Source organism: Geospiza fortis, unplaced genomic scaffold (assembly GCF_000277835.1).
Source record: "Geospiza fortis unplaced genomic scaffold, GeoFor_1.0 scaffold75, whole genome shotgun sequence".
Classification (NCBI taxonomy): domain Eukaryota; kingdom Metazoa; phylum Chordata; class Aves; order Passeriformes; family Thraupidae; genus Geospiza; species Geospiza fortis.
The window spans coordinates 533448-596470 of NW_005054360.1; the positions used below are offsets into that span (position 1 = coordinate 533448).

Sequence of the window (63023 nt, forward strand, 5' to 3'; positions counted from 1 at the left end):
AAACCAAACCAAATGTGTGAGGCAAGCTGGATTGTATTTTTGTCTGTAGGTTAAAAATTACCCAGAAGAGACTGGATTAGGAATATCTTTGGTATTTTAACAGAACTAAACTTTTACCATAGCTTCCTGAAAAAAATATTATGAATTCCTGAGCAAGCTACATCCTGCTTCCAGAGAAAGGACTGTATTTGAATGCTGCTTTCAAGGAGAAGAAAGTATACAATTCATTCTCTTTCAGTGTTTTACAAACCCTTTAAACAAATTCTGCTGAAGATGCTGACTGTTTGGAGTTAGAGATATTATCTAATGACTGGTTCTGCTCTAGCTTTAGAGACCAACACAGGGACAACTGTGGGAATTAGGGATACCCAGGATTGGGTTCAGGTTCCAAGTGGCTCATCTGCCTTTACGGAAAAAAAACCAATGTTAGAATCCAGCCATGTAAATTATTGCAACTAATGAACAGATATGCTCATTAATTTTCTGTGAACGGGCTGTGTTGATTGCCTAAGCAAACTGTAGTATGGAAAGAAGAAACATGCTTTTGAACTGACTGAAGAAAGCATTACGTGTAACACATTTCTAGTATGACTAAATTAATCATCAGCGCCCTCCACCAGTTTGTCCCTGTTTGGCAATGGACTTACAACTTCAAATCTAGTCAAAAATCAATCCAGAAATGTGATCAGCAATAACATAATGCTGGGAGAAGTCGAAATTAAACTAATGAGCTAAGGAACAAAGCCACGTTTACAGAATATTTTCAGCCCAGTCTTCTGCTGAGACACCCTCAGATGTTCATTTCAGAACTGCCTTCCCAGAAAAAAGCAGCAGCCAAATATTTTAACTCATTAGATATACTTGAATTCTTTGCTGCAGTATTGTGCTGTTTCATATGCGCCAGACTCCAAATGGCTCCTTGTGGATGCAAAGTATGTCCACACAGAGGTCATTTTCAGGATTAGACCAAAGAGTTGTAAGGGAGGCAAGGGAAAGCAGTCCAAGTTAGTTTAATTCTCAAGGCAGTCCTTAGGGCCTAAGCAAAATACAAAACAAACTATGAGCACAGTAATGCAAAGCATTTTTCCCTGATGTCTAGGGTAAGGGATTAATATTTTTGATATAGTAAGAATGTTCTTTCCTTTTGATCTGGCGGGGATGGACTATTAGCTTTCAGGTCTACTTGACTACCTGAGGTGAGGGCCACAAGTATTTTACAATATTTATAAAGGTAATTAGCCTGAGTAACTGGATATGATTAATATAAAAAATACATTCAAAGGGAAAACCCTCCCTCTTGGTATACAGATTCCTGTTTGCTCTTCTCATCCCGTGTGAGACCAGCTGCAGGAGCAACAGGTTCTATTCCATTTGCAATGTGTCAGGCTGTTCTTCTGGAGACATGGTCTTAGTTTTAGAGAAATCTTGATGAAAGCCAGAGAAAAAGCGAAGATTTGCAGCAGTCATCATTTGTCAAACTTCTCTATGCACTAAAACTTCTTTTGTGTGCTGCTCATAGCTTCTATGTTTATTTAATCTGCTTTTCCTTATTTATTATTTTCTTTTATAAAACAACAGTTATTAAAACACCGTCAGCTCAATAATTTCCTTAAAAATTACTTATATTGCCTTTTGAACTGTGTGATACTTCCAAAGCACAAAAGAGTTAAAGAAAAATAAACAGATTACTGCAACTTTCTGCATTTCAAAATAGAGGTAAATAACATCTGTGCAGAGCTCAAGTCCCTTCCAATACTTAGCTGCTTTAGCGAAGGGGGTGAACCACTTGGAAACACTGCAGCAGTCATCTTTTGGCTTTTCCTCCTGCAAGATCTCTTTTCTGACTGCGGCTCAGAGGATTATGCTCTTCTTGCCCATGACAGTACTGTTCTTACAAGAACGAAGATGAGAGCTGAGAGCAGAGAATGAGGCACATTGCTTGGATCACTGGGAAAGCATGGTCCATGTTAGTGCTGCCTGAAGAGGCCTACCTCAAACAGCTCCCTGATTTAGCTGCATCTGAAGCTAAATGGTGACTTCACAGACTGCTGGACTAATGAAATAGAGCCCCACCCCCCTCCTTTTCATGCTGCTCTACATTGAGAGGGTATAGAACAACTGACCCAGCTGGAGGGCGTGCCAGCTATAGGGAGACCAGTACTTCTGAGTGCTGGGATTGTGCCGGGCAATGATCCTGCTCCTGCAGAAGCACCTTATTCCTGTCAAATGGGTCACTTGGTGCAGAGCAGACTGGCAGGGTGCTTTACACCGTGGCAGGGCTCACCTGCCACCCTTCAACAGACAGGGTCCACTTAGTAGTCAGATATTTTGGTTCTTCTCTGATAAATGCCAGAGCCTTGTAATCTGGGGTCTAGTCTGTTGTAGTCTTTGCTCATTCTACGTTGGCTTCCTGCAAGCCTTTCCAGTTTCTGCTCATGCAATTCCCATTGATTATACATAAGATGCCTGCAGAATCTAAATGCTCCTTAGTGTATTGGCTGGAAAAGCTTTAATTAAATGGATCTCATACTCTCTTCTTCTTTTTAATGAAATGACTTCTTTTGGTTCCAATTCAGAGCAGGAGCGCTGCTGAAATATTGAAAACATTAATGGATTATCAAAGTATATGCTGAGTACTCTCCTTCAAAAATATGAATGTCTTATTCACCTTCAGTTTAGCTCAATGTGAAGACAGGAATGAGGGGCTCTTGTTGCAGATACAGGTGTTCCTGTACAGACACTGTTGTTTATTCCAGGAGAAAGCAAAACCTTACAATTTGACTGCAATAGGACTCCCTCTTTGGGCAAACAGGGAGCTTAATAACACAACCCTTTAATATCCTGAGGCAAGGGAAATTTTCTGCTTGCCTTGTGCTCTCCAAATGCACTAGGCACTGAGGATGGTATTCATGACACCTGATTTTACCCATCTATAAATTATTCATTTGATCTGAGCTAATCAGCTATGCTCCCTCAATAGTCAGTGAAGGACAAAGAAGCTGGCCAGGCACATTTGTACCACATAGAAGATGGCTTGCATCAACCTCTCAGGGCTCTTATTTCCCTCCAGTGACTTCTGGGAAAGCCCAGGCTACTGCAACTGCAATGACATATTAGCCCACTTTCTTTTTGTCCACCCTCATAGTGGGAGAATTACAGAAAAAGTAACAATTTATTCTTGTGTATAAAAGACATCCCTTTGATGGCTAGCCAGGGACAGCTGGGCAATTCTGCTCTGTATTACTGTATACATAAAAGTATTAATTATTTCTATATTAAGAAATAAATATGACATGAGGTAACAGCAAGGCTTTCATCCAAGTGTGTAGGGGGATTTTTCTCTTGGTAACATAACATTGCTGTTAACCAAGTATATTAACTGAGACATTTCAATTATGTTAATTAGTTATTTTCTAATTCTTTAGCTTTATAGATTGTCATGCCATTTTGTGGGGTGAGAGCAAGTGTGACTGTGCTGCAGGATCTGTATTACTAGAAGTTTGTCTTTAGTAAGGAAGATTTTTTTACTCTGAGCAAGATACCAGGCCTTGTATTTTGAAAGCTTCTGTAAAAGAAAATATTGATTTTTAGTTTAGTTTCATTCATCATGTTAAAAAATTTAGCAGTCTGGCTGTCACAAACTATATCAAGAATGGTTATGACCCTGGAAACAATATACCTAGTACATGCAATTTTTCTTAATGTAGAAATTTGGTCCATTTAATCATAATAGAAAATTGAGCAGTGTGTCCCCTATCACAGGAAATTATTAGAAGATCTCTTTCACTGACTTGTAAGTCCAGAGAAAAATAAAATATTGAAACAGGATATAAGTGACTTCTCTTGAGGTGAAGAAACGTTATAAACTATGTGCCAAATGCATTAAAACTAAACTCAAGGTACACATTCTCATGAGGGCTGGGGGGTTTTTTATTCATTGTGTATCTGTATGTCAGGATCACAGAAAGACCTTCTGTACAGATATTTTTTAAATTACTCTGTAGGAAGGAGTGATTAAGTCCTTATCTTGTTCACCTGGACAAGACAGTGATTGGAGAGGTGTTTTTTTCATGGAACTGAGATTGGGAACGAAGGCCACCCTAGAGCAGGAGGCTTCTCAGTCGTGTGTGACTTGAGCTGAGGCTGCTGGGGTTATTCTGCTGATGCTGCCAGCAAACAGCCTGAAACAATAACTTTGTTTTCCACGCACTGCCACATTGATCACAGCCTGGATGTTAATTTAGAAAGCAAATACAACTCAGGGCTTTCACTGTATGTCTGTCTTAAGGCTCAGTTTATGGGAAGGCATGTCAAAGGTGCTGTTGACTACAATTATGAATTAGAAAATAAGTTTTGGAAAGGAGATCAAAAATAAACTTAGTTTTGTGAGTGTTAGCACTGTAGAATCTATGACTCAGGCATCCATTGAACACATGCCAAAAGCATTTGGCAGCAAGATGGTCCTTCAGGAGAAACCATAGTATTTCTGAAGGTGCCAGAAGACATAAGTAGCTGGGTATGGCCCCCGCGGATCTCCTGGTAGCAGTTCCTGCAAAGCGTTCTGAAGCCTGTGTATCTCCCACTGTATATCCTCATTTATCAACTTGCCTTTGGAGTCAAGAAACAGCCTCCCACGAGTTCCTGAGTACCCAAATTACAGTTGCCCACTCTCTTGTTATAAAACCCTCTCGTTCTCCTGTGACAGCGGCTGGAGCAGTGCCGGGCGCGGGTCCTGCAGCCCACTGGCTCCTGGAGAGTGTAGGAAGGCAGCATCACACTGGAAGAAGATCTGCACAGGATATTGATCATAATTTCAACATAGGCATATTTGAAATAATGAATATGCTATAGAATATACTGTGTGTTTTCCTTCTTTGTTTTAAGAAACCCTTTTTTCATCTATAAGGTTTATATCAAAATGTATCTCTGTCACAGGGCCTGTAAGTCCCAGTTTGTGGGTTTTTTTAAGACCCTTCATCTTGATTAGCAAGATTTCCAGTGTTATAACTATGTCAACAAAGTCAAACTAACTCAGAAGCAATCTCACACACTACTGTCTTACCCCAGGAGCAGATCAGGCCTCCTTACTCCTCCTTTCATGAAGCTTTCATAGTGTTATGATCACTATTATAAAGACCTGAGGGTCTTTGGGATACTAGTCACATGTTAGATCTCCTCCCCTGTGTTCCTTGCAAATTTCAGTGTTTTTAATAATTTTCCTTTTATGTGGAGAAATCCCTTCCAATGCAGGAGCCAATTTCTAGTCACCTAGATGGTCATACACACAACCCATAATTGCAGAATTTGTATTCAGTGAGCTACACTCACAATGTTTATTTTACCCACTGCATAACTGGATGGAACTACACAGCTCCATACTTATTTCAGGTTAAAAGCATGCAAGTGTTCAGCACTGAACCAGAATATCTTTTCCTGGTTTACCTCCAAAGTAGTTCTGTTATGAAGATCTATTCCTAAACTAGCACATAGATGTCACTTAGAGACAGGTTGTAATGGGAAACATTGGCTTTTTGGCTAGATTAGTGCATTTAAATGGATCAATGATGCGATGCAGCTGTAGGGTGGAGGCTCTTTAAAAGCTGCACTTCTCAGTGCCAAATATCATGAAATACAGATGACTTCCAGCTAACTTACTGTTGATCTTTATACAAGGGGAAATTTTGCAACATGAGTATTTGATACTGAGAAGCTGCACTGTGGAAAATCAAAAAAGATACACAGTGATTATAAAGATAACACAGATACAGGGAGGAAGCAAAAATTGACAAAATTGGTAAAATAAATTTGAAATGAGCTGGAGATAATCAAAGCTGAGTAAAATAGAAATTATAAAACTCAGCAAAAAAAAAAGAGATGAAAATAATGGAAAATATAACAGAGTGAGTAACAAGGAAATGATCAGTAAAAGACTGGACGCAAACATAATAATCCTTACAGAAGAAATAAATTCTTCTGGAACAAACTATAAAACTATACAAATTCAGAGCTAAGAAGGTTAGCCTGATTCTGAACTGATCATTTTTTTCATTTTTTTTCGCTATGTTGTACTCACAGCTCTTGATTTGGATTGTGTTTTATTATCTAAACTTACAATTTCAGATAGGTAACATAACAAAGGGACACTCATTAAATAGTTCAGATCAATCTTCTTGCTTCCCAAGGAATTCCCTTTTCCCCTCCATAGATCTACCACAGCCATTGTCAGTATTTTTAACTTATTTCTGACTCTAAGATGGGAAACTGTCAGGCATCTCATGCTACTCCAACAATAGTGTTTAAAAAAAAGTCTTTTGCCAACTGAGAGATACAGTAGCCCACATGAAAAAGAAATAACACACACAAAAAGCCCCGGACCTATTGTCCTCTTCAGCAAACCATAGAAAATGAAGACAATTCTGTGAGATAACAGAACTCAAGTATTTTTTTTTAATCAAATCCTTAAACTTGAAGTTATGTGTCTAATTTCAGAAGAAATCCTCCAAATGTGACCCAGCTTGTGTTCAGGTTTCCTCAGCACTTCAACCCCAATAAAATGCATTGCAGTAGAGTTCAGTGAGTTGGAAGAAGAGCTGAGTGTGGACCAAGAGCAGTGCTGGGTGCAGGGAGAGCAGTGCTGTGGGACTGATGCTGCTGACAGGATAACCCCTCGTGTTACATAACAGAAGGCAAGAAAATATAAATACACAAGAAGGTCACTTGTATCTTCTCTGAACTTGCCTCATCACCTTTGCTGCTTTTCCAAGCAGCTGCACAAGTGTATTATAGCTGATTTCTTTCAAGAAGTCAGTGCGGCTGGACCCTGGGGGTTTGCTAAAGACACAACCATAAATGAACCATTTTTTGGCCTGCTCTTTTTGAGAACTGGAAACTTGAATCGTTTATGAGGAACAATATCCTTTTGGGGTCAAGGCCTTACTGCACATGGAGCTGGAGCATCTCTCACATGCAGCAAAAAGTGACCCATGGTAACAGAAGCTGTTTCTAGCCAGCAGCTCTGAAGAAATTAGAGGGCTGGCTATGGCAGTCCCTGCTCCAGAAGGGCTGCGTAAAGCATTTTGCATTGTAAATTGCTTCAGCTCTGCCATCTAGGGGAGCTCAGCCCAGCAGGGTATGTGCTATAGGAAATAACAAGGAATCCATCAAAGACAAAGGATTTTGGCAGAACAATCCAGGGACAGGCCAGCCAGGCCTGTGATTTGGGGAGGAGGAGGGTCTGTACAGGAGTCCTCTGGTTGCCCTGCCAGGCTTTAGCTGTGATGTGGCCACAGCAGAGAAAACTGATCAGACAGAGTCACATTAGCATTTCAACCTGGCCACAATGAGTACAACACATGCAGCTGCAGGTTTGTCAGTCCCACGTGAGCAAACCCTAAACAAGGCTTGTTATTTAATTTTAGGGGAAGAGAAACTGAGACTAAAAACATCTTTCAAAACTGTCTAGCTCATCCCCTTCCAATTCCAATTGGGTTGTTCCCAACCCTCTGTTTTTTAGTGATTTATCTGTTCTAATTTTAAATGACTCAAGAGATGGAGTTTCCACCTCTTCCCGTGGGAAATTAGTCCATGGTCTGATAGACACAGTCAGGATATTTTCCTGATGTTCAACCTTCAGTGATTTTCCTTTGTTCAGTTTAATCTCATTACTCCCAGTTATTCCCTGTCAGTCAGTGCCAAGAACTCAGCCCCTCTCTTTTGTGTTTACACCTTCACAGTTGGATACAGTTGTCTTTAGAGAAATCTGCTAGGCTTAATTATGTTTTGTCCACCTTCTCAAATAAAAAGAAAAAACAAAAATATGAGTAAAGGCTAGTACAAGTTAGTCCTAAAGGATCTTTTCAAGACTTGATCTACTTCCATTCACCAAACCTCAGTGAGACTTGATCATATTTTTTAGGTTACAGTGACTGGTGACCCCACACAAACCCATCAGCACTTTCCTACCCATATCAGAATGATGGGAACAGAAGTTGTACAAGGTGGGAGGAACGGATGTGAGAAACCAAAATCAGGTTCCTATAATAAGAGGACACAGAAGTTGCAAGAAAAATGTGTTTAGTGGAGTGGCATTAAAAGATTACCATAAATATCTGAATGTGACAAATAGGAAGTAGAAAAGCTGGTGAATCATAAGCATGGAGAAAGCTGCCAAGATGGTATTTATGATGAGATCCTTCAGAGGCAAAGTACAGAAAGGGAAGATGAGGTGATTGAATACAGCTATTTCTTGAATTTGCAGAACACGCTGAAAAAAGAATAAGGATCCCTTAACACCTTGTAAAAAAGATTAAAAATGTGGAAGCAGAAATAGAATCCTGGAAGCCAAATGAAAGAATGGAGACTGACCTGAGCAAGTCCTGTGAAAGTAGGAGACAGATCAGAGGAGGAAGGTAGTATCAGCTAGAAATAAATCAATAGGGGCTTTTGTGGGACCCTCAGCAGACAACAGGGCTTTCTGGAAGCTCAATTTAAAATGTAGCATCAATAGAACAGTCTGTTCCTGCTTTGCCCTCGTTATAAGGAAGCTGCTGAGAGAGATGCACAATTCCTTCTCCTTCCCCCACGAGTTTCTGTCTTTCATATACTTGAGTTTTACATGTAACAGTTTAAAATGTTTCTTAAGGTGACAGCTTAAAATTAGAATGAAAGACTGACCTTGCCTCTAGTTCTGAACTTCATGGACATCAAGAGCCAAGGACACTGATCCAGTGGAGCACAGGTGGCAGGAGCTGTCAGGGAAGAGTTAGGCCAGAAGTGAAGAAGAAAACTCTGAGCAATGATGTGCTGCCAAGGAGCAGACCCTCAGCAAGGAGGAGAGAGCACCTGGATGGACAACGGGAGTCAAGGACAGGATTTTTTCAGGTGGGAGAGACTGAAGTATCCTTGGAAAGCGTTGCTCCTTGCACCTGCAGATACACTGTTTCCTCTTCCACTGTGAATGCACTGAGGAGGCAGCAGGAGAACATTGCTGCTATCAGGGATAATGGCTGTAACTCCGTGGCACTGACATTATCAGGGGCCACTCCAACAGCACACACACAAGCTCCAGGCTCTTGTCCTTTGCACACCAGGGAAAACAAGGACATTCAGATACTAAGTAGGACAAAAAGTTGCTATGGGCTCAGTCATGGCTGTTCCCGGGACACTGCATTGCCTTCCAGCCCATCTGGACTGCAGCGAGGTGTGGAAGAAAATTCTCTGGCATATCTTCATAAGCTAAGTATAAAGTTATTGTTGTTATGTGATGGCTAGTGATAGAAACTGGAAGAACTCGTCTGGAGACAGCAGAATCTCCTTTCAGCTAGCTCAGTTCAGAAAATGCCAAATAGACTGACCCTAGCCAGAGACATCTGAGCCCAGAGATAGATTTTAAAATGTGTAAGATATTCAGATTTTGAATTGTAGAAGTTTAAACCCTATATCCACTCTTGCCATGGATAACCTTCTGTAATACATATTTAAAATTAGTTTTCTCTATAACCTCTTGCTTTTTTCCCTTATGCATTTTTTTCCTCGTTGGACAGATTGCCCAGTTTAAGGGGGTACATTTTCAGTTGTTCTGGAACAAGCTGAAGTGCCTGGCAGCTCGCTAGGGTCACCAGCATTCTAGTTGTCAGGCAGGAACAAAGAAAGGCTGCAAAATGGCAAATAGGATCTCAAGTTGAACTTTTTAAAGAAGAAAATAAATCAGGGATTATAAAACATTAGGATATTTTAAACTGATTTAGAAGCTGTAAGTCTATGTAATTTTTAATTCATCTGGGAGGCAATAGTACAAATATAAAAGTTTTGTCTAGACCAACATCAAGTAATTTTTTCTAATCCTGCATTTTGCAGTGACTCCACCTAAGCCATTTGTCTTGATATTATTTGGCTGGACTGTAGTGGCATGGTGTGCAATATCACTTAGTTATCCATTTTAAGGATCAGCCTTCAGCTCAGAAAGATAAGAGAAACTGTCAGGACAGACAGCGAGAATCTGTGATTCACAAGATGTCACATACTTCAGTTTCTTGACAGGAATTTCTGAAACAAGAACCACCTGCTCCTGGTAGTAATGCAGCATCTCTTACTGGAAAGGCAAACAGCTATTTCAGTAGAGTCTGGGGGGAAAAAAAAGCTACAAGAAAGGAATTCTGCCAGAAGCTTCAGCAGCAGTCCTGTGAGACCAGAAAGGAAGTGCAGCAGATCCTTCAGTCTGAGAGTCCAGCAGAAGGCTGCAGGTTCCAGCAAAATTAAGACAAAGCAGAGCTAGAAATACAACAAAAGATCTAGGAAGACAATAAAAGAAATGCAGTAGGGGAAAAAGAGAGTGGGAATAGGAAGAGGCCAAGGTGCTGGAAGCAGAGTATGACCTAGCAGCTGATCTGTTGGGCAAGGGGCCAATAGCTAAAGCCCAGCACACCTGGCAGGCTGATGATGGGGCATCCCCTTAGGGCGCTGCTGCTCAGCAGGACACTCTGCCATGTGCAGTGCCTCTGCTGGGGATGAAAATCCCAGACACCTCAGCCCCTGCAGAACTTGGGTCTCATTTGTTGTGGCAAACTCCCCAATGGCTTGAAAGTAATGCTTATACATACCTGTAACTTCTCAGTTTTTGAAAGAGAAAATCTGTGGTTTTGCCCACATCCTGGATCTGTGCTGTGAAAGCCAGCTCAGACATATCTGCAAAGGGCCAACCTGTAACAGTCTTATCTAATGCAGTGCTTTTCTCTTGGCTGTCACTGCACTTGGCTGCCTACTCAATTAGATGAGCTTCCATGTTTTTCAAGACTGATCTGAAATATGAAGATATAGAAGAGAAGATGATATCCAGAAAGAAGAAGAGGGGTTGAATCTGGCCTTCAGCAATACCTGATATTTGGGTGGGAGCTGAAAGCATACAGCTGTTGCTTTTGATTTTAATCACAATAGAATTTTAAAAAATTGTTATTAATATGAAATGAAAGCTTAGATGGAATGGCCTGGCATAAACTGAGCCTGTGGTTAGTTTAAACATCTATCACACTAACCTCTCATAAATCAGGGTCAGGAAACAATGAGGGGGCAGGCAAGTGTTTGTGATGTTGTTTGCTGACTGGATGTTCAAAGGAATGCTGAAAGAATGTGCCAAGAATCTGGCTCTGTCAGGAAAAAAAGTTCTTGTTTTTGAAAAGACTGACAGATCTATAAAGACAAAGAGGAGCGAGTTGGTGCACAAGAGAAACAGACTAAATCCAAAAGCAGGGCTTCTAGAAGTTTCTCCAGGTGTTGTAAACAATTAAAACTAGCAGGAGAGGCCCAGGGCACCAGACTGCGGTCTGGCATCGTGCTGTGTCTGAGTGCAGAACCAGTCCCAAGGGTGGGGACAAGGTGGGGGGCTCAGCAGCCTGTAAAGCTTGTGCAGGTACCTGCCTGTTGTCATACATTACAAAGGTTCTAGTGTCATTACATTGCAAGGGTTCCATATTGCCAGAGTTTCGTACCTCCTTGATGTTTCTCATAGGCAGCTCCTCTAGGCACTGACTCTTCCTTCTTCTCACAGTAGCCAACTGACTGCAGTTGCCTCAACCACCCAATCCACTCTTTGATAACACTCTTCTTTTTGGCTACAAGTGTGGCCTTTTAACATCAGGCCTCCTTCTAATGCTTAATAATTGGCTCAGCTGCAATTCTTTAGGGGGTAAGATTACATTCTATATCAACTTCATTTACCCATACTGTATCCCCCTACACCTGCCCAGTCCAGAAAGCAAACCTGGGGCTACAGAGACAGCTGCTGACTGCAATGCACCAGGAAAAGCAGATCAGCAATCTCTGGCATTGCCACAGAAATCTGTGGCAGGAACTCAGATGAGGCCCAGCATATGTTCTATCCTATTGTCATGGCCGGAAGGGCTGAAATGATGAAGGATATTCCTCTAAAGCTGGTTGTTGTCACTTCAAGGCTGCCTTATTGTGCCATAAAATGTCACAGGAGCAAGAGGAAACAATCCTGTGCTTGCTGAGATAATTCAGAACTTTAATGTGATCCCCTGGAACACAGGCAAGATGTATCAGGGGGAATAAGGAGCGTTGAGCTGCTGTGGAAAGCACAAGGGAGGGCAGCAAGAAGGTTAATTTGGATGAGCAATGTGCATTGCCACCTTTGAAATATGCTTGCTGGAAGTATAAAAAGTGAGAATCCCAAGTTAAAACCAGAGTCCCTTAACTGGAATTTATAAGGTCAGTAAAGTAGAGCTAATGAAGCACACTTGATATGCAGTGAGGCAGAAATTCTGTGACTTAAATTTACTGAGCTAAAACATTGAACACAGAGGTTCTGGTAGAATTCTGGAAAATTCTGCGAATATGAGAAATATAAAAATACCTTTTACCTGAGACTTTATCAAAACAGGGATAGAAAAAACTGATTTTCATTTTGAGCTGGTTTTCTATGTCCACATTTCTACTAGTAACTATTATTATAAGACCATTATACATAAAGAAGAATTATTTTTGTCTTTCAGAAAGCAATTAATGCAGATAGTGACACCTGAATTTTTAACTGACTATTTTAAAACTAACATTTAGAGCAAATTTGGTATGAATTAACTCAGAAGAGTGATGGCAGGTTCCCAAGAATTTCAACTTAGGTGAACATATAGACAAAAGAACAAATGATAAATGTGTTTTTTCCTGGAATGACTAATTAGAAGACTCTTGAAAATAAGCTGGTGAGGGACCTTTGCAAAGTGTGTCAGGGAAGAGGAAAATTTTTTAAAAAGCCAAAATCTCTCCAAAATCTAAATTCTTAAAAAATTATTTACAAGTTGCCAGATCTTCATCTATTTGCTCTCCATTTTTACAATAACTCCAGTATTACCCACTAGGACACTACATTCCCCTATATATCAAAACTGTCTGAAGGAGTGAAGGCAGCAGCTTCATTCAGCAGCAGCAGAGAACATCAGCCAGGCCTTGGTGTTTCACATGTCTTGGTACTGTAATTTTGATTAAACCTAAACATGGAAATCACCTACTTTCTTGATTTTCAAAATAAGTTTTTCCCCACTCACCCTATTATTCAGTTGTAGCCACAGGCTGGGAGGGAGTGGTAGGTCAGGAATGGTAATTTTGAGCTGTAAAACACACATTTATGAAGCAGTCTTGGGCAAGAGCAAGAGGCAGTGGAGGGTGAGAAAAACTGGTTCTGGAAAGAAGCTGAACCAAGGTAGCAACAGCAGCCAGGGAGAGCAGCACAAACCCTCAGGAGAAGGGCAGGGATGTTTATAAAGGTGGCATGATGGCATTTTTTATTTAGAGCTTGTTCTTGGTGAAAAGCTAACTCCTACACCTTTACAGTTTTAAATTGTGATCCCATCTGCTCCAACATTGGGAGCTGAGCTTGGAAAATAGCAGGAGATCTCAGCAGGGGGCTGGACTTGACATTGGGAGCTGCCAGGAGAGGCTCTGAGCCCTGAGGGAGCCCTGTGCTTCTGCTGATGGTTTATGCTCTGGCTGCTGCATAAACCAAAGGCTGTGGTTGTCCTTCTCACCCTCCCAGCCCAGCCCTTCCAAAAATGGCTGGGTAAAATGGCACTATCCCCATCCCAGTTCTACCCAAGCCTGTTACCCCACAGGCTGTGCTGATACCCAGTACTTTGTGGCCACTCCTGCACTACATAATTGATAATAATTTTACATCGTTTAGTGCTTTGGCTGGGAAAGGGTTTCTCTTAGCAAATTAAGGTGGAAGACACAAAGGTTCTGGCTGCTCTGTCAGGATAATGGCTGTGGATGAAACTGTGGCTTTAGGCAGGCCAGGTTGGTCTTGAAGAGCCTCAAGGGAGAAAGCCTTGGAATTCATGGGCAGGTGAACTACAGAGGAGAATAAAGCAGCTGTGCTCTGTGATGATTGTTATGATCCATAAGCAAGAATTTATATTCTACTCTTTTTGCTTTACTAGAAATGGGCCTTGTAAATTATTATGAATTTGGAAAGTCGGCCTAATAATGGCTGAGAAGAGCTACAATGTGCCTTTGTCTCCTCAGGTAATGAAGATTTACCTCAGCAGCAGAGACTTCAAGAAAACATTGGTGGATGAACTTGTGGTGATCCTTACTTCAAACTGCACGGCTGCTTTCCCATCACATTTTGTGAGGTATGAAATTTTGTGCCCAAAATTTACATTCTTGTAGTTAACAATAGTACCACCATTCCTAATTTTAGGCTGATGTCATTATATTAAAGGAGGCAAAAGGACTCAAAAAGGATGTGTGGAATAACACCCATATTGAAAATGATAGTATGTTCATGTGTACACCTATACTTACAAAATTCTGTTGGTACAATCTTGTTCACACTCCATAGGGCTTAACTTGGGGTGTGTTCCTCTGTAAGAACGGGGCTTGTATGTGTGGGGTGAGTGTCCCATTCAAACACAGAGAGCATGCACTCCTTCCTAAGCAGCTTTACATACAGTTTTTACTACTTATTTTGGCTTCACAAAATACTGTTGTCCTTCTGCATAAAATAATTTACATGTCTCAGAGACTGCTGAAGTTGAGACAGTCTAAACACAGTTTAGCGAATGGAAAATAACCATGGTAAATCAGTTCCCAACCAAAGACTTCAGATCTGCCTGGGGCAGTGCCATGATGTCCCTTGATTTCCTTCTTCCCTTCTGCATAGGAAATGTGTTTTTATGTTTGACTCTTTTTCTATAAATAAATGGGCCATAATCAGGAAAACACTTGCTAGCTTTGGAGTCCAGCTTGTGACTTGTGTGGGGAAAATATTAAAATACTTTGAGGCATATTTTGGCTAGACTGCTGTGAGATATGGCTGAGGCCTGACAGAAACAACAATGTGCCAGACCTGACCAGGTTAAACCCTATTCTGTGTTTGTCTGAGTACTGGAGCTGGAAAAGCTGCAGCAAAGGAGGATGTTGGTTGTGCTGATTTGTGTCGCAGTGGCTGGATTGCTCCTCCAGCCCCAGCTGCTGCCTAAGCTCTGGCAGCAAACAAAACCACATGAGACAGTGGTGGTGGCACAAAATCCTCCCTCCATGCCTTGCAAGCCAGTCACCTCCACTCTGACACTTCTGGATACAAAGCAAGGATTTCCCCCCCACCCAAAGTTAAATATTTGCTACTTTTCTTGAAATCTCCCATGAAAGACCAATGACTGCCACCCCACAGAGTATCTTAGTACTTTGTGGGTTTTGTTTTCTTTTAGGATTGCAAACTCAGCAGAGTATGTCTGCAGATCATTCTTCACCTCTCTCCCAGCATCTGCTAAGCTTGTAAATTGTTAATAGGCTAAGAGGAATTGGGATAAAATAAGATGTAAGGAATATGGGTAAAGATTGAGATGGAAAGATCTTAAAATCTCAAAAACTAGGACAGAGAGGCTGTGAGGAACAACACTGGAATCTATACAGATGGAGTAACATCAGTGTCTAGTACTTGATTAAATTTAAAACAGAGAGGTTGAGATTGACTTTACAGGGCTGAGATTGTCTTGTCTACAGTTTAGGCAAATAGTACTGTAAGCTTCAGTTGGGTGTTTGTAGTTAAAAGCTTGAACACAGTTAATAGCATCATGTTATTATCTGAAATGCTTCTGAAGGAAGATAAACAATTTCAGTTTATTATGGTTTTCTTTCCCATATGGCACAAATGGGCTCAGAACCAAACTGGCTCTCAGCAGAAAGCTCCCATCTCCACACTCATTCAGCAGGTCATATTTAACCAATTTTAATGTCTTGCCTGTACACCCACTGGTGGACCCACTCCAATCAATACTCTATGGCTTAGGGGTTTTTTATGACACTTCATTTTTTACTCCCCTTGACTCTGCTGCCACTGTTGTTGAATATTCCTTTGTAGCTGATCTGTTTTCTGTCTCTCTGTGCTAATGTTTATGCCGAGTTATTATTTCCAAAAGCTAAATTTTGAGCACTCTCACTGCATTCCAAATTTCCTAAGAAAGAGCAGAAACACTACTACAATAATTCTCATGAAAACCCAAACAAATAAATCAGTTAAACACTTGCATGATTCAGAAAGACAAAGAGATATTCATGCCCACGTGAAAGAATGACATGATTGTGCTTGCCTCTTCTTTTTGTGATACCCTCCTGCTTTCATTCCAAGTTATGTTACTGCATATTTTCCCAGTCTATCCAGATGAGGCAAGAAACTTATTTTCAAAGGTACATGGTCACTGAAGGATGCAGCTAGGCACCTATCCAAGCAGGTGAAATCCCATGCAATTTCCTTGGATGCATAAGCACCTTTGAAAATCTGCTCTCGAATGTTTCAGAATAAGGGCTGAAGTTTCCTGGTAAATAGCAAGCATTTATGAATGTCCTTAAAAAACACAGGACTGTCAAGGACTTGCTTAAAAGATATTGTGATAGAGTATAAAACCAATGTGTAACTGCAGATAAGAAATCTGAACAAAAGAGATTAATACTTCTAGAAATTTAGGAAAATGGAAGGTTGCTGAGAAAAGGCACTTCAAGATAACTCTGTTTTCTGGCATTGCTTCCAAAACATCTTAGCTAAATTCCAATGTTTTTCTATGCAAATTCAATAGCTATGAAGATATAACATATGTCTTCCAGCAATAGCTGTCCCTTGTGTAACCTCATGACTTAACAGCACTGATAAATACAAAGCTCTACTAACAGTAGGGACAATGTATTTTTGAACACATGCAGTAATGAGTTCATTTAATGAAATTTTGTTAGAAACAATACTTTCTTACCATTATCAGAGGCCAAATCATGCAGGTTGAAGACAGACTTCTAGAACTACAGTACTAAAGTAATTTCTGTCTCTTTCTGCTATGGAAAAACAGAGGAAAACTTTCATGCCACTCCTGAAACAAACTAAAGGTCATCCTCTGAACAGTATCCAAAACTTAGTATTAGACATAAATCGCTGTACTGCAGATTCCAACAGTTTGTCAGTAGCTCATTGCTCCATGCAGCAGCAGAAGGAACAAGGCTTGACAGCAAGTATTTAACTAATTGAGTCTAAATTTCTGCATTTGGAAACCCCTTGGTGTTCCAAAACAACTGCTGGCAGCAGTGAAAGGTTCAGCTGCGGATACGCATGTGTCCATGAGAAGGTACAAAGAAACCAAGCTCTGGTTTATTGACAGAAAGGAAGGCAGGGTCAGCCAGCTCTGCGTAACAGCACAGGCATCCAAACTACAGCTGACAGCCTTCAAAGGCCTTACAGAGCCTCACCCACAACTAATGTCTCCTTTTTTCCCTTCTAAAAAATGTTGTGTGTTTTCTGCAAAATAAGGGACAGCCTTTCCTCAGTCTGTTTGTATTGCCTTCCTTATTTGGGGTGTCTTTCCCTTCTAATAATTTATAAGTGCTGTTTCTTCATAAATAATTATCCTTTTAACACTACAAAATAATGCCACAGTATAGTTTATGGCTTGTGACCAAACTTTTCTAGCTGTCCAAGTGTTGCTGTGGTGCTGTTAGTGCTTTGAATATCCCTGGCAAGCACAGCAGTCATTCTCTAGTGGTGCAAACATCTCAGCCAGGTGCTGGGATAGCTGGACAAAGCTCCTTGCCCAGAGGAAGGCATGTGGCATTAAAAAAGTAACTAAAAAGTGCATGAAATTAGGATACAAACTTTTATTTTCCCTCCACTGTATTTTGTGTTTTGAAAAGATGGCTAAAGCACCTGACAGGCTGCTTCTCTCACCTACAAGGTTTCAAATGGGGACATTGAGACAAGCACAAGAGGAGGCTGACCCAGCCACCCTAGTCGTGTGGAGGGTACAGCCAGAGATGACTTCTGGAAGACTGAGCTAACACACACCTACATTAACTTATGTATCTACATTTCTCCCTCCAATTTAAGGAGAAGAAGAATTTAGGATACCTTTCCCAGTACACTGAGATACTGCATTCATGTCAGATCTTTATCTTATTATGAGAGGTTTTGGAAAACATTTAAAAGGTAAAAGAAGGAAAAAGCATCCTCCTATATGATGGTTTTACAAAAGGGCAATGAATCCTTCTGTCTCTTGTTATACAACCGTGTAAAGTTTTTCTTTTGAGACTCTGATTTTTAACTGAAACTGAAAATTAAAGTTTTCAAGGTAGCTAGAATCAATTACAGTTTGCATGTATAACAAGTTTGATTACAACAGGGGTTTTCACTGCTCTGTTATCTGAGCAAATCAAAATGCAAGATATGCAAAGAAGCAGATTCAGCCTTCTTCAGTATAAAGAAATTTAACATTTAGAATTGCAAATATTTGTATTTAAATAAATATTTTTCTTACAGATTCTTATAGGTAAAAGAATCATAGATAGATCATCAATATATAAATATCAATTTATATAGATCATCAATAGTGATGAATTATCACCTAAGAAGATCTCAAAGTTAAGCATTTTGATATATAAAACTGCATAAACACAGTGTATAAGCTGTGATGATTTCACGCTTTCACAGATCAGAAACTGTTCTGCAGCTCAATATCACATACAGTTAGTATTCTATTTCAGGGGGAATGTTGGAATTTTACATTATACAAATTCATTAATAACACTTTAAGGATTAACATAACATGGTCAACAAATATAACACTAATAGCAATCAATCAGTTAAACAGACACTGTTTCCTACTTTGTCCAGCTCTAACTAGAAGAGTACAGCAGCTGATACAACTGGAAAAATATCTTAATTACAGACCTTTTAGACTATTTAAATTATATTTTTTAGGCAGAAATTACTAGATATTCATACTATATCTATGGTTTGCAACATGAAATCCTAATTTATATTCAGTTAACCAAGGGGCAGGAATTATTCTTCCTAGTTTGAGCTTCTCTCCAGAAAATCACTTATGGATATTTTGGAATCAGACATAAATGAATAAAGTTTAAAACCTGATGGCTGATAAGTATTTATGTCACTTTAAACAAAATTACTGTCCATGCTAATTTGTATTCAACAGGTGGGGAAAAGATGCTGATGTTAAGTGCACAAGAAGAAAAATTGAGATAAAAATGGAAGCCTGCCCATAAACATAATGTCTGGAGAAAATAATGGATTTTAGAGAACATCTTCTCCTCTTATGCAACAAATGTTGCTGAACTGATGAATAAAACCCAAACATAGCTTTGTGGGTCATAGCGTGCAACCACAACTGAAAAAATACTTAGTGGCCTTTTAGTTAAAGGAGTGGAATCAACAATATCACCAAAACACAAGACAATAAATTCTCTGAGCACACCAAAGAGTACCCAATAAGCCCAATATTAATCAGTAATATTAACTATGCATGATTACCTGTTCCCATAGTTAATCTAATGATTTTCAGAGCCTGATTGCTAAAGTAATTGAAAGCTGATTTTTCAAGTGGAAGTGCTTCAAGCAAAGAGTAATGTGGATGGCAGCTGAGACACCTGGAGATGCTCAGATACATATAGGTACAAAATTCAATATGACATTAGAAGAGAACACCCCCCTTATTCACAGAATAATTCCACATGCAAATTCACTAATGAAATCTGTATGTTCCTTTTTCACAATGTTAAAAATATGATGACAGGAGGAAATAGAATTTGAAGAAACATTCCAGTTCTCATAATATCTAGAAATCTGGTCTTTTCTCTTAAGTATGTAGATTTTAATAATCTGAGTCTTCCAATTAAACAACTTTAACACTGTCTGAATTATTTATATCTACAGTTATTCATATTTTCACACTAATTTTACACTAACTCTCTCACTAAATTTTTATTGCTGTTGCTGAAAGCTGATAATTGTAGCAAGGTGAATTGGACTGTAATTTTTCAAGAAGAGAGGAAAAAAAAACCCTAATTGATGTCTTGGACTAAGCCTAAGTCTGAGCATGTCAGTCTGTGCAATGTGTCATTACTACTAATAGCAGTCAGAAGCATTAAGAAAAACTTTACCACTCTCATCAAACAAAAAGGAATTAAATTCTTCAGCAGCTTCTTCCAGGGTCTGTACGGGTATGCATTATTCTCTAAAACAGAAGAAATTTACTCTGAGGGAAAACTTTTCAATAGAACTCTTTTAAAATACAAGTTAAAGGAGTAGAGATGAGCTAAGGCATTTCTCCAGCAATCACCATAATTCTTTGATCTTTTTCATTCCCTTAACATCATGGATTTTATCCAAGTAACAATAGCTTATCAACTACAGAATACATACCTATGGTATGCTTGGATTACCAGATAAATGCATATTTTTAAAAAGCTTTTATGGGATGTGCAAAATATGCTGAAGCAGGAAAACAAACAACTTGCAATGTAATAAGTATTCCTAATGTTTCTTTATTAGTTTATAGGAATCTGCAGCCAGTAACAATCTGCATCTCACAGTTCAGAGCAAAGCTACTGATACACAGCTACTTACTTTGCATTGGTTTCCCTTGGGAAATTGTTAAGAACACCTCTATTTAATACAGAATTAAACTTTTCACAGCTAATACAGTACATAAAATTCACAAATTTCTTCAAACATGATCTATAAAGGAAGGAGTCTACAGTCTATAACACATGCGTTAACTGGTTTTCTGTGTTGTCCTATATATTTTTTCTTTTTATTCTATACAAGCCTTCTTCAGCATTGTCAGACCTGCATTCTTGAAGATGACAGATGGTTACAAAAAGTCTCTACTTAAGACACATTACAAAAATCAAATAAGTGAATAATTGTCTGACTAACATTAAACTTTTGTGCTTAATGAATTTTAGTTAAGAATATAAGCTCAGGAGAAGACTGTTAATTTTTATACTTGTTTGTATCCTAGAGAAGAAAGGGACACCATGCAGAAATTCAAACCTGCCTGGCATTGGTTTGTCTTGATTAAAATTCAGCACATAAAACAGGTCAGATCTATGGCTACATGACACACCAGAACCATGATATCTTCCAATTTTGGATCAACAGTGTCTTGCAAAGGTTTGTTTTGACCTGCACTCTAATTCAGCACTTTCTGAGAGCTAAAATTTTGTTTTGAAGAGTGAGTAATGAACTGCAACACAGCACAGAACTTCCACTGAAAATTCTGAATTGTGGAATTAAATCAAAATAATGCTTTCAATTTTGCATGATGAAGTCAATAAAATCTTGTAAAATAATCCTCATGTACAGAATGGCAGTTTTGAACTATCTTGTGCAACACAGTGAAGTACATGAATTGCAATAGGTGGAATGAAGAACTGAGCAAAGAAAAGATGTGTTCACAATGAGACCTGAGGCAGACAAGTTATTAGTCAAAAGGCATCTTAGGTGGTAATTTTAATACTTAATAAAGGTAGTAACTGTAAAAGTCCTATGCTTCACATTTTAGATAAGACCTCTCACTTCTGTAAATATTCATCAGCATCTCTAGAGTAAAGCCCTTATTATATTGAGTTGAAAGACACACAAGCCAGTTGAGTTGCTTTTCTGGGAGATGCTTGAGGGAGTGTAGTCAAATTTCTGCATCACAGAAATATTCAGGTGCGGATGTTACTGCTTCAGACTCTGTATTTTGCTTTGCCATGATCATTGATAACACATATGTGCTGAAAAAAACAGAACAGATTGCAAGAGTATGGTTGAGTACATTATTAATTATTAATTAATTGTTCACAAATACTTAGGCTTGGCCAACCTGGTGATTTTAGGATTACTCTTTCCTTTCCAGACAACTGGAAGTGAATTCTGATTTCACTTTCTAGCTACAGCAAGTTTTTCCACTTGGAATTCCCAGCTTTGAGATGCTCCCCTATGAGTGCCAGAAGAAGCAAAGGAAAGGTTTGCACCTTTTTTCCATCCTCACTTCTCTGAGAAAAGGGACAGCAACACATTATTCAGACAACCCATCTGACCTGTGCCTGTGTTTCACTTTTGCTGCTGTCTCTGCACATCCTGGCAGTGGTGGACCTGAGAAGCTCTAGGCTCACAGAAGATGGAAATTTAGGGAAGTCTTAGAGGGAGGGAACTGTTCACAGTGCTGAGCAAGAACTCCTTTGGATTATTTGAGGTTTTGCAGGGAGTTTTGCACTCACTGAAAGGATCCCAAATCCCAGCGATGTCAAAGACTCACCTCCCCAGGAGGAGAAAAATTGTGGGATATTTATGAGAATAAATATGGAAAATGTAGATCAGTGACTTTTTAAACTATTTTTTATAAGAAACTTACATTTAAATCTCTGAAGTGCTCATTGTAGTCTAAGGCATAACCTACCACAAATAAATCTGGAATTTCAAATCCGTAATCTGTAGTGAGACAAATAACAAACACCATCAATATAAGATCAGTGGCAGTTATAAGCCCTTAAATTCATGTGTGGTTCTCAATAACCAAACTCTATTTATATGTAGTCAGTTGGGGCTATGTTACTTTTGATTGAGACATCATGGTCAGCAGTAGCCCCATAACCAGTTCCCAGTCATAGAATACTTGTGAAAGGGATGTGAACAATCAGAGGAGAGGAGAGGATAATTTTGTATAAAATTATCACTGGCACATTGTGGAAGGAAGCCAAAATCAGAGCTGGAACATTCTGCTTGCATTTGGAAGTTCCATTGGTATCTATGTGTGAAGAATACTGTCCATATCACAGTAATGATGGAAAAATGTGGAATATTAAATCAGAAGTAACTTTCAGAGATCTATATATTTTCTGCTAAGAATAGCAAAATCTATCTCATATTTTATGCTACCAAAATGCTTTTAAAATGCTTTTAATGTCAAATGCTTTTAAAATAAAGCCCCAACCTTATGAAGATTCAAGCGCATGCTTAACAAAGTAAATGCATGCAGTGCAGCTCAGTTATACAACTCACACACCTGAAGCCAAGCACAGACATGCACCTTTTGGAGTGTGAAGGTCTGGGCAATATCAGCACTACATAAAACAAGTCAGATTCTTTCCATATTGTTCCCTAAATAACTGGAGGAAAACCCAATCTTACAGACACAAAAATAGGTCCACATAAAAAATTCTACAGGTATTCAAGTAAGGAATTTATTCAGTTGTTTAAGACTGGAGGTTATGTGCATTTTGGAATTATAAATTTAGGAAAGTGAGGAAATGCTACACCAGTGTCAGTGATTTACAAAAGAGATCTCAGATGTTTTATAAAATTCATCACACTATGAATAAACAAGGATAAAATTTGTTTCATTCAAAAGTTAATACATAAAAATATAAAGCTACCCTTCATGAAGTAATTTTATTGCCTCTTTTATTTGTTTAACATTAGTGAATCCAGTCAAATATATGCCTTAATTTACTGGGTTAAATTCTAAATGTTAAAAAATACCACTCCACTGTGTAACAAGTTGTACAACAAAATGTTTGGATCATAGTTCAGATAACAGGGCTAAAACCTCGCAGCCATGCCCAACATTTAAGTAACTTTTGCTTCATAAATTTTCCATCTCTCCCACATCCCAAGTCAAAACCCTTCATGCTGCCTCCTGGTACTCACCGGCCTACTCTCCTTCTACCCTCCTCCCCAGCTCAGCTGACCAGAGACTTCTTCAGTAGCAAATACTGGTGGATCTCTTCTAGATGGATCTATTCTTTTCATATTTAGCCATATACCTGTTATTACATCATTTATTCTAAATAAGTCTAAAATGACAATTACTTGGTATAGCTCCATTTACAGCTTCATCATAACACAGTATAAGGACCAGTAATTTAGAGGGAAGTGGTGCTGGTGTGGTGCAAACTGAGCAGCAGGAGAAAGTTTAAAAAGCCCAATTTATCTTCTGCTTTTTAGGGGGTGGGATTTAATTATAATATCAGTGTTTTCCCTTTGAACAATAATACCTTAAAAAATAGAAGTGCTTTTCTGAATAAAAAAATATAAAACTTGCTGCTACTTAGTCACAATAAAACACCTTTCATGCTCAGATGGAATCCTGCAGCTCCTCCAGAGAGATGCAATGAGGAAGGAAAAAGAAGAAATGGATATTCTCTTCGATATTGTCAGAGACAGAAGATAAAACACTCACCTTTCATTGATGAAATTAAACCCTTTCAAAATTTCCCAGTAAAGTTTGTATTCTGCAGAAAACCTAAGCTGGGTAGGCTTTCCAAATGACAATTATAAAAATCCTTCCATTGCATCCCACAGACCTACTGACAATTGGTATTTTACAATGCTTCTAGCAGTCCATAGAATGTGATGAAAGGCAAGTGACAGAGTAGTGGTAACTTCTACTGTCAAGTAGAAATTTTCAGAACACTTACAATCTGGTCTGTACCCATCAGGCCGAGATGTTCTTTTCACCAACAAACTGTAATTAAAAATAAAATAAACCCCATTTAAATCTAGATATGTAACTGAATAACACACATAAAACTATTCCCTTTATCAAAAATCTGAGCCACATGAGTCCCTGTTCTTGTTCTGTTTCTCTTCCCGACAACATCCTGATTGCAGGGAAGAGCTGGGTGTATTCCCCTCCCCAGTCCATCAGTGCCAGTCTTGAAATGGCTGGAAGATCATTGCCAAGCAGAACAATACAAAAGCATTTTCCCTCCTTTCCTTCACCCTCCCCTCAGTGACCCAGGCTGCTCCTCTGCACAGCTCTCCTTCATACTGCAGCATCAAATTAAAGCAGGATGTCTGAATGGGAATCTACTCTGGAAAATATGCTGGACTAGACTAATTAATTACTAAATTTTGTGATTGTTTTACTCACCTTGCCACTTTAATCATTTTTGGCTTGTATTTTTCTATATTGTTAAGCAGAACCTTCATGGTCCTTCCAGTTCCAACAATATCCTCATAAAACAAGAAAAATAAAGTAAGTAAAACACAAAGGAAAGCTGAAAGGAGGAAATCTGGACAATGACTGACAAGTTTCACATTCTTATTTTGTAGAAATGATTTATTTTTCCAGTGCATTGTAAACCACATCCAAAAAAGGCTATAATTGAACTTACACTGTTCGAAGCAAGCACTTTCTATTCATAAAATTATCAGTTCAAGGACTGTCCACTTCCTCTTGAAAACAGCTGTGTTGCAAGTACTTGGGATATAACTTGGGACTGGAGCTGACTCTACTGGGCACTGCAAGGATGCAGGGATTAGATTTTTCATACTATGCTTGAGATCACAGTATGTCACCATGTCTCCATGTTGGGGCTAAATTTCCCCTATTTGTTGTATTAGCACAGTACCAATGGGATTTCTCCAGAGCTGCCATATCCAATATCATCTCAATGAGATCAATAGGTACCTGGCTAGCAAACTGACCATGGAGAGCAGCTGTTGATCTGAACTTTGGGGGCGGATTAGCAACACCTTGTCTCTGCCCTCCAGCTGTTTAATATGGAGTTTGCTTGGACATTTTTAATTTCTGCTAAAGCAGCTAGAAGGAGTAAACTGGAGTTCTTAGCAGCTATTCAGGTAACCAGCCATCTCTGTGGCTGATGGCTTTTTTTCCATCCTTTGCTAAGAAAAGAAATTTCAACAGTATACATACTGTTCATTACACTGTCCAGCTTACTTCCCACACAAGCAAACTGGTTCTGAAATGCCAGGCAGATCCTAATTTGCTCTCTAGCTGTCCCAGTTGCTTATTCAACATTTTCAAAGAGAATCACCTGTCTTAATTGTATGAGGATTTGTAGCAGCAGTGAGGTGACATGTGCTTTCCCTCTAAAATTGAACACTGCTGACTTATATCAGCAACAGCTCTGTGATGGGCTGTCCCCAGGGACACTGCTGGGGGGAGAGCTGGATGCAGGAGCTGGGGGCCTTGAGGGAAGGACTGACACTCCCAACCAGACTGTGAACAGGCCTGGGGCTGTAAAGCATCTGCAGGGCCACTGTTTCAAAGTCATGCACCTGAGAAATGCACGGCATCGCTGCAGTTGATTCACTGTCCTCCAAGGAACAGAACAACTTGAAGAACAACTTGAAGAACAGGAGTTGATGAAACCACAGAAAGAACAAATCAAATGAGGCAGAAACAAAGACTCCTGGGTATCACGAGGCAGAACACCAGTTAGAGTGACAGCAATGTAGTTTGATCTGTCATGCAATTGCAAAAAGACTGAGAGGCCATTAAGCAAATCAACCCCTCTCCCTCTTCACCACCTCCCAGCGAGAGAAGTGTAAACACAGACAGGATTTAGAAACTGAACAGCCAATCATGATTTGGCTGTGTGACTTTATCTAAGTACAGTATGACATAAGCACTCAGCTTACCTCCACAATTAGAACATTCTGGAAGAAACAAACAAAAAGGAATACAATTACATAATATTCACATAGTAAAAGAAACAAATGTTTAAAAAAGGGAAATGAAGATAGGTCCATGTACATATGTACAACACAGTAGGACACAAGGAGTTTCCTGTTTCATTTCTATGCCCTGAAAAGGAGCCAGCCATAAGAGCAAGCCCTGCAGTCAGGGACCACAACTTAATTCAGCTCTGTCTAGATTATCCTCTTTGTCCAAGAACGGATGTAGCTTTGGAAAATAAAATTAGATGGAAGAAATCCAAATAGGATGAGCTTTACTTCATTCCAGCGTCTCTAGCTGTGTACTGCAGTGTACCCTAAAGTTCACTAAAATACTATTTCCAATGTTAGTATGAGAATACAGCAATAATATTATTTCTCTGAAATAAATGCTCTTCCTCCCTCCACCCACACCCAAGCAACTTCACAGTAAAGGATTAGAGGCCAAGTTGTAACACCCATTCTCATACTGCAAAGCACCCTCTTTCTCTTCAGATACTGCTGCTGAAATCAGTATTACTTGAAGAGGAGTGGCCCAGCCGAGAGTAGTGGTGTCAACCTTTATGACAGTATCATCACACAGGCTGAATCTTTTTGTTGAAATGGTTCATCACTGTTCCAGGAAGTACAATGTCTAAGGAGACTTTAGTTCTTCTACTAAAAGCAATATTAAGATGCAATGTCCTTATTAGAATAAATAAAAATTTATTTATTAGTAGGCATATGCATGATCAAAAGGATGGACTCTTACAATCTTGCATTAAGATCTACTTTCTGAAGTGAAACTTGCAGTAGCAAGAGAAAAGTTATTCCACAAATACCTTTATCTATCTATCAGTGTATACACCTTACATGGATGTGCACGCTGTGTGTCCTGCAAAACCTCGAGACCACATAGTTTCATATCCATGCAGTATCCACCAGCCTAGCTTACATTCCACTTCCTTTCTGTCAGGCTGCTTGGCTTTGCTACATACATAACATGGGGACTGTTTAACTTCCTTTTCCATAACAGAAACCCAAGGCTGAGAGTTGTAAGAGACTCAAATACACAGAGAAGGAGTGTGTGAAAGCAGCATGCTCACAACCAGCACACTTTTAACAGCTTCATTAACCAATACATAAATAGCTTTAAATATTCAAACCAGAAATTATTACTATAGATTATCCATATTTATATTCATACTGCAGCTCTTCCTAACACTCACAGTGCTTGGCAGGGAAACATGGCATACTCCATGCATTAAGCACTGCAGAAACACATTCCCACACACTGTATTATACCTGGATGCTTCTGAAATGGCAAAACACTTGGTAAAGGTATGGAGGGAACTCCCAGCAGCAGTTGAGCAAATGTCAGCAATGGAGATACCACTCAAGAAAGCCACTAATTTAGACTGAGCTCTGGTGGAATGTATATTAATCTTGGAGGGAGGCTCCTTTTTGGTGTTTTCATAACAGGTTTCACTGGTGGTTATCCTGCTTGGCACTCCTGACTTTCAACCTCTCAGCTGCTGACACAAACAACTTTGGATCTCAAGCTAGTCCTGTGAAGGCAAAAAGTTAAAGGCCTCTTAACAAAAGTCTGAAGATACCCTGCCTCTAGAAACTTCTCCCTTCAAGAAAGAATGGAAGTTTATCAGTTGTCTAGATGGGATGAAGAGCCAAAACCATGTTCAGGAGAGGCTTAAGACAGGCGTGTAGGAACATAGTTTTTGAAGGAAACCATTTGGATCCAAAACCAATTTGGATCTCGTCTGGCTTCCTGTATGAAGTCATAAGTGGGAAAAACACTTCTGAGGACTAGCTCAGGACACCTGGGTCTGAGGCATAAGGAAATTACTTGATTCAGCCAGTGGACACCTGAAGATAATGGGCAGGAGTAATGGCTTAACCACCCCAAGGAACCTGTGCAGCTAGTGATATATGTAAATATTGATTTGTTTATACACACACACATATATCATATAGGGAGAGAGAAAAAGAGTTGACAAGGAAAGAATCTCACCAGAACTAAAAATGGAAATGAACCCTTTAGTACCAGGCCCAATGAGAGTAACCATGATCAAACACAGCCCATGGATCTCAAGGCAGGTCCATAGTCTTGAGACATATTCAACAAAGTCAGTCTGTAAATCAGGGTCTGGGCCAATGCTTGCAGTAATGTACAGGTTTGGCTGCAGCTGAGCAGACGGTCGGTACCCACAGAACGCAGATCAGTCATGGACTAAGAGCCCAGGGCTGTGCTGTGCCCACAGGTGTGAGTAGAGACCCCAAGGGACACAGGTCATGGCCATTAGCATCTATTTGTGCATCTCTTAGTGCACTGTGACAGACTGAGACAAAAGCAAAGTCCTGGGACATCTCATACACAGACAAATAAGTTTCTTTGCTACCACAGTTGCTTCAGCTGTTCTGTTAAGATTAAGAGATTCTTTTGCTTGGTCACATGTGGAAATCACAAAGTTGGACAGAATGAGGGGACGGACAGCAGCCTCCCTGGCCATGGAATTTGGGTTAACCAATAAGGAGGAGTATGTCCTTACAGTCCTTACTATTTAACTTGTGAAAAAAAATAATCATAAACATAATAGAAAATGGGTCTGAAGAAACCATGAAAGATCATCTTCTGTTGGGCTACAGCAGAAATTTTAAACTATCCTTCACAGATATCTGATTTACCTCTTCTAGAACATCATGAGTACTTGAGACTCTCCCCAGGGAATATGTCTCAATACCTCATTATCTAAGAGCAAAAATATAATAAGAAAACTTCTGTTGATATTTGGCCTGAACTTATTTTGAACAGAACATGGAAAAAGCTTTGTTTTCTTCTCTTTTCTCTTCTTTTTTGAAAGACATATTTCCTCAGTTTCCTCTTCTTCAGATTAAACAGCCTCTATTTATTTAATGTTTTCTCACAAGTTATATTTCCTAGCTTTTTGATCACTCTTTTGTCCTCCTCTGGAAGTGGTCCAGTTGGTCAGAATCCTTCTCCAGTTGTAGTGTTCCAAACCAGAAAGTCTTTTCCAGTATCAAGAGGAATAAAAGAACCACTTTGTATGCTTTATAAATAATCCTCTTTTCTATGTATCCCAGTACAACAGTTACATCCTTTATAAAAATATACTCGTGTCTCATGTGCAACTTGTGATCCATCTTTTGTCTCCAGGACTGCTGCTGAGTCAGTCCTCCCTCACTTGCATTTATGCAAAAGATTATTTCTGTATAAACACAGAAGTTGGTATTCGTCTTTATTGTCGTTACATGTCATTCTTTGAACCAAATTCTTAAAATAATTCTTTAAGATCATAATATCTTGTAGTATTTTTCCAGGTAGTATGAGTACCATTAAATGCTAATTTCATCTTTTCAATCATGAATTAAGTTTTGTATAGTCCCTGGAGAGTGTGCTTTAATGCATCTCATCTGACAGTGAAGCATAATTAACTGTTTCTGGAGAACAGCTTTCCAACCAGTCACACAACTAATAGAAATTTCATTTTGTCTATGTCTCCTTATCACAAATGACTCATATGAAGGAAAGAGGATTAACGTGGATCCAGACATGCCTGAAAGGTTTGTCTGGCTATGAGAGTGATAGTCACCTGCACATGACTTCAGCTGATGTGTCAGATCTCATATTTATTGACTAACTTGACAAGGAAGGATTTTGGTGGACTTTGTCTCTCATCCATAGAGTCAAGGAGTCCAACTGTTGCAAATCATATACGCTGAGGAAGTTCCTATAAGATGTCTAGGCCAGAAAACACAGTTGCTGTTTTGTATTATGCCCATTCTCATTATTTCCAAAACACAGATGAGGATTTTCTGTACCACAGGGAAATCCTGTAGGTAAGGTCTTTGCAGTGCAAAAGCCACTATAAAATATTTAGATATGAAAACATTTTGCAACTATAAGTAAGCAGGCATCCTAACTGTTCAGAGTGATACTTTAATCTCTGTTATCATTATGCAGGGTTACTGTGCCTAAAATCTCCCTACTTTTCAGTCATCAACCGCTGCTTACAAGTGAAGGCATTCAAAGTAGTTTGCCATCCTCTGGTAAACAAACTCTCTCCTGCAAAATACTGTGCTGGGAAACTGACTGTGTTGCTGCCTGTCCCCTGCCTTTCTACTGTTGGAGCAGTCTACAGGTAGATGATTTCAAAAAAGGGATGGAATAGCAGAGTAGAAGAGCAAACTGCCAAGAAATGTTTTGATATACAGTGTCTCAGACTAGATAGTGGTGATGTCCAACTAAAACTGGTTGAAATAGGTTAGCTTATCCTTGATCAGATGGATAGCAGAAGCTGAAAGAATAATGCAATGGATACCACAAATCAGTACATTGTCAGTGATGTCACCATCATCCTAAAGGCACAGCTGGCTGCACCCAGCATCTCTTGTTTTAGGTCAGTTATATGGAAGACCTTATTCAGCTTCACTGTGAAGTCCCCATGTGAGCTGGTGTGCAGGGGACTGGTAAAACTCATCAGCTTGTGGAGCTGCAGCAGTCACTGACAGCTGGACAAACAGGAAGCTAAAGAACACAGAAGAAAAGATCCTTCTCAAGTATCTGTGTTTGAAGCTCCTTTACCACATAGATCAAGAATATTTTGTCCTTTTGAGATATATTTGAGGCAATTACAAAGAAGGAAACCACAGGAAAAGTAATCCAGCCTTCTGGGTTCTGTCTACTTTTGAAATTCAGAGAACAGGATATAGGAATATTTACTGACATGTTGACTAGACTAAAGATGGCTTAATTTCTGAGCAGAGCCATGTTCACCAATACAATCTCTGAAGTACATCCAGAAATCTAATAATGGTGCTAATATATCTTAGAGTGAGACAGAATACAGTCAGTTTTTTAAAATATGTCCTGGAAAGATTTCATACATAGTCCAAATAAAAAGGGATGCTGGCTTCAGAGAATGAAACACCTTCCTATTGAGTCATTGCAAAAGAATCAACATTGCAAAAGAATCAGCTACCATTACTGATAGCTCAGAGGGATGGCTGGGAGCTCATAGATTTGGATGTGATTCATTCTGTGTTTACAAAGCTTTTTACCAGGTAGCTGGCAGAAGGTAGGCTGGTGTAACATAGAGTCAAAGAACACCTCAAGTTGGAAGGGAGTCATAAGGACCAGCAAGTCCAACTCCCTGCTCTTTGTAGGACTACTTACAGCTAAACCATATGACATTGACCAGGTGCTTCTTGTAACTCTGACAGGCTTCAGAACCCGACCACTTTCCTGGAGAGCCTGTTCCAGTGACTTGAACACAGTTTCAGTGAAGAACCTTTTCCAACAGTTCAATCTGAACTTCACCTGATACGGCTTCATTCCATTTCCTCCTGTCCTGTTGCTGGTCCCTAGAGAGCTGTGTGCACTGCCCATCTTGTGGAAGCTGTAGGCTGTGATGAGGGCACCCTTCAGCCTTCACATCCCCAGGCTGGACAACACAAGTGACCTCACCACTCCTCAGAAGTCTTGTCCTTGAGCCCTTGCACCAACCTGGTTGTCCTGGACACACTCTGATAGTCAGAAGTCCTTCCTGCTTTGTGGCAGACCCCAGCACTTCAGGTGAGACTGCCCCAGTGCAGAGCAGAGCAGGACAATGCTCTCCCTTGCCCTGCTGGCCATGCTGTGCCTGATGCCCCCCAGGACAGGGTTGGCCCTCCTGGCTGCCAGGGCACTGCTGGCTCAGGTTCAGCTGCCATGGACCAGGATCCCCAGATCCCTTTCATGGTGCTGCTCTCCAGCCTCTCATTGCCCAGTCTTTACATATAATGGGGATTACCCTGTCCCAGATGGAGAATCTTGTTAAATTTCATACAACTGGTGATTGCCCAGCTCTCCAGCCTGTGCAGATTTCTCTGTAAGGCCCCTCTACCTCTGAGGGAGTTTACAGCCCCTCCTGTTTTAGCATCATTAGCAAATTTTCTAAATGTACATTCAATTTATGAGTCCAGATCTTTTGTAAAAACACTAAAGAGCAGTGGTCCTAAAATTGTCCTCTGTGGTTTTGAATGCAAAGGGGTGCTGTGAAGTTTAAAATTCTCCAGTTTTGAGTGATCAGTGCACACACAACTTGCAACTCTGTACATGAACATTTGAACTGAGCAGAAATAATATTTGTGGTGTGAGCTGGATCTCCACAAAAATAAAATTTGCATTTCCATATACATTTCTAGACAGTAGTAAAAGTGGCCCATAGCAGCATGCCTTGGGTCATCTGGAAAAAGGAGGTTCTTGACAATACTAGTACTACGTAAAATAAGGAAGAAATAATTTCTAATCCCCAGGTAGCATGTGAATTTGTCTCTCATGCTAAAGAGAACTCTCTGGGAATGTTAATTTTTTTAATAATGAACAGAAAACATGCAAAAATTGAAAATCTGTTATTTCCTGCTTTTAAAAGCCACACGCATTTATACGGTACAGGAAAGTATGTTGTTTTTACAGTACATTAAAAAAAAATCCTGATTTGCAGTAAGATAAAAAGTACTCCAGCACTGAGTCAATACATTTCTATTGTTTACCTTCCCACAGGTCAGTAAAAAATGGAACAATGTCAGCTAACAAGACCAAGCAGAGTAATGAGAGCATGTCTGCCTCCTGCCTGACAGTAGTAAGTGCTATGGAAATTATTTTTCATCTTCCTGGAAAAGAATAACAATTTTTTTCTAGACTTGGATTTTATGTTCCATTCAGAGGACTGTTTTCAAAGGAAAATTGCTATGAAATAGTAGTACTTTGAAGTTAGCATGGAGTACGACTTTGAGGAAAACTGTGTCTTTGAATTAATACAAAATGTGAAATTTTAACAAGGTAAAAATTCTGAGCTGCACATTTAGAAAGGGGAAATATTTCCCTGAAAGCCAAAACTATACTTGAATAATCAAATAAACAACTTCATTTAATGCAACACTACACCTAAGAGGACAAACTCAGCCCTCACATATATAGCAAGAAAATCAGGTAGGTGCATAAAAAGGGTATTTTCTCCTTAAATGTTTCAGCATAAAATCAGCAGAATAGCATACACACATTGTTTTTTCTTTAATAGAAAGAAAAGAACAGAAAGAATTTAAAACTGAGAAAACAAAAATTATTTGAGAACTGAAAAAAATACCTTAGAGTGAAGTAAGGTTTGTAGCAGGAAGTAATAGCTTTTATTTAATTAACAGCCCATTTCCCAGTGGGGGAACATTTTTCACAAAAGAACTTTGACCTTTCAGCCCACAGCCTGAGAGAGACCACAAAATACTTTCAACAGCTGAGCCTGAGAACAAAAATTCAGAACTGCTGTATGCACTCGAAATCATGGACTGAATAAAATAGTGGCTTTACAGCACATTATAATCCTCCACTGCAGCTGCCCTTCAACTCATTTATCAGTGTTCCACAGCTGATAATTTCCTCTCTTATTTTAGCTCAGAGGAATTCTTAACATTTTTATCTGCCCCTCTGGTCACAGGGCAGGTGATTATGTAGGGCAATCGCTTCTCTTATCCCAAATTGTCTGATTACCACATTAGGTTAAAATTAAGAGTTTCTCCCAATCTGTACTTAGCTTGACATTTGCTGATTCTATTCAGACCAACAGAAGGATCTGCATGCTTGAAATTTCATTTCTTCTAACTATATCAGTTGCCTACTAATAATTTCATGTTGTTAATTCCACCTTCAAACCTTGTCTCATTTACATCCTACAGTATGCCAGTACTGTACAGCAGGCTTCCAATGGATTAGTTTATCTAAAAGAAGCTTAAGTAATGACTGTGTGATAGGCAAATATGCAACCATATGGCAATATAAATTTGACAATGGCAAACAGCTTAATCCAGTAGGCAAAGGTATTTGAAAAGGCCACAGTAAAAGACAAAAAACTGTTCACATTCAGAAAAGAAAATCAGGTTCACTATTTTAGCAGTGATGATAGTTGACTATTGGTATAACATGCCTGATATATGGAGGCTTCTCCATCAAACCTCTAAATCAAAATTGTTGGTAGTTTAAAAGATACACTGTAGGTACTGTAGTGAAGAAATGATCATTTGGGACCTTTCATCCTAATCACCCAGAAGATGCTTTTAGGCCTTAAGAGAAAGGAATCTCTAAACAAAGCCCTGTTTGTGATCAGGCCAATTAGCTGTCCTGGGAAGGAAAAAAACAAAGGGAAATAAATGAACCTTAATGTGGGAAGATTGGCATAATTTGGACTGATGGAAATACTTTTATCTTCAATCCCCACTGATATCCTGAGTTCCTTCCTGTCTCTTTCTTGATAGAACTATTCTTAAACTACTTGGGAATACTTGTAATATATTGTTAGTTATACCAGCTTGCAAAGTATGTATGAATACAGAGTGTCAAGAAAAGGTGAGTTCATTTTTTTGTTCACTTCTGCAAGTGAAAGCATATTTGTAAAAAAAAAACAACCCAAAAGCCCTACTATCTTCCCCCCACAAAATCTCTTTTTTTATCAATCTCTACTTCTTTTCTTGTTTTGTTTTATGAGAGTAAGGGGATAAAAAGCAACAGTATAGTGTATTTTGATTCCCTATAGATAAATTTCCATTCAGTAGGTCTGCATTTTCAGTTAGATTCTTTCTGAAGACACCTTTTCATGTGTACTCCATATCATCAGAATGACATAAATTGATAATGTGATTCTTCAAACTGAATTTTTAATGGATTATCAGTTTACTCATCAGACATGCAGTACTTCCTTTCTTAGCATTGTATTTGGGGAACCTCAGGTACCAGTAGTTAAACAAGACATTTTATGACAGTGCCATAGAGCTGAAGAATCACCATCAAATAAAAATTAAATAAAAATGCATAAATTTCAGTGAAGAAGTTCAAAGATAGCTAAATGGACTCCTGTGAAAAGTGAAATAATTTTATGTTATGCACACAGGATGAAATGCACGGATATTAACACTTCATCACAATGTCAGAAAATAATATGAAAGACTTCTGTAAAATGAGACATCTAGCTAGGAACTTTCTACAGGGTTCTAGAAAAAGTCACATATGTCTGATTTTTATCTTTTCTGTTGGGTTCATCCACATCTTTCAGCATACTTGGAAGGACAGATACGACATCTCAAAAATGGGTTTTTTCAGTCACTTGGTTTCATCAGTAGCAGCTGCTGATGGGAGCCAATTGCTTAATGTGTTAAGAGTCCATGTGTACAAACTCCAGCTATTTAAATTGTGTAAAACAAGTTCAGACTCTCTAAGAGCTAAAACAGAGTGGGGACATAATGGAGGACCTGATGCTTTGTTCTTAGAGAGCATTGTGTTAAATGCTGTGCACACTCATTTTCCACTTGCAGCCATCTTCACAGCATCCTTCTGTTACGCATGAAAAGTAGAACAAACTACCATAACTAATCTAAAGGTAATTCAGGAATGACTCATGTCTCCATTTTCTCACTTGCATGAAGAAGTACAGTCCTCTGGTCATCTGGAATTGGATGAGGATTGTCTGGACATAGGTGAAATAGGATTATGAACAGGTAAGATGTAGAAGCAAGCAGACAGTGGCTGAGCAGAGCCCATGTGAAAAATGGGGTAGGAAGGCTGTGAAAGTTTTTTATTTCCTTTCTCCAAAACAACAACAACAACAAAAGCAAATAATGATGAACCGTAGAACAGATTATCTAAGAAAGAAGTGCAAAGAAAGGTGATTGACTTTGGAGAAGGAAAAAATAGTCTTTTGCTTCAGAAAAAACAGTTAAGGATGGCAACTGTCAGAAGAATAGACAGTATCAAACCTAATTAATAAAAAAGGCAGAACAACAGAAGTGACTAAACCTGGCAGTTAAGCAGAGGTACTGAAGATGTGCACTGCTTCAAGAGACATAAAATCAACCTTTGAAAAGATGAAAAAGGCAAGGCTGCATGTCTGACAGGAATAAAGTAAGATGTTGAGGTGAGTGGGGGACATGACTATTGCCAAAGTGTATAGTGAATTTTGTAAACCTTTATTGTCATATAAATTGTCTCTCATGTACATTATGTTCTAAAGATAATGGCATTATTGTTTCTGCAAATTTATGGGTATTACTCTGGAAAGGAATGCATATAGGGCAAGAAATCACAACATTAGTCAACACAGTGAATACTAATGGAGAGAATAAGTATAGAACCAACAGAATTCTGAGAAACAAACTTGGAATGGTGAGGATAATATGTATATTAATCTAGAGAATAAAACATTGTGTTAGCTGCCACACACATGGTTTATTAAAGACTGACATGCTAACATATTTAGGAGAATGACAGAGAAACAGATCCCAGAACTGTTGCTGGATCCTATAACATGCATAGAAAATGGTTCAATAAAATAGGAATGAAATGAGAGGCATAAGAGAAGAAAGTGAGAATGCTTTATGTTCCTTGAACATGTTCCCAAATGACAAGCTGGGCAAGAAAATGGTAGACAGTGGATAAACTGATTTAGGCAAGACATATAAAAGAAGTTTGGAGATTTTATAGCACAAATCCTGCCAGAAGGAATTGAGAAGAGCTGCATGGAGGATATCTTCTTCTGAGTGAAAGTTCTTTTTTGTATGAGCTGATCGGTCATTTTAGGAGACCATCAGAGTGAGGATGGAGTTCTCAAACTAACACAACCAAGTGCAGAGAAAACACAAATACTAATTTTCCTTTTTTCTTGATGGCTATTTATGACCTTGTACGCTTCAATGAAAATGACAAAACCACTGGCTGTCAGCAACATGTACTTAATATGAACAAGGGGAAATCATACAGAACATAAGAATTGACAGAATTTTTTAAATTCACTGGCTCCATAATTGTATAGTACTAACTGTATAACTACTCTGTCTCAATTTGAAGTTCTTATTAACTTAAAAACTAATAATGATTATTTTGTTCACTTTCTATGCTATATAGAAAAATGCTATATAGAAATAGCATATTTCTATATATGACAGTGTATATATGGATCTAAGTTTGACATCAAATATATTATACAACTGTAATAAGTATTAATTGCAAAAATATATAAGTTTTAAATTTATGATTTTATCTAACTTGTCTCATTTGCAAGGAGACAAGTCAAAGTGGTATAGGAGCTTTTTGAAAGGTTACAGGACATATTTTATATATGGAGTGATATACAGAATTATTCCTGTCATTAGAGATTTTGGACTACAAAACCAGCTCCTAAGCTCCTCAGACAAAAAATACATGCATACAAATATAAGAGATAAATGGCAGTGCTACTCACAACTCTGGCACAGCTGAACCTACTAAGTTTCTAGATGCTTTAAAATTACTTTGCTCAAATGTCACAAATAGTTGAAAATATGTTAGGAATTTTTACAGTATTATACAATATGGTTACAGTATTGATACAAACCAGGGTTATATTATTTGTTCTTTCATCTCATCTCCATACATTTTCATTGCCATCTTGTTGTGAAACACATTTCTGAACAGTATTTGATTATCTCCTGTTTTCAAAATGTTTTCCCCTTAACAAACATTAATGATAAATTTTACCCAAGTGAGCATTTCAGCTTTAAAGTAACTTTGAAAACTAACTACTTTACTATGAAATCTGATACTGAGAAACTTTATGTTCACTACTTACATGATTAAAGGAGAGATTATTAAATTATATTTTTTTCTGGATAGAAATGCTTACAAAGCATTAGAGTGTTAAGCTATATCAGGCTTCATTATTCAAGTACCTTAATTAATGATGTGTGCCATGGAAAACTTCATTCTTGCCTCAGTGACCTTCTTCACAGAAGAATAATTTCAAATGGGGGATGATTTTCTTCAGGTAACAATTTGGGCAGTTTGAGTCTGTATGCCAACTCTCATCTTTCTCTTTTCTGTAGTTTGGGTCGTGATACATTTTTGCCAGGCTTGTAATAATTTTATAAACAAAAGCATATTGTAGAGAAGGACAGAGGAGATATTATTCTGAAGAGCTATTAACAGAGCTAAGAACTATTCCTTAACAGCCTCTTTCTAATTAGCTTTTAAAATATTTTGCTTTCTTTAAGCTTTCTCAGAAAAAAAAACCAACATGATTATATACCAGCATGTTCACTCAGTAATCTGTTTTTCCAATAGGCAGCAAACATGCCTTCGTTCATCACTAAGATTATAGGCTAGCTGAGGTTCCAGGTATTATTACTTAATGAAAGGCAATTCAACATCAAAATCTCAGAATCTTTTCTCTGTAAGTTTCAAAACTGTTTACTTTTCTTGATACTTTTCAACTTTACAGAAATATGATGGATTTATATTCAAAGCCGACACTTGTGCTGTTGAAAACACCTTCCATGATCAGTAAGTCAATGAGATTTAACTCGGTATATTAATTTTTCAATATAATTATAATCTTTTCTTATTCAATACTCTGAGCAGGCAGAGGAAGAACACAGCTTGCTTAATAGCAAAGTTGAATTCTGAGTAACTCTTCAACTAATTCACTCAGTGACATTGGATGCCTACTGAACCAGCAGTTTTAAAAGGCAGCAGCTAAAGAGAGGTACTAAAATCACTTCAAGGAAAAGATTTACATGGCCTGTAGGAGGCTCTGAATCAGCCCACAAATGGCTGATTAGTAAAATGTGCTGAATACTTGCTCTTACTGCTGAAGTCAACAACAGATGGAGGAGTTGGCATCTGTGGACATAAGGCCACTCCTTCACATATCCAACTCTAGACATGCAAGCATGAGCATTTGAGCCTAAGCTTTGCATTCCAGCTTTTCAAACAGTAAAATAAGTCTCAAGGGAACCCTGCTCTCACGTGTTCTAGTGAAAATGCTATTTCATTATTCCTACATCAGCTGTGTCAGACAGCCCCACATACAGACAAACAGCAAACAGGCCCTTTGAGTGTCTGCTCCCCTGGAAGCCCCAGCTCTCCCTTCCTGCCCCACTTCAGCCTCCACACCCAGCTTCCAGCACTGGGCTCCCCTCCTGAGCAGCAATTTATTCCCAAAGCAGCTGTCTCACACCTACCCAAGATCCCAGCCTCCTTGCCCAGCTAACTTAAACTATGCTGCTGCTCAGTCTTGTCCCCAAGTATCTCTCAGCCTCCCAACAGCCAAATTTTGTGTCCCATTCCACACCTGGGAACAGCAGAGCCATGCCACTGAGAAAAAGATTACCAGGATTTTCATTGTAAGAAAACTATTTACTTAATTTTTGATAAGAGCAGAACTTAATAGGGTGAAATCTTCCTTCTCTCTCATACACATGTGGGCACAGATAAATACACAAAAGTCTTGCAAAAAATAATGTTTTGCCCAGTGAATTCAAGTGAAACTGGAAATACCATATCTGGAAATAATATTAATATCTGCAACCATTAATCAAGGAAATTTGGAATTGGAAGATGGGGAAGGAGAGCTGGGCCTGGAAGTTTAGAAAGTGTTTGAACCATGTTCAAAAAGAGAAATGTTAAGTAAGATGCACTGCCAGTTCTGCCTGTGAGGTAGAGAAACATATGCAAAATCATCACAGAAAAACAGGTAACTCCAGTGTTTGAATATTAGAAAGTAGCAAATTAATTAATATTTCCCCAGAATATGATTAACACTTTAGTGGTAATTAGGAACAACACCCAGCAGGAGTATTTAGAAGTGTAAATTGAGTACATACATATCACTAAAATATTCTGACTATAACAGCGTTTTTCAAATTTCAGTTCTAGTTGCATCAAACCCTATTTAATGTTAATGAAATATTTAAAGTTGTTTTCCTCTTCTTTTTCTAGTGTGCTATAGTACAACAAAACAAATGAGTTTGCTAGTGCTCCATTTGAGTGCTTTGAAGAAACTGATACTATCTAGAACCACCTAATAAGTCAGTGACTGCACATACAGTACGAATAACAAGATAAGTATTATGTTGCCTTAGTGCATAAGTAAAGAATCCATTTTTGACCATTTGCCACACAGACTATTTGCCTAATGAAATCAGCCTTCCTTCCTCTTCAAAGTACTGCTTTGTATTACCATGGTTGGATGAAAATGGCCTTTTCACTGCCTCTAACCACTCTCTCTCCTCATCACAAGGCTCAAGCTTAGTGCAGATTCAGTCATATAGCCAGCCTGATGCTGAAATAAAAAATCCCATTTGATTCTCTGAGTGAAAGGCTCCACAACTGAATTTTGTGCAGTAAGCAAAATGGTATTAAACTCATATGCTGAATTCAACAGAGATATGCACTGTGCAGTTTGCTTGTATGCACCCACTGAAGGCAAAAACCCAAAGCTCCATGACATAAACAAGCTAAAGGGAAACATTACAGCACAAATTTTGCCCACAGTCTCACTGATGGTACATGTATAACTACTGGAAAATCCTGCACAAGGATGGAGAGGCTACACTCTGACCTTTTTGGGCATCTGCAATCTGAAAACAGTGTCATCATGGCAATTTAATACAGAAGAATAAATAACTTTGATTCCAGTATTAGTATCTGACAAAAATTATATAGCTCTTCTCAAGTATTTTCAGTGAATTTATTTTCTTTCTTAAATATAAAACGAACAAACCTTGCCAGTCAACTTTGAAAGATCATCTCCTCCAATTATCTGCATATCTTGCATAGACTGATCATTCTGAAAGAAGAAAAATAAAACTTTGAAATTGGTTGTAACTGTACAAAATAAAAATATAAATGTTACCTTTTTTTAAAAAAACTTGATTACTAGTCTTAGTTATGAATATTTTCTAATGCTTGTTAGTATTGGTGTACAAGAAAACCCCGCTCTCACTTCTTCCTGTGGCTTCCTGCATCTCCTGCTTGTTTTTAAGCCAACATCAGACTCTAGGGTTTACTGGACTAGAAAAAGTTGCATTTTTCTTTTTAAAATAGTGTTCCCTTGTTTGCTATTTCTTAGTATGACAAGGGTTGAGTAACATATTTATCCCTTTCAAAATGGGAGGACAGGAGCATCTCAACATTTGACCAAACACCTGTAAGCACATTCTTGGTTTGGAACAGTTTTTGGAAACACAGGCTAAATGTGTTTACATGTCAGCTCTTTTTGGAGGAATTCACTTCATTTTCTTCAGGGGAAAAAAGTTTTGCAAAATTTATCACTTACTATCAAAAATATTTTCAGTGTGCCATAGAGTTTCCAGGGCTTCATTTATTCAACTGACTCAAAGATAAAATCCTTGAGGTCAATTACTTAAAAGTGGCCAATCAGGTTGAACTAAATGCAACAGAATAGTATGTTTTGATTTTCCTGTTAAAAAAGTTATTTTTTAAAGAATTCTTTTTTTGCTGAATTTGTTTTACAGACATTTCTAGTTGAAATTCCTTCTGATGGAAAATTCTCAACCAGCTCTAGCTTCAATTTATTATCAGCAGAACACGAAGTTAAGATCACAAAAAGGAGACACATGGAAGCCCTGCTTTTAAGGCAAGACAAAAGAGGCCTTAAAGAAGGTGGCAAATTAAAAAATACACAGTCGTGGCCAGGCTATATGAACTTTTCAGAAAAAGCAAGAGCAGAAATAAGTATAGTTAATGTGGGTTTTTTGCCAAACTGATGCATGTGCTAATCTAATCTTCCTACCCATAGGAAGATAGCATTAGTCCAATTTTAATAACAGCTCCAGTAGCACAATGTGACACTGTGGTTTACTGGTAACACCAGGAAGCTTCATCATTACAAACTACTGACAAATATACAATACTTGGATTCTCTGCTTTTATTTCCTAAATCCCAAACTCTGAAGACAAATGTTTTTCCACAGGTAAATAGTGGCACATCAGGATTCAAAATGTGGGTGAAGATCTACTGGACTAAAGAGCTGTTCTTCTTCCCTTCCCAAATCAGGACAAGCAGAGGCAGCACTCAGAGGGTCAGAGCAGCCCCCCTGTGCACCACACCTGTCCATGCTCCCAGCCCAGGTGGCAGAAGTTTGGGGACTTCCAAGCACTTTGCAGATACCTGACCACAAGCAATCTGGCAGGAACTATTTGTGGCCCTCATGGGAATGGATTGTCTAAGTTAAATCAGCCTTCCTGAGTAACTGTAAGCAAAGGTTGTCAAATTGCCCAGATGAGAATTTCTCCAAGTTTGCATTCTGCAGACCCACCAAAAGGCTTCCTGGCTTTCACTCAGACTCTACTCTCCACAAAACTCTCACACCACAGCTTTGTAAGAGGTCCTTAGCAGTCATTGCTTTAAAAGACAGTTTTTAGACCTGCCTTCACTTTTCCTGCACCGGATCTGGGAGCTTTAGATAAATTTCATGCTGCTCTGATCCGTTTCCTGGGAAACAGAGCTAGAGCAGCAATGAAGGTTACATCCCATACATTTTCTAATATAAGTTTCAATATTTCTTTTATTTTCGTAAAGAAAAACAGAAAAAAAGTCCAAACAACAACAAAACAAGTAACTGATTTCCTCAGAAGATTATTTTAAAACTAAGTAAAAAGCGGAGATTTAGAAGATTTTAAGTTCAGGCTTAAAAGCATAAGTCTTTTGTTGTAAAGCAAGACAGGTCACTCTTCAAAAGTCAGGCATGTATTCAAGACTATTATAAGACTATAAAAAGCAGATTTTTTCTAATATCTACCACAGCATGTGTAACCAAGGCACTGACAAAATATTTTTTCATTTCCAAATGAGAAAGTGTAGAATTTCATTAGCAACCAGCACACAAGAATTACTGAAGAGGCAGTTTGCCCTTAAGCTGCTAGCTGAGAAACAGAAAGAGAAAAAAAGATAACAGTGAGGTGCAATGATTAATGAATTTATTTATTTTTCACAAAAAAAACCCAAACCCTGTCTTTCTACAGTATTCATAGCAGCACCGTTTCCTTTGCATTTGGTATTTCTGGCTTCAACTGAAAGGAAGATGCTGAAATAGCATCTTCATTGCTGGCAAGCAGCTAAGCAAACACAAAAGCCATTGAGAGCAGGGGGATCACAGCATCCCGTCAGGCTCTGCATTCACACGTCGGCTGCTGGGACACAACTGCACACATTTATGAAAACCCTGGGGTTCTACTGGAGAATGAGTGCTGGCAAAGGACAAGGCTGGGTATTCATGGTCCCTAAAACCATATCATTTTCTATATGGTTTTTCTATATGCAGCTCAGAACCCTCCAGCCAAGGTATTTTCAAAAAAATTAAAGAAATTCCTTGCATCACACTGGAGAGCAATTCTCTTGCTAAAAAAAAAAAAAAAAATTCAGATAATTGATTTTAATGCCATTTATAACTATCTGCATTTATCACTTAACTCATGTTGTAAAATACATACCTGCCAAACAGCAACGCTCAATACCATGGTGTGACATTACCCTGATCAAAATGTTCACATAGATAATTTGCACACTATGGTTGCCATGGGAACCTCTCAGTGCATTTTTTTTTCCTGAGTCCTCAGTTTATAATCTCAAAATAACACCGCACTAAATGTTAAGTATAAGGTAAAATGAATGTCAGGAAAGAAAAAATCTGTTTCATTCAGTACCAATTAATGTCAATTCAGAACTGTTTGTTTAATTCTCATGGTCTCAAGTCATTCAGACCTTCTTTCTTCCTTTGTGAGTTGTTCCAACGATATAATTGAGTCGCTGAGATTTCTTATAAATGCAGAAATATGAATTGAAGCTCCATTTTCTGTCACCCAAAATTCCTCTACACTTCTTTTCTAATATTCCTAAACCCTATCAACCCTTTTTTCTTTTTAATATTTGACATTAAATATATTGGCTTGGATAGAGACAGCTCTAAATCATGCTATATTTTGGTTAATGTAGCACAAAATTTAATGCAGCTGTTTCTGACAAGACGTGATGCACCATGTCACATCCCCACACCTCATCCCAAGCTATATTTCTATGGTTTTTTGGCGCTTAATACATCTGCATTTTCAAGAATAAATCTCCATTTCTTTGGTTTTAATTACTGGGTTGTGGTTTTTCACTTGTTCATCTTTGTTTTATAATTTTAGTGAATTCTAGGAATAATTGATTAATTAAAGCAAGACTGTTATTTCCACCACCATTTTTCATGGCACACAAGATAAAACTTTAGCTTTCTATGTAGATTGGAAGTATACATATTTAAATTCCATCCATACTAAGTCATGTGTTTTGAGCTGGGTGGGGCACAGAATTATTACATCTCTTTTACATCTCTTGAGATCAACACTTGGACATAGTTCAAATTACAAGTGAAATGAGTTGGGTGGTCTCAGGAAAATTCATTATAAACAGCATTGCTCATCTGAAAATTGCACCAAACTGTGAACATCTGTTACTCTTCTGAAGAAAAAGAATCTGGAATACATTAATACTGGGCTCAGTGAAACAAAGATTCTTTAATCATGGCAAAGAAAGCTTTAACAGAACAGTTTAAAATCATAACTAAATTATTAAATATGGACACAAGGTCATTATCACACATCTAATTACTACAGTCTGCAGAGTTCATATAGAATTTATTTTAAAATGTGGTTACCTTTTTCTCCCACAATTCATCAGGGAAACTCAAAACAAAGAAGAATGTGACCATCAGGCCTATTCTATGTTGTTTTTGTCCCCTTGGGTGATACAGCAGATTCTCCAACTGGGGAATTCCCATTAGGACAGGTCTCTTTCACTTCACATCATCATTCCACCTCCTACAACTCAGTTTTCCAGAAAGGTTTTGACCAAAAAGAAGTCAATGATAGACCATTCAGTTGTCCCTCGGATCCTAGTATGTTACTAAATTGCTTTGCAACCTGCCTCCTGAGAAATATGAATAAATTGGTGGGGAAGTATCAGTATGGCAGTTACAGGATCTGTTAACCTATTTTGGCTAATAGGTAAAGTCAAACTGATATACAAAATATAGGCTATGAAATACCCTCAGTGATTCAGCAGAAAGTTGAGTGGTGGTATATAAAATGCTGTACTTAAAAACAACATCCACTTGAATCAATACAATTTTGGGTTTCTTCTCTCAAGAACAACAGCTAAGAACAAAAGACCTCAAAGGTGTAGAAAATGAGCTGACTATTTTCATGGCAGGCAGCTAGAGGGACTATCCAGGCTTAAGCAAGAACAACTAGTTCAGAGGGTAACTAGTGAGTACTGTTAATCTGGAGACTTGTACAAATGAGTGGGAATGATGTGAATCACTTCCCAGTAAAGACTGGAAAGTTTGCCTTCCTTTACCCAGAACGAAATGTATACCAAAGGCAACCTTTGGGGTACACCCACATTCAAAATAGTCAAGTGCCAGGTCACTGATATATTTTTAAGAGGTGCCTTGAATACCTTGCAAACAATCCAACAATGCTGAGCCAAGTGGGAATGGAATGCAGTAAACTGGCACACACCCACTGCCAGAACACCCCCTTTCTGCAAGGATGTACAGGTACATGTGCACTGAAGGACTGACAGCTTGGAGCAGCTCTGAGAGCTTTAAAGCTGCTTTCCTGAGCTGACCACACCACTGACTGCACTGAACCTGGTCTTATTGCTATTGCCAGGATAACAGATGATAGCAAGTTTTAAACTGCTGTAGATGTACATCTAGCAGAGTTCTCGTTGCCACAGTGTAAGACATATTTAACTTCTGTAGGGGTAGATCTACAATGTAACTCATGTAAAGATTTACTTATTTTTTATTCTATTTCTTCCTTGTTGATATTCCTTAACTAAAAGCTCCACCACTCAGGTTTGGAACTGCTTCAAACTCAAGCTAGTCTATCCAGTTCCAGGGAAGGCCAGAGTTTTGCAATGAGGAAGTTGGCTTTGGACAGAGAAAGACAAACAATGAACTTACTGACAGCAAGGTATTCCTTATCAGCTGACCTGTGGTAACACTTGGGTATATTTCTTCCCTACTGTAAAAGCAAGGCAGGTCATTCTGCTTTAACAACACTCCAGGAAACAGTAAATTATTAAACTTCATAAATGAAATTGCTGGTAATCATCTGTTCAGACACTCAGCAATTTTTTGTGTACCAGGGCCCCTGCATGCCTTCTCTGTATTTAATCAAAGGAAGGTAAGCTATCTTAAAAAAGGGCCAAACTGTCATAAATCGAAGCAGAACTCAGACCACTTAACTTGGCTAATAAGGATTGTAGGCAATAAATTATTTCACTTTTTAATTTCTGATTTAGCAATTAAATTTTCAATACTTGCTTAGCATTGGTTAAATGGGTTCTTTTGTTTAAGAATGAGGCAGTAAGATGTCAGCACCACATATCACCATATGGCAGAAACAGCACCCAAACACTTAAAAAGTTCAGCAAGAACTGAAATCAAAAACATACTATAACAAAGATTTTTACTTGTATGCATATCATAAACACAATAAATCCTCAAAATGCAGGTTAGTTTTCACATACTATAATCTGAGATTTCCTTGTACTCTTGCTTATTTTTATTCTCTAAGATAATATTTAAAACATAGAAATTAAATCTGTGTATGTTTCAGGATAAGAAAAGGTATTAACAATTTCACAGGGCTCTTCAGTCATGCAAGGTAAAGTTCTGATCACATAATTTTTCTCCAGAGATGGGAAGCAAATAAATTTTAAAACTTAAAGGTAAAAGAAAAATTTAGGAAGCATACCCTCCAGAACTGCCATAGTCCTACACAGGTACTCCTTTTGGGCTGCCAGGGGGCATTGCTAAGGGTGTGTGTACTTTTTGTGATACTAATGTAATACCAGCCCACACTCTAGGAATAGCTGACTTGGGATGCTTTTCCTCCTCAGCTCCATAAGCCAAAGAGAGTAAGGAAAATTCTCCTCCTGCTATAGTAATGCAAAAGTCATTGAGGTCATCAATCATGCTATGGCCAACTACACCGGACTTGGGTAGGAAAATGTCCATTTGGATTCAAGTCTGCAATAACTGGAGTATCTGTCTTTTGCCCAGTTATTATTTAGCATTAAATGCATGAACATTACAGCAGTGGAACTAGAATTAATGTTTCCCAGCCTCAACAGAGGATCTTAGCATGCCAGCTCAGACACTACTAGATCCACATGTATGATCTTACCCCATTTTTTAAACTGTGTTGTGAATTGATGATCAAAAGTAAATGAACATTGTGAAAAAACATACAGTGAGTTTGTAGCTCTGTACTAAAAAGCCTGTCCACCTGGGGATTCTGCAAGCACAAGAGAAAACAGCTTTCTCTATAATAACCAGAAAGTGCTAACCTTCTGACCCTGACTATCACTAGTTCCTAGAATCTGATGATAAAGCAGAGATAGAAAAAGAATCTTGAACTTTGTCAAATAGCCACAGGCTGAGAAAACAGATAAATAGGTGTAAGCAAACTCACAGAAGATGAGTCTGATAAAAACCTCAAATGCTTAGTCCCTTCCAGCAATCTGGAGCTTAGTTTATCATTGATTCTCACAAATCAGTAGCACTCTTTTCCATACTACTGTGTTTAGTCCCTTGGCTAATGACAACTTGGAAACTTTTGACAGCACATATATTCTTTGTGAATTTTCTTGCACAGTTGTTTTATAGTATCCCATCTTTATTTAAATATTTTAACTTCTGTCTATCAAATGAAGAGGGAAAAGAACTTTGTATCAGTCACACAGATCAGTACTGCAGTTACAGAGGAGTTCCTGTTATTGCCATATTCCTTTAGAGTTACCCTTTTGTTCTATGCCTCACAGACCCACTGGGGTGTGACACTGCATGAACACTACACATGTTACAATCTGTTTTAAGAAACAGCATCTAAGATGCCAGTAAAAGGGAGTCATCAAATTCCTTGAGAAAAATTAGAACCCTCTGGCTTCTTTTAATTAGTTTTGCCCCATTTCAGATATTAATATGAAAAACTCCCATATTAAATGGTACTGCTAGCATCCAAGTAATGTGATATTTTTCCAATGCATAAACATGTCACAGTCCTTTCAAACTCATCAGATCTTATTTCTACAACAGGATTAGTGACCATTAAGTTCTGGACCTATCTTACACGTAAGATCCTATATCCCTGTCACTGTAAAATCCATGAAGCAGGATGACATATAGTATTGCTGCAAATGCCATAACTTAGTATTGCTTGGTATGTTTTTGGTAGGATATGAAACAAAACATTTTACTAAACTAAACTTCCATATTTTATGCTTTATAAGAAACCACTGCTTTACAACAAATACCGTATTCAGGGGAATCTAATTCTTTGAAAATATGAACAGTTGGATGCTTCTAATAAAATCCCTTGATGCTTTGAATCTATTCTAAAAGTGGTCAGTTTCAAAAACATCTACACTCTTAAATGGTAAGATTTCAGGAACCTGGATTGCTTGAAAATACCAAAGATTTAAGCTCACAAAAAACCCCACTCATATAAAAAAAACTTAAGAAAAAGGAACTTCAGACCTTAAACTCCATTTATACATAGTAGCTGTACCCTATGCAATATACTGTAATCCAAGACATTTATTTCAAATTAGAAGATATTTTTCAAAAGAAAACATTACAGCTTCTAAGAAAAACGTGACCCTTGGGGGCACAAATTTCTCAAAAAACATTACAAAATACCTCTATGGAGTTTATATTAGATCTGAAATCCAAAAGAACATAGTACCAACCCACAACAGAGGAAATTATTTTTTTTTAATTTTAAGCAAGAATTCCATAGCTAAAAAATCACATACCAGTATAAAGGAAGGTAATACCTAAGCTAGAAATGATAGATAAAAATGAAAAGTATCGTAAAAAGCATGTAGTTACTTGCTTTAATATGCTCCATAAATGCTTTAAAACAATACTTTGATACTTCTGGAAAGTTGTAGGACAGCTCAGTATCACTTTGCCTTCACTGACACATCTGCTCTAGTTCTATCCCCATGGCAATCAAGCCACTTCCTACTCAGTTCTCCCTTGGCTGAGTTGTTTGGCTCCCCCAAATCTTTCATATGTGAGTCACCGACACACTTACTCATACTTTAAAAAAATCACTAAGATTTCAGATGGTGCTAACATATTCAAGTGATGTGTAGGTGTGTTATCTGATCCATACAGTTACAAAGATCATCCTCTATAAGTAAGTTTTACATTAGAGATAAACTGGATAAACTGACTGTATGATAGACTTATGTCCTTTCCTGAACTATACCCACAAATTAACACCTACTTACATTAGAAGTAGCATCTCAAGCCCCTAAGCACAAAATAAAACTGTATGTTTTACTTTAAATAAAACACTTTCTTTGAGCAAGAAATGAATTAAAGCTCTCATATCTCACAACTCTGCCACCACATTAAATGGAAGGTGTAGATGCCATGTAGGTGAAAAGAGAGCATTTGCCTCCAGACCTAAGAAATTTCAAGACCCTGACTTTTAGGTTTACATTTTATTCCATATAGTATGGCCTTCTTCAGTTTATCTTAGAACAATATGACAACTAGCCTGGTACACAAAAATAACTAGAGTTGAAATATCCACACTCCTTGCGATACCTTTGAGGAGCATCTCTCAAGTAAAGCAGTGAGCGAGTCTGAGGCTTGCACACATGGTACTGAGGGTCCCTTGACTATGGGCAGACTCATTTTTTCCAGCAAGAACTGTGCTGACTAAAGAATTTACTGCCCACAAGCTGTCCCCAGCTGCTTGTAAGTCTCCCTCTGGCAGGGGCTATTGAGATGTATGTGTGCATCTGGGTTGCTAAAAACAAATCCAGCAAGCTCAAGCAGTCCAAATAGAAATTCTCTCCTAAGTGCTGTTATCTGGGCTGAAAGAGGTTAGGGAGCTCAGGAGCAGCTGAGCTGGCCTGTGTGACTGCCTGGAGGGCACTGCAGTCCCTGGGGAATGGGGACAGTCACTGCTCCAGCCAGTGCAGGTGCAATCAGAAAAGAGACGCACCTCCAGTGCCACCTCCAGTGCCTGAGTTCTCACAGCAAGCCACTGTACCTGATGTACACATTAACCTGGCAGGAGAGTTTACTCTCAAAGTGCCTGAATGGTGCTGCTACTCTCATAACACCACCCACAACTTAATGAAAGAGACTGTCATTCTTCTCATTAGATTTTTGTGAAATTCTTTTAAAATTTCATCAGCTGGCTGCAAGAACAAGCTTTTGGGATGACTTCCACTACCAACACATTTTCAGCTATTTCTCTGAAAAGTTTGAGTGTCTCTGAGGCTGATATTTTGCAGTAAGACACTGCTGTATGTTGATGTGGGGTTTTTTTCTTTCATGAAGAATATTCTATTTTTAAACAAGTCTTAACACTTGAAAAAGGAACATTTGGACACAGTGTGGAGAACTGTGAATTGTAGAATCTCCAAACACTCAACTCACAAAAAATATTATCTGTTTCCACTGTTCATCACCTTCTAAAGCATCTCAGGTCATACTAAATTTCAGAAAATAACTGAAGTATAAGAGATACAGGGAGAGCACCAATGCCTGCTTAAGATTTGGGACTGTCTTTGGCTTGGAGCACTAAAAGACCTTTTACTTACTTGTTTTAGCAGGTCTGGGAATCTCATGGAACTTTCACTCAAAAAGATACTACTGCTTCAGAATGTTAATGCTATTTAATCCATTCATAGACAAAGAAGGAGCACAGAGATGAAATCCCTTTGGCAATTCAAGGAGCAGACTTCCCAAATCTCTCATCGTTAGCTTGCCCATAAGACATCTCTCTGGCAACACCATCTACAATCAACAGAACATATCTCTCAGAACAGCATCAACCTTGACACTGGTAGCTTCTATGGACTAAATTATGTCATATTTCTGCTGCCCATTAGCATCTAAAACTATCATGCTGCAAAATTCTCTGTAGAGCTGTTCACTGTCTGCAGTGGTGACTGCAAGACCTGAAAAAGGTTAAGAATATATTTTAGTTTTTGAATGTCTAGTACACACACAATCTCTCTCCAAATTAAACAAACCACAAATCACTAATTTTCAAATTAAATCAAATTTTTGATTTGCAGGTCAAATGTATAATTCACAGATAATTTGGAGTTCAGTCCTGTAAAATTATGGTAGAACTTGGCTTTAAAGCCGACAGGAACTCATTCTATCAGGTAGGCTCCAATTTGTAATTCTTCCATGGCCACTCAGCATCAATATGATGATGCAGTCATCAGCTAAACTGTGTACATGAAGCAAAATAAAGGGAACTCACAACCTGCCCAAAAGAAAACCGGTAAGTACAAAAACTAATGTGAATTCTCTTTCATCTCTGCATGTATATTTTTCTCAGGAGATCAGAAGTTGTGTTCACCTGTGTGACACAGCAATGGAGATAAACAATCATTGTAACACTGGTGTGGAGTCTGGGTATAGACATGAATCACTAAATGCATGCAAGACAGTTGTTTCTTCTGTGTTGTTAAATTAATAACAGCATTTTGAGACTACCTGCTTTTTCAGCATGATTTCAACATATTACTTTTGAATGCAAAGTTCATAATGATCTTAAAAAAGCCAAGTTACATACAGTAAAAATACACTGAATAAGAATGGGTTATTATGAAAAGTAGGACTGTACATTTTATACCACTCTGATTATAGTCTGATGCTTCATTCTGTTGAGTCTTTTAGGAATTAAGTACACTCATTTGGTGTATGAGAAGGAAAGGTGCATGGCAGAAAAAGAAATTATTTTACTGCATTTACCAAGCTTTCAACTTACTCATTACGAAATCCCTCTGTTTCCTTACTCCTACAGCAGAGAGATTTAGCAAAACTATTTACTGAGATGGCTTCATATAGCAAAACCATTCAGATTTCTACTAAACAATGCTTGTTTTGTTGCTTGTTTTCAGATTCTTGCAGCACTAATAGTCCTGTTTATGCCAAGACTAATAACCAACAATTGTAAATATGTTTCAAACAACTGGAGGCTGAAGAGGAAACAGATCATATCAATGAATATGTTTGTGAACTGAATTCAATGCAACCATTGTACATGGATTACAATTCAGCAGTCACATTTTTACATTTTTTTATTAGTTATGTTCTGGAAACCATAAATAATGTACTCATTTGAAAGAATTACATGAATTGACCAAATCTACATAATCCTCTAGAAGTTTCCTCTGAAGTTCATTCATATTTGCAGCATCAAACACATCTCTGGGCAACATGTTCCAGTGCCTCACCACCTTCATAATAAAAAAAATTCTCCCTTCTATCTAGTCTAAGCCTACCCTCTTTCAATTTAAAGGCATTTGCCCCTGTCCTATCATTCCATGGCCTTGTAAATGTGTCTCTTCACCTTTCTTTCTTCCCCTTTCAGATACTGGCTGTCTGCTCTAAGGTCTCCCCAAAGCCTTCTTTTCTCCAAGCTGAACAACCCAACTGAATCAGTCTGTCTTCCCAGGAGAGGTGCTCCAGACCTGTGACCATGTATGTTGCCTCCTCCAGACCCCCTCCAACAGATCCTTGTCTTTGCTGTACAGAGGATTCCAGAGCTGGATGCAGTGCTCCAGGTGGGGTCCCAAAGTTATTTAAAATAACAGAATTTGTTATAGCAATGTCATTTCAAAATAACAGAGATGGCTGCTCTTCTGCCACTTTAGTCCACAATTATAACCAAACAAATCACAAAAGACACTTAAGAAAAAATAACAATCTCATTCCTCTTTTACTTCTCCATGATTTTCAGTGAAAAAAGGTTATGCCACCAAGATTCACTTGTCCTTCCCCAAGATGTGAGCTTTACTATCGTATCTATTTTATAAAATATAGTAATTAAGAGAATTAGATAGATATCTATGGACAACCATATGGGAATACTAAACATTTTACAAGAAGAGGTAGCAATGCATGTAGAAAGCACACTGGTCTGCCTAATAAAAGTGTGTGGTGTTTGCCTAATAAATGTGTGCCTAATAAAAGTGTGGTGTTTCTCCTCTCTTCCCTCAGTCCCCACCACCCGTTTCAACAATGACTCTTCCTATGATTCCTTCTCTTTTTAGCTTTCATCATCTATCTACTACAGAAGTCTTAATTCACATTACCTTCTCTTCTGAGAGGCTGCGGAGAACTTCTCAAGAAAGTCTGCATACTCCCTCTACTTCTAAATTTTTTCAATTCCATTTAAAAATTGAGCTTTAACTTAAAGGTCCCATTTGGCATAGCCATGGAACAGGATTAGGTGACACTGCTGCATCTCTTGGTTGGGGATTAGACTTGCTAAACCAGAACATCATCTTCTCTCTGAAGATGTAATTCAACCTTTACCTTTCCAGCTTGTCCTAAATTGTCTCTTCCACACTTAACAAAGAGAAGCTCTAATTATTGTTTATGAATAGTCTACTCTTCTGCTACGCTTCTTATAGTGTGTGTTTTTACTAAAACATATCTTATTCAGCCCTTCTCTTCATGACATCCACATCCTTCTATTTTTTGTTCATTCTCTCTTTTGGTTCATCCTCAAACATTCTTCCTTGTCTAGTCCTATCATTTAACTAAAAACACCATAGTAGAACATCTTCCTAATTTATCTGTTCTACTTCCCTCTGGATTCTTCCTGATCAGTTCTTTGATCTCCTGAAGTTATCAATATCACAAATGTATTATGGAATTTCTGGCTCCACCATCTCTCCTGCTAGGGCCACATTCTCCTTAGATGACATTCCCGAACTCAACTTCTTCCACCATTACTTTTCATCTTTGACATCAACATACCATGCTTCTGAAAATAATTTTGAATTCTCCTTTCAAACTGAAACCCTCACCCATTTTCAACTTCCAGAACTCCGATTCCCTGTGGAGGAACAATCACTCAGGGAAAAATCAGCATGGTGAAAATTGAATATAATAAATTTTATTCATCCAGTTTCAAAAATTTCTGCAGTCAATTCCACTGTTCCTGACTTGTACTAAAATCCAATATCTTAGAACCTAATATCTAAAAAGCTGCTAATTTCTCTCAGTTCTCATGTCAGTGTTGCCAGTTTTCCCCTAAAACTTGGCATGCATCTTCCTATATATTCATCATATTTCCCATTAGGGCTATTGTAGTGCTTCTTGATCTACCCACTATACTTCTTGCCTTGCTACTCTTGAGTTCATTCAAAAAAGTGTATGTTTTCTCTTCTCTGCCTCTTAAAACTCAGAGCTGCTTCTTTTCATTCATATTTCCATCTGGAAAATTCATTTGGTTTTCCTCTCCATCTACTTCCTGACTTTTATCCTTAACTCCACATGATCCTTCCTATCTGTTTACTCTTGAAATAATTTTTTCTAACTGTCATCTTGGTGCTTTCTTTTAATCTGCTCCTTGTAAAATACAGGAAAGTTTCTCACAAAAATGTAAAAATATTCAGGCATGTATGACAATATTTTGCAAACCAGATAAAACCATCCTGATTTTGGCAGTACAAGTAGCCACTCATCTCATTAATATCCAGAGAATCTGAATGTACTACGTTTTTTTTTAAACCCATTTATTTGCAGGAAGAAATCTTACAAAGAAAATTCATGCCCAGCTTTCAGCTACTTAATATGAAAGCAAATCCTAACATATTAAGTATAAATTCTGAAGTCTAAATTCTGTAACATCACGACAGGTTTGAAAAACAAAGAGCCATATAAAACTGGTCATATTTGCAATCTCCTTTACCTGTAATCATGTCTGTATGCCAAACAGCAAAGTGCAGCATTTTCCACTGATACCTGAGAATTTAGGGGTACTTTCACTAGTGCCAAGATCTGACTCTGGGTCACAATTACAACCCATTTTTGCTAACCTTTCTTGTAAAACCAAGAAATCCCACTTTGAATTACAGCCCCTAAAAATCAACTAACCTTTCAATATTGAAGCTGGAATGAGACAATACAAAAATCCCATGAGTTTGAGCTGAAATTAGTTGCTGGATTTAAACAGCTGGAGGGGGGAAGGGAGACAGGTCTGAAGGAAGCATATTGAGAGCAGCAGGACTCCCTTCAGGAGAGAAAGAGAGAACAGTTAGTAAAAGGAATCAGGATAAATAATGTGAGAAGAACAGTGTCTGTAAAATGAAAAAGGGATAAAAAGAGAGGGCAATACTAAGTCTTACTAGAAAGCGAAATAGAAAACACAGAAAAGAACAAAGGACTGGAACTGGTGATGCTCCAAGATCTTAAGTAGAGTCTTATCTCTAAAGCTGTAATTGTTGCCTCTGATTAAAGTGTAAAACACTGAGAAAGACAAGTTATTACAGAATAAACTAACATGGAGATTTGGGAGTTTCATGTAAGGCTGGGATAAAGAGTCAGACTAGGTACAGCGAGTTCCTTAAGTGATCTGAGCCCAGCTATGCTGACAAGGGGACATTCTCCAAAACCTGCAATTGCACAGGACACAACAACAACTCAAGATGCAAAGGATACTGGTGCTTTAGTCAGCATTATGTTTATGCACTTCTCATGGACTGCATCTACCAATATTAATGTCATTTCAAATTTCTACTGCAGTGTCATTCAGTGTCTCAGACCAGACAGGTATCAAGCACTGATCCAAGCACTAAATCAAGGACAGCTTCAACCTCTAAATACATGACACCTGTTTGGAAGTACATACAAGAAAAAAGAATATATTTTCAAAAATGCAAATGCAGGCAGCACTAGTTCTTGGGAAGGTGCTACCTTTCTGATACAGCATGAGGCTAGGACCAAAATATGCACAGCCACTAAGTGCTAAGATTATCTAAGACTTAGTATTGGTAACTGCCCCCTTGCATAATAAAATTCTCAGTGCTGTTTCAGCTTGACATAACATGCTTTTACATTATTTCCTAAGCTAAAGAGGTGAAAATTTACACACTTTCACAGTACACATCTCTTGCTGCTCATTGGGTATGGGTTAGTATGGCTAATAAGATTTGACCCCAAGGAAAGAAATTTAAGAACTAGGATATCTTCATACTGGATAAGAGATAACTCTATAGGAAAAGCACGTGCATTACCTACATGCCAGATGCAAAATAAAACACAATTTAAGTAATTCCTCTATTTGTTCAGCAGTGTTACTGAAGTGCTATTATAACTATGCAAAAAAACTGAGTAAAATTTCCATGTGCCATTATGTGGGACATTATGTAACATTATAATTTATTAATTATTTCTGTAATGCTGCTGACTACCTAGAAAATACATATGATTAGTATTTCTCACGTGGTTCATAGAACTAATTCTTGAAACTGAAGTCCTTGGACTAAATCCAAACCAAATGGCTATAAAAGGTACTCATTCACATTTTTTTCCACACTGAAAAAAAGTCAGACCAGGTCTGTGAAAGTTAGGAAAATTTTATAGTCACTGGGGTCAGAAGGAAATGCCAGCCAACAAACCATGGAAAGGATATAGAGTTGTTATTGTGGGAACTACTGGACACAGCAAGTTGCATTTCTGCAAGACACCTTATTATCACTCTATTTATTTAGTGTACTTCCTCAGACACTTCTACAACAATTTACTTATAGAAATGCTCACTCACTATGAAACATGCACTGCAAGATAGAATATAAATTTATAACTTCTACAATAAGATATCGTAGTTAGAGATTCTAAAAAATGCTGGCCATCTCACTATCATATCCTCAGTGACACAGATGAATTATTATTGCATAATTTCCTCTGAAGATAACAGGAGGGCTTGATGATTACTTCAACACTGAATAGCTTGTTTCATTTTCTTGTAGAACACTATCATCATCTGGTGGTATATTTTGCTGCTATGTAAACTGCATGCTATGAAGATGAAAGCATTTAATTTACTTAGCATTAAACATTTAGAAGAAGACATAGATCTACCACCTTGCAGTTATGCCAAACTATGTGGGGGTGGAAGATGCAGTAACATGAAATTAACTTGACAGAACTGCTGAGGATTTTGAGAACAAACAAATGCTGACATTTTACATGAATGAAATTTGAATACTTCTCTGTCCAGAAGTAAAAGACAGACTAAATAAAACAATATTCTCATTCATACTATCTACAAAGATAAAAAAAAACCTCACAGGTTTTTCAAACAAAAGTATTTTTCACATAGTTTTTCTTGTAATTTGAGGTGGAGATCTCACACGCAAAAGTAAATTATTTATTATGCTATTCAACCATTATCTACATAAATCAGTTGTTGACTTACGTGGTAACTTTTCAGTCTAACAAAATCAACTTTCATGGAGATGAACCTTTCTGAATTTCTGCTAAGATTTTTAATGTGCTCCACAAGATCAGCACAGAACTTGTAGCCACCTTTGAGGACACAGAGAACCACAATATCATTGTCTCCAATGTCTTGCATAATATCTTTTGCCAGTCGTTCTGTCCTGGGCAAAAAAAAATTAGAGATAAAATAACTTTAGATGCAGATGCTCTAAGTTCATGGTATGCTTTACAAACTATGATGAGTATAAAACTTGACTGGCATTGCTTAAGAAGCCTGACTTCACAGAATCACAAAGCGATTTAGGTTGGAAAAGACCTTCAAGATCTTCAAGCCCAACCCTTTGACTGATCACCACAATTTCAGCTAGACCAGAACAGTAAGTGCCATGTCGAGTCATTCCTTGAACACCTCCAGGAATGGTGACTCTGCCACCTTCCAGGACAGTCCATTCCAATGCTGGACTGGTTTTGCATCCAGCTCACAGATGGCAGATCCAAACAGTGATGGATGCAAGATACAAAGCACTTGAATCTAAGTTAACCTTAGATGCATAAAGTTAAGTTAAATTTACCTAATCATTTAAGTTAACCTTAAACGCATAAATTCCCCAGCTATACGAACAGGACCTACACATCTCAGCATATTTTGGGCTTATAAATATGTCAGAGAGTAGAGACAAAAGAATGTGAACTAGCCTTCCATTTTACCTCACAGGAATTATCAGTATAAAATATACCTGTACAAACCCCTAACTTGTTATGTTAGTTACTGCACAAGAGCAACAAATTAAGTGAAAGATAGGGAAGAATATTTGAAACTTTCATGCTGATTGGCTTTGGAAGATGCTACCCTTACAGTTTTAATAAAAATATACACAAAAACTAGAAAGAAATAGAGCATCAATAAAGAGCGTATATTATCACTATTCTGTACAGCTGTACTGCTTTATACAGCAGAAATGAAGAGTGCAAAGAGCTTCAGTGACTCGTTCAAGGTCCCACACAGGCAAATAATCGAGTGAATGCTCCAGTGAGCCCAGAACTGTGGGGTTCCCAAGCAAATCTATCCTCTCTGACAATTCTTCATGGCAAACACAATATGGCAGATGATTGGAAACAAAAGATACACATTTCTGCCACACAACGCTACTTACATTTTCAAGATAAAAATAATAAATATTAATCTTAATAATAAATGTAAATAATAAATATTAACTTTAAAGGTAGCATTTCTAGACTCCCAATAGGGTACTGGATCATTTCTAGATGTAATGAAGTATCAACAGAAAAATTAACAATGTTGTTTGATGTTTTGAGAAAAAACAGCTCAGTGCATTATATTCTGTAAACACTTCCACTGGAAAATTCTTTGATAGCTCTCTGAATTTGATTAGTAGTTTCAATGAGAGTGGACTTGTCAACAGAATGAAATTTATTAAATAATCCTATAATTTATCCCATGTATTTTATTATTACATTTTTCAGGTTTGGTTGGTTTTTTCTTTCTCTACCAACTGTAATACAGAAATCAATTTGCCCCTACATAAGTGCATTGATTGAACTTCAATGAAATCTGTGCATGGAGCAGAGAAGAATAAGCTCTAGACTGAAGATAATATACTAAGTATGAGAAACAGCTGTTGCTTCATTTCTACATCTTTTCTTTTTAATGCTGTAGTAAATTCCATATAGCAATAATTAGTATATTTTTATATGAGAAATAGAATATATTAGAAATATTAGATCATCTAACTTGATCTGAAATATATAATTCCTTTCAGTGTTGTAAGAATCAGTTACTTTACTGAAGATTAATAAAACAGTCTTTTATCATCTTTTATCAAGCCTGAGAATGGTGAAAACCTCTTATTAAGAAACATTTCTTTGATGAATTTTCACTTTTTATATTGTTCCTCAGATTGTTTGCAGTTGAAATTTCCAGGAATTCCATAGACCCCTTTATATGTTAAAAGTGCAGGAACTCCAGCACAGACAAAAATGTACTAATTTAAATTTCCAAATAAAAATATCCAAGTTTTTAACTTATAATATTTTAGGACCAAGATCATACATGCACTGTATATGGATGACATAGAAAAGCCCTTATAAAAGAATAATACTACTCACCAAATTATTTATTTAGTAACATTCAAGCTACACATACCTGTCAACAATAATGCCATGAGGAATGAGCACATATTCCAGGTCACCATAGTAGTGCTGAGGATAAGTGAACAAATCCAGACTGTATCCAGGCCAATTGTCTGAAATCTGAATATCAAACAGGACTGTCAAGAACACTTCATGGGGCTTGACATTATGTAACTGATACACAATCAGCATTCTAGTACACTCTGTTGGATGGATTCGTTGTGTGCCATACTTTCTTCCACTTACAATTTACTATTTTGCTTTTCCCATTAATTATTTTGATTCCTAGTATAACTCAGAAATCAAATGCTACAGTTTTTTACCCACAGAATGTGGGAAATGTCACCTGAAATTAGAAACAACTAGACAGACAAAGGAAATATTTATTACTAAACTAGTGGCAAATGTAAGTTTATAAGTATTTTCAAACTCAAAGTGCAAATATAATATTGCCAGTAAGAAGATATTTTCCAATGGGAGATTCAATGGTGGAATTAAAAGTCATAAAATTCTATATTAAAATTGTACATTTCTAGTTTAGAATGACTTAAAATCATAAATAAATAAATAGATAAGTATTCTACAGATGAAACAGCACATATGGAGAATAATTTATGTGGTTCATGGATGATATCTGTACAAATCAGTGAAAGACTGTACTTCTTGCCAAAGGTGAGGTTCTTAATTTAGATGTCATCAAAAATAAGTGATTACAAAATGTTTGCATCTCACCTCACTATGAAACTAGTCTGTAAATCCATATATTTACAGAAAAAACATTTTACAGATGTAATATACATTGGTTTTGTAAGTATCAGAATACAGAGATTAGATCTCACAACATACAATGGTGGTAGAGATTAAGTGGGTCAAAAATTAGCCAACAATTGACGGCTTCAGAAAGTTATGAAATGCAAAGTCTTCAGCACAAAAACTAAACAAACTCCAAAACAAACATTTTCCCTATTCCTTACGAAAGACAAGACCTGCAGGTTCACAAGGTACCTTGAAATCATTAGAAAGCTTTGCTTCAATACTGGCTCAAGATAAAAAGCAACACCTAACAGGTTTTCCTTACAATCATATTCCTCAAGTCACACATTGTCTTTCCACAGCTTGGCTACAGGAATCTTGAGTATAAGGAGAAATGGTGACAAACTTGCCATTGTGCAGTGCATGTCTTAATGGCATTTTTGCTACAGATAGTCTTTAAAGGACCATCACTCTGCTTACCATTCTATTGTAGAGCAATAAATGGTTTCTCACAATTTTGGCTAAGATAACATATTTGATGTTGAGTTCCTCCACAACCCCTCTTTAACTCAGACACAGCCCTGCCTCATGCTGTACTGAAACACCGTCCTGCCTTGAGGATTTTGTGTTTGCTTGGGGGCTTTTTTTGCATATTCATTGACAGCTACAGGCACCCTGACTGGCATGTTTTCTTAACTCAACCCAAAAATTTCTGCATCAAAAAAGTCACTTGTTGGCAACTGCTACTGAATATTTGCCCACGAAGGGCATGACTGGGAGATCACCGGAATCAATGAAAGCTTTTCCCCTGACTTACACAAGCCTTGAAACTACACAAAAGAAAAGAAGTTACGTAGTTGTGTTCCTCATTTCCATAGAAACAGGAGATTATAAATATCCTCCTTGGCGAGGTTTTTAATTAGAGCATATCTTGTCCCAGAAACACTGCTGCAGTGGGCCTACAAAGACGAGTTTCCCATCTACTTCTTTCAGTGCATGGGGGTCTGAAACCTTTTAAATATTTTTTAGCAATGAACAGTCTATTCAAAAGCATTTTAATGCAAACTGAAACAATTTCATTAAGTGTTACAAACACCCACTAGCAACCCCTGTCAGTGTTGCTTACTTCTGCATTCTTGTCAAATTACATGGTTTCAGTGTGATGCAGATGAAATTAAATGGATAGAAGCTGCTTTAGAATTCATACAAACCAATAACTTTTACTTAGGTTACAGTAAGTCCTTCATAAAACAGGATCAGGATAAAATTTTGATTCTCCCATTTATCCTTCTGGTTCTCTAGAATAGCAGAACACAAACAGTGTAGCACTACAACAGTATCGAAGTTCTTGTTTACAAGTGCTTGGTGGCATTTGACAAATAAGATGAAATTCATGTGTACTTTCAAATTAATTATTTGTCTGATATAATAAGCCTATTTCATAGTCGTCTTTCTTTTAAACAGGCACTTCCCAACAAGTCTAAGAAATTCTCATTTATCCTAAAGCTATTGACAGTGTTATGCTATAAGACAAATTTCAAGTAACTGTAAATTCTTATGACTATTCTGTTTGAGAATTTAAAAAGCCCTTGAAAATATGAAGGAAAAATTTCATATTGTTTCAGAAAAAAAACAGTGTTCAACTGGATAAGTAAATACGTATTCTAAACAGATTGGCATACTTGTGTGTAAAAAAATTCCTACAGTGAAAGAAAGACCTACTTTTAAAGTTCAGGCTTTGCATGTTTGAATAGCCCAGCAGATATTCTTCAGTAAGTCTTTAAAAAGTTGACGTGAATGGATACAAAAAGGAATACAAATACATGGCAATATCGAAAAGTGTTCCCCTGAGGCCTAAGAGACAAGCTGAAGACATTCAATTGCAACACCTTTAGAAGAATGTTGCTCATTTTCTTGTCTAGCAAAGTTAGCACGGGTGAGGTTTGAGTTCAGTCCTCAGCTCCAAGCAGCAAGAAGCAAAGTCCAGCTTTTTTAACTTCAAGGATGCTGCACTGGACTTGCTGCTGGTGGGGTTTTGGGGGAGTTGAGCAGAAAAAATTAAACCAGTGCAGCAGAACATGGTCATGCACATTCATGTCCTTCTTTGCAATAACTTCTTGTTGCTTGGTGATATGCTCAGTCACCCTGCAATAACCTCCTGTTGCTTGGTGATATGCTCAGTCACCCACTTAAGGAATGTCATTTATCACTCAGGTGTCAGGAGACGTGGTTGATGTGGGGTGTTCTCAGACAGAGCTCGAACACACCGGACAGGTTCTTCAGAAGGGGGATGCAGGGGATGTTGGAGTGGACAGTGTGACCACTGCTGACACAGGTGGCCCTGGGCCATGATCTGGGCAGCTGACCTGTGAACTTTCTATTAAAATCCTGATGCCACAGTAAAATAAGAGCATACCTAAGGTGGTGGCAGTGATGGCATTTGCTTCACAGGAGAATCTGGGGCGTCTATCAGAATAAGGATCACATTCATTCATTTCGCACCATTTATCCATCCCTACAGGCACTCCAAACGCACGGCCAAGGCTCGGGCTGTTTCCCACCCCAGCAGACCACGGGCAGCCCAACCCTCTTTCACGGGGTCCGCAGACTCCCAGGGGCCTCCCAAAGGCCCGGAGGGAGAAAGACACCTCGGGATGCCTGGGGATCCTCATCCCCGGGACTCAGGGAGCCTGGGGAAGCGCAGCCACGGCCACAG

The 63023-nt window shown here is 38.1% G+C and overlaps 1 protein-coding gene across 3 annotated transcripts; it reads right to left on the reverse strand.

Moving 5' to 3' along the window:
- Positions 1–20303: 20303 nt before the first annotated feature.
- On the reverse strand, positions 20304–59761 carry PRTFDC1 (phosphoribosyl transferase domain containing 1). 3 transcript variants are annotated; one of them, XM_005423892.2, is made up of 8 exons: positions 59568–59761; positions 57381–57564; positions 40831–40896; positions 26222–26239; positions 24708–24790; positions 24253–24299; positions 22188–22264; positions 20304–21567 (listed from the first exon to the last, which is right to left on the reverse strand). In XM_005423892.2, exons 1-8 carry the CDS (start codon positions 59744–59746, stop codon positions 21520–21522), a joined length of 702 nt encoding a protein of 233 aa, XP_005423949.1. In that variant the 5' UTR covers positions 59747–59761; the 3' UTR covers positions 20304–21519. The 3 variants fall into 3 exon arrangements, with proteins under 3 accessions (XP_005423949.1, XP_030915194.1, XP_030915193.1); XM_031059334.1 differs by lacking the exon at positions 22188–22264; XM_031059333.1 differs by lacking the exons at positions 20304–21567; positions 22188–22264 and adding an exon at positions 23483–23598.
- Positions 59762–63023: the final 3262 nt, after the last annotated feature.

Bases quoted from the DNA above. Each gene is read 5' to 3' on its own strand.
- PRTFDC1 (XM_005423892.2), bottom strand. From the start codon at position 59,746: ATGCTGATTGTGTATCAGTTACATAATGTCAAGCCCCATGAAGTGTTC. The intron at 40,897-57,380 runs GTAAGTCAACAA...TTCTTCTTTCAG, and splicing joins TTAGACTGAAAAGTTACCAC to AATGATCAGTCTATGCAAGA. The intron at 22,265-24,252 runs GTAAGTGTTCTG...GTCTCACTACAG, and splicing joins TGATGGGTACAGACCAGATT to ATTACGGATTTGAAATTCCA.